At 40.7% G+C, this 71,614-nt stretch overlaps 3 protein-coding genes across 4 annotated transcripts in view; 2 read left to right on the forward strand and 1 right to left on the reverse strand.

Moving 5' to 3' along the window:
* Positions 1-3,740: 3,740 nt before the first annotated feature.
* Positions 3,741-5,316, reverse strand: hikeshi (heat shock protein nuclear import factor hikeshi). Its single transcript, XM_063498567.1, has one exon. It carries the CDS (start codon positions 5,053-5,055, stop codon positions 4,459-4,461), a length of 597 nt encoding a protein of 198 aa, XP_063354637.1. The 5' UTR covers positions 5,056-5,316; the 3' UTR covers positions 3,741-4,458.
* A 6,713-nt stretch (positions 5,317-12,029) lies between these two features.
* On the forward strand, positions 12,030-54,045 carry heatr5a (HEAT repeat containing 5a). Of its 2 annotated transcripts, XM_063500153.1 has the most exons (42): positions 12,030-12,168; positions 17,570-17,789; positions 17,880-18,091; positions 18,982-19,090; positions 20,069-20,218; positions 20,426-20,597; positions 21,456-21,616; positions 21,690-21,939; positions 22,863-23,018; positions 24,344-24,594; positions 24,799-24,910; positions 25,424-25,576; positions 25,874-25,973; positions 26,086-26,195; positions 28,449-28,618; positions 28,722-28,885; positions 29,358-29,463; positions 32,486-32,676; positions 33,471-33,630; positions 34,667-34,856; positions 34,946-35,115; positions 37,713-37,739; positions 39,012-39,156; positions 39,552-39,734; positions 40,088-40,327; positions 40,407-40,585; positions 40,774-40,842; positions 40,977-41,156; positions 41,585-41,819; positions 42,355-42,459; positions 42,556-42,690; positions 42,785-42,912; positions 43,322-43,469; positions 44,357-44,530; positions 44,809-44,910; positions 47,480-47,563; positions 47,977-48,153; positions 48,452-48,603; positions 50,077-50,184; positions 50,396-50,498; positions 51,146-51,299; positions 51,795-54,045. In XM_063500153.1, exons 2-42 carry the CDS (start codon positions 17,664-17,666, stop codon positions 51,952-51,954), a joined length of 6,201 nt encoding a protein of 2,066 aa, XP_063356223.1. In that variant the 5' UTR covers positions 12,030-12,168; positions 17,570-17,663; the 3' UTR covers positions 51,955-54,045. The 2 variants fall into 2 exon arrangements, with proteins under 2 accessions (XP_063356223.1, XP_063356224.1); XM_063500154.1 differs by lacking the exon at positions 37,713-37,739.
* Positions 54,046-58,415: 4,370 nt separating this feature from the next.
* hectd1 (HECT domain containing 1) overlaps positions 58,416-71,614 on the forward strand; it is a 44,530-nt gene continuing 31,331 nt past the window's right edge. Inside the window, exons 1-12 of the mRNA XM_063496914.1 lie at positions 58,416-58,610; positions 63,231-63,390; positions 64,367-64,516; positions 64,617-64,851; positions 67,925-68,152; positions 68,694-68,975; positions 69,068-69,338; positions 69,635-69,711; positions 69,860-69,958; positions 70,119-70,233; positions 70,535-70,709; positions 71,004-71,142. Of these exons, the coding sequence (XP_063352984.1) occupies positions 64,377-64,516; positions 64,617-64,851; positions 67,925-68,152; positions 68,694-68,975; positions 69,068-69,338; positions 69,635-69,711; positions 69,860-69,958; positions 70,119-70,233; positions 70,535-70,709; positions 71,004-71,142 (1,761 nt within the window). The 5' untranslated portion in view covers positions 58,416-58,610; positions 63,231-63,390; positions 64,367-64,376. The remainder of the gene's footprint in view (positions 58,611-63,230; positions 63,391-64,366; positions 64,517-64,616; positions 64,852-67,924; positions 68,153-68,693; positions 68,976-69,067; positions 69,339-69,634; positions 69,712-69,859; positions 69,959-70,118; positions 70,234-70,534; positions 70,710-71,003; positions 71,143-71,614) is intronic.

Below are 71,614 nucleotides of genomic sequence, written 5' to 3' on the forward strand. Positions count from 1 at the left end.
GCGCTGAAAAGAGATGAATCAGCAGAATTTCTTCTCAAAAGTGTATTTTCTGAAAGCAGCTGAGATTTGTGCTGATAAGAGGTGAAAAGGCTGAAAATTTTGCAGAAGAGGTGAATAAGCAGAATTTGGGCTGAAAAGAAGTGCAAATTCTGCTGAAAAGAGTTCAATCAGCAGAATTTCTGCTGAAAAGAGTTATGCAGAACTCTTTTCAGAATTCTGCTGAAAAGAGGTTTTTGCTGAAAATAGTTGAAAAAGCTGGGATTTGTGCTGAAAAGTGGTGAAAAAACTGAAAATTTTGCTGAAAAGGGGTGAAAAAGCTGAAATTGAGTTAAAAAAGTTTAACTGTTAACTGAAAAAAATGTTGCCACAAGCGGGATTTGAACCCAGGCCTCCCAGTCTGAGAACGGCTGCTCATCTCACTGAGCTAAAACACAGCTCAGCCTGGCGAGCAGAAATAAGTGACCACATTGATAATGTGTTCCATTCATTTCAATGGGCAAAAATATTGCATAAAAAATTCAATATCTCAAAAAGTATAGAAGTTATGAGCACCAAAAGTCATAGCACACATTAGCAGAAAGAGCAGAATTTTTTAAAGTTTGAACGGTGAAAATCGGCTGAAAACTGAGGGAATAGTTAATCGGCAAAGAACGGAGCAACTAGAGGAATAATAAAGATAAAGAATAAAGAGAAACAGGAAAACAATAGTGTGGAAGCCCTTTTAGGGCATCCACACAACTAGAAAGTGAAAATTTCAGAAGAAATTTTAAGTGTGCCTATGCCGCTGGTAAACAGTGTAGTTTGCCATTCATACAGCTACAGAGAGCAAAACTCAGCAGAGCAGCCATTCTCCACCATGAACTATGGTAAAAACAAACACCGCTCGCACCTCACAGATGACAGCTTACAATTTTGGGTAAAGATGAAGTGACTTTGTACAGCCCCGATTTGCAGACGCTGTGCACATAGTTTCATGAGCAGAAGTCCCATTGTACCACGGCAGACCCGACAATGTTTGCATGAACACGCTTTGAAGCATTACGTTATGGACCACTTTTCACACATGGTTGGTGTACCCACACAGCCGGCTGTAGCTTTTCAACTCACAGCCTGACACACACCCAAAAAACAGCCGAGAGAGCACAGACTACGCCAGAGAGGCGTGATTGCAGATGCCGCTCAGGTGGGTCCACCTCCCCTGCAGCGGCACTGCAGACCACGCCCCGCCACACACATCAATCACGTAAAATAAATATTTATGCACTTTTGCATTCACTTTTTGTTTTTTGTTATTTTTACACAGTGTTCTGAATGATTAACAATGGTCTACAGCCAATCTTGTGTATTATTATACAAACTTTGGTTGTAAGATGCCCTACCTGGCCCCCTGGCAAAAGCTTTGCTAGATCCGCCCCTGCACAGTTACCAGCTGTCAGCTAAATAAAAAAGGAGCTTGGTGTTTATTTCTCTCAGAAACAGTTCATAACTTCCCTTCAACTCATTCATGTCACCTAAAAAAAAGGTAAACCTGTTTCTCCATCACCAGTTCAGCTCTGATGATTCGGTAAGGTCATCTCCTGGTTTCCACCAAACTACACCTAAACTCGGTTTATATCTGACCCAAATAGAGTGCAGTTCATAACTTCTTACCTGAAATTCAGTTCACCTCACGCTCTGACCGGCAGCCGCCTGCTTCTCCTGCCTTCGGTTTCCCTGATCCACGATCTACCACCGGTTGATCGGCGGTCGCCTCGCCGCCTCGTTCCCTGCATGCTCTGTCTGACACACACCGGTGGATAGCTGCCCTCGGTTGTAGCTCCGCGTCAGCGACCACCAAACAACTCAGTTATTTTTTCCACATCGACCAGCATCTGGACAATCCACCGCCTTTCACTGTTTGTACCGTTACTAAAAAAAAACCCTCATCGGCTCATAAAAACGAAAAATAAGTCCAGCTATGACCCTGAGTCAAAAAGACAGCCAGTTAGCTAGCTAGCTGTCTAGCTCTTTGCAGGCACCGAAACCATCAGAGCTAATATGGGATGTCTTGGTAACACGAGCACATATTTGAAGTTTACATCTGGCCAATCCACCACCTTTCACTGTTTATACCGTTACTAAAATGAATAAATAAATAAATCATTTATTTATTTAAAATAAGTCCAGCTGTGACCACGAGACTTTACGAAGGACCGGGTGTGAAACCAGAGTAAGCCGCTCTCACTGTCATCCAGGCCGGCTGTAGCTTGTTAGCAAAGCCGCGCTAGCCACACTAGCCAGCTAGCCTCAAGCAGAAACGACATCGTCAGAACATTGTCGCTAATATGGGATGTTTTGACAAAATGAGCAGATATTTGAAGTTTACACACCTATATTCTCGCCTGAAAATATCTTAAAAGTTTATTTTGTGACCTAGAAACAGTATTAAGAGGAAAATAAAAACTAAGTGATGGCCGCCATTGTTTGACTCGGCAGAGGCGTGCTATGAATTGTGGGATATTGAGTTTTCCACCAAGCATTACCGTAACTATTGAATGATTTGCGCAACCTTAAAAATTTCAATGGCTCCTGAAAGCAGCGACGCTGTGCGCACCGTTGATATTGTCATCATTACGGTAATCCAAATAAGGGTAGACAGGCCGTACTACTCCCGGCATACCACTAGAGAGAGCCAACACACCACAAATGAAGTTTGAAATTTGTATCAGTGGGACCAAAAGATGGAGCCAACACACCACAAATGAAGTCTGTTTCTATGGCGCCAAAAGAAGAATCTTTCTAAATTTGCACTAAAATATTAATATTTAAAAAACTATAAAAGTCATAAACACCAAAAGTGTATACCATACTAGTCCAGCTCCAGCCGCACAAAATGATCTAACATATGTAACCCTATTGTCAAAACTGTTTGGCAGAGAAGCGCGGGAAAATTTTCACTAAAATATTAATATTTAAAAAACTATAATAGTCATAAACACCAAAAGTCATAGCACACCATTCCTGATCCAGCCGCACAAAATGAGGTAACATATATGAAGCTTGTCTCAAAACTGCGAGGCGAGATTCGCTGCAAAATTTCAGGCGGAAACTGAAGAATAATAATAATAATAATAATAATAATAAATCCGACGAATAGTAATATGTGTGCCTCTTGGCATAGGCACACATAATAAATCCGACGAATAGTAATATGTGTGCCTCTTGGCATAGGCACACATAATAATAAATCCGACGAATAGTAATATGTGTGCCTCTTGGCATAGGCACACATAATAATAATAATAAGAAGAAGAAACGGAGCAGATACAATAGGGCCTTCGCACTTTTGTGCTCGGGCCCTAAAAAAAAGAAAAGATCCATGCAGGAACGTATTTCCGCCTACTGTGGAGGTCACGTGTTTCCGGTTAGTGTGGAGGTCACGTGTTACCGGCTACTGTGGAGGTCCCAATATGGTTTTTAACCATATGAGTTAAAGACACCAGACAAAACAATGTTTTGGCTGTTATACTAGTTCCTAGGCTGTAGCAACAGTCCCAGATCTAATTACATTTCATTGGGTAATATGTCACACTGAATACACATTGAACACAACGGCATGAAAGATGAAGAAAAACAATTCACTTAGATATGAAACAGTGCAGTAGACCCACCTACTGGCAATTGTTCCAACTGTTTTTTTGTTTGTTTGTTTTTTGTGGACTGGTTCAAAGAAGCCAGCCAATAGTAAACCAGAGAGCATATAAAAGTAACAATTTTCTTTTTTATTTAGATTTCCAAAGGCTTGTCAGATTTGGCACATGATAAAAAGTGATGCAAAACTGCACAGCACTTGCAAAATGTATGTATCCAAATAAAATAAAAGAATCAAAAATCTTCTTGTAAAATATCAAAATTCATTCTTCAAAAAAATGAAAAGAAAACAGTTTTGAGAATGGTCTTTTTATAATGGAAAACAGTTCTTTTGAAGAAATAAATATCATAAACTGACAAAAATTAAAATGCACTCTTTATTTAACATCACTTCAAATAAAAACTGAAGCTTAAATGAAGCTTTGAGAGCACAGCACTGCAATCTTGTAACACAAGTACTAATAATTCACAAACACACTCTCAAACCTCTTGAGCCTGCCCCATTTTAGTTTTTATACAGTTTATGATAATTAAATATCAGCATGTTTGTTAATTAATTAGTTTTGTTCTTGCATTTGTGTATCTCTTTGGAGGAAAACCATTAAGCAAGACACTGAAAAACAACTGAATGGATTCAATTTAATTGTGTTTTCCTTTTAAATTCAAGTGCTTTATTGTTCAGACCGATAAAAGATGTGATGGAGTCATTGTGAGCAGCAGTTTTTCTGTAGGTGAAGAGGCATTGTGACAGAGATGAAGGTCGACACTGCTTTTGTTAGGCACCCTGGGAATCGTCTTAGCAGGTTTGCTCTTTGGTCTTTAATGCCTTCAGTTTTTCCAGAAATTTGGATTCTGCGCCATCCTCCTCTGAAAGTTTTCATACCACTTGAGGATGCAGCTGGAAGGAATAAAAGTCTCTGTGGGGTTTGGCAGCATCTGGGCCTGCGACACAGCGAAGGAAGAGGCGAAGTTGTACAGACTGTCCAACATCCTTTGGGTGAACTGCAGGAAGGTGTCCACGGTGGACACGGCGGCGCTGGACACCGGGATCTGCTGAGCCAGCTCCTCCAGAGCCTCCACCGACACGCCGACCTGAGGAACGGTGGGAGACGCAGACGAGGTTATAATACCGAAGGGGTGCGCCCCGCCCTCCCCAGCCTTCAGCCCAGAGATCTTGAAGATGGCACTTGGCTTATCGTTGGTGATGAAGCCGAGTAGCTGCCACACGGGACCGTCACTCGCTGGATCAGGGAAAGAGAAGTATACGGCACCGCCCATGCCGGCAGGGAATGGCACGGTACCTAGCATGAATACCACCACATGGTTCACATTCTCGTAGTCCGACAGGTTAAAGACGAACTTGTCCGGGGCAAGTTGCACCGCGTCTGTCTGCACCAACCTCCCTGCGACCAAACACCCGAACATCACTGCTGACAGTTAGTCCTAGCCGTAGCCTGCGCCCAGAGTAAAAAGCCTATAGCTTCGGCTTAGCCTGCACCAGGTTAGAGTCAGTACTGCAGCTCCCACCGTCTAACAACCGGAATTACTGAGTTACTGAGACACTCAGTTACACACAGAAAAGTGTTGGACAGCAAACATGAGCGTAGCTTCCCAAGGTTATCAGAAACTTCTACAGTTATACTAGCCCTGCCCTCTTGTGGCGTCGTCTTCTTATTCTTCTTCTTCTTCTTCTCCTCCTTCATGTGACGGTGGCAAACTCGACGCCTGGGCGCCACCGACTGGTTTGGAATAATTACTTCATTAGCCTAAACACTAAATACACCCAATAAAAGTGAATTTGTTCTTCTTCTTTTACAGGATGAAGCTAGGATCAAACATTTAGGGGTCTGAGGCGCCATACATGATGTCATGTGTACAGTGTGTGCAATTAATATTATTGGAATAAGCAGCTTGCAAACATGTTCAATTCTTTTTCCTTTACAAACCCAAATTCAGCTGGGGCACATGCAAACGTTTCTTTCAAAAGCAATCAATTAGTTGGATGACCTATTGTAGTGTCTAAGAATGATTCAAAATGAATAATCGCAATTGTCAGTATAATACACCAGTTTCAAACTGAGCACCTTAGTTATCAAACATGAGGCAAAGCCTCAATCATGTTGTCCACAATTTTCCAAAATAATTTAAATTTGTATTTGTATTTGCAGCAAAGCAGAGAATCATGCACAACATTTTTTCAGCCTCTCAACCAATGAATAATAACTTTATTTGTATAGCACTTTCAAAGTTACAAAATGCTATAGTTTGAATAAAAGCCATGCATTGAAGATAACTGGCGTGTTCAACAATATGGATATATAAACAGACACATACTAAGCCATATGGTCAGACATGACAGCGACTCTGTTGCATTCTGACAGAAGTACACCGCTTGCTATAACTGTCGTGTGGCTCACCTGTCACCCTGCTAGACCCTTTCATGTATGCCTATTAAGTTACAGACCCCTAGGCACAAATGTTTGATGTGGTCTAGCCAACTTGTTTTGATGATCAGACTTGTTTTTTTTTTCTTTTTCAGCAATCAGACAAATCATACAGAATAGTTTGAAATAGAGAGAGTGTACCTTGCTTTAAAAAAAAAAAGGAACCATAACTGTACAATTTGTGTAAAATATCTAAAGTATCTTATATTAAATGGAAAATTTAACTGTCAGAGCTTTTCATGTTGTTTTGTGTGTTTGTTTTGTTTTTCACAATGAATATACTGTTTATACAGTTTAATTTTTATACACATTCATAAACATACACACTTGTTATCTTCTTCCAACAACTCCTGCAGCTCCTGAAAGTACCACAGTCATGCAAATTACTTTGCATGTCATCACAATGAATGTTTTTGTTTGTTTGTTTGTTTGTTTTCCTTTCATGTCTGTTTCACTTACTTTGGAAGTATCCACCAGTTAGCTGACTTTAAGAAATACCACTAGTCTTAGTAGTGTAGGAGAGAAATGGGCAGGTAGACTACTGCATTCCACCAATTCAATTGTAATTATAAAAAAAACACATTTGTCTGTCTTTTGATAATATATGGTTTCAAGATCTCAATATTTGAGAAAATACTATTCTGGTCTTTTTTTTTCACTTGCCTCTTGAATGGTCCCACAACTGTTCATGGGCCCCTGAAACCGTTCTTCTCTAAGTTTCAGCCTAGTTTTGGGGACAACCAAAAGCAGCTGGTCAACTGATATAAGGGCCCGCGAGGGCATATAAAACTGAAGTACGAAAGGTAAGAAAGGTATGGAGGACCAAGACTGTTTAGGGATTTATAAGCCAACATTAGGACTTTTAAATTAATTCTGTGATAAAAGGGGAGCCCAATGAGAGAGGACAGGAGAGAACTTCAGCTCAGCTCGGATGCATAGGTTGCATAGGTCTTAACTAGATCACACAGGAAAAGCAGATAAGGCCAATTTAGTGCACAACATCAGGATTCTTTTTATTTCTTTTTTTTTTCTGAAAAAATACTGATTTTACATATGTCCACAGTATTTTTAGAAACCAGAACTTTAGACTTTTTGTTGAATTTTCTCTATTATTATTGCTTATTTCTTTTTTCTATCTTTTTCTCTCATCTTTCTCCAGCAAATATTATATATTGATTCCACCAATTTTATTTTTATTGACTGTTCCCTTGGAAGAGTGCATACCAGCAGCACATGAGCTAAAGTGGATCAAGTACTCTCTGATTTAGTACTTGCCCAACCTGCTATGAGGCAGGTTGAGAGGAGTTATACTGGCTAAGGAGAGAAACATTAGTGAAAGGTGATATGTGCTACCCTGCATCTTAACCACAGTGCACCGGGAGATGCATATGCATGTTCTGCATATTCTATGATCTTTTAGACAGAAGATACAAAAGCTAAATTGGCTTTATAAGCATTGCATGTATACTTATAAAGGTAGGCTAAAGTTTTCATAGTTGTCTGTAAAGATTGTTGTACTATTCTTTTCTCTGCATATAACCAGAGATGGCAAAACTAGAAGTACCGCTACCACACTGAAAAAAAGGGATTGGCCAGCTCCTGGATTTATGTAAGCATCTTGCTGGTATTTAACACAAGTGCCTCATGCTTTAAAGTTACATGTAACTATATAGTGTAGAAACTACATAATATGCAGAGCGGGTAGATTAAATTGTTCATATCATGTTCGAGTAAAGTAAGTCAATAATATAGCAATGTTAAATCCTGCGACACCGCACAGGATTTCAGTCTCGCGCATTTTGGAGCGTGGTTTGAGGAAGGCATCCATCTCAGTCAAGTCGAGCAGCCGCCTCTACTTTTTTTGGTATACCGAAAAAAGTAAATTGGGTGGTTGTTACATTAAAAAAGTCTACCTTGTAATTTGAACACATAAATGTCATGGTTCTATCTTGAATGTAATTAAATCACGTAGGATCTGTACGAAATTCAACAACTTAATTTGTTCTGGTAGAGATGACATTATACAATCTACTGTAGTATGAGTGTTTAGTTGCTGGACTCATGAAATTAACAAGATCACATGAGATTTCAAACTGCAGAAAAATCACTGGAGTTATAAGAGGCAGACAACTACACACACACCACATGTATGTTATTGCTTTTTATTATGGTTTAACCTGTCAAGGACAAAAATGTAAAGAAAATTCTGCATCAAGACTTGAAATCATAGCTTTCCTATTTTTGATGGTTAGTGCTGTTGCCTCACAGTAAGAAGGTCCTGGGTTCAAATCCACAATCTGGTGCAAATGGTTATTTGTGTCTATGTGATAGACTGGTGAGCTGTCCAGGGTGTACCCTGGCTTCAATGTCCACTATTGAATCAAGTAAATCCAACATGGCTGAGGCTGGAATAAAATGTATCCATCAAATGGTACTCTTTATTAAGGAAAGCATGAATTTACTCACGAAAGACCCCACCCCCTCTAATTGGTCCAATTGGTGCACAGTATTTTGAGAAACCAGAACTTCAGACTTTAAAAAAAAAAAAAAGTTCTGGGCATGGTCTCTTTTATATGATACCTGATTCAGGTGAGCATCTGAATAGCCTAAGTCAGGGGTTAGCAAACCAAAGGAGAAAATAAACATCCACATAAGCAAAGCTCAAACTGCAATAAAGCACATGGAAGACGTTTTTTATATTTGCACCAAGTCCTATAAATAATTCAATAACATATATACTTCAATCACTTATATATAAATTAGGAACACCATAACCAAAGCTCCCTAACCTGGCACACTAGTTTACTCGCAGAGCTCATAAACAGGTAATTGAGCTCCTTTTATTCTTTTGCTCCATATACAGCGAAGGAAGCAACCAGGAAAAGGTGAATACTGCTAACACTCTTCTCTTAAATACATGTACAAGGAGTTTAGGTTTACAAAACAAATAATACATTTTGAACAGCTCTAACTCAGGTTCTTTTTCCTCACACAGGTAGGATGGCCAGTCCTCCTCATCTTCCGCAAACAGTCACTTAAATACTATATCAAACCTGATAAACCTCATAAAGAATCACTAACCCACAAATGTAATTCTGTTTTATGTAGTTTTTAAAAATACCAATCCCTCAAATGAATAAAAATACAGGTAAGGGAAATGGAACCACTGGAGACCAGTTGATAGGATGTCTGATCCTTAGCAGTCTGCAAAGACTCTGTGTGCCTTCCAGAGCACTCTGGCATACACACACATCCTAAGGTCATGAGAGAGGTCGTACCTTCTCTTACTGATTTATGGTATAGGAGGACACCTACTCTGTATCTGTTTAAGTATAAGAGCCCTTTGTTTAGGTGGACCGCTGGACTCCTGGCACCAGCTTTGGGGAGTCATTCACAGGGTCACATCTTGACACACACACACACGCATACTTACACATACACACAGACGGTACTCATTGTTCATATGTATGCCTGTGTAAGACGTCATATGTTAATGAGACTATGCATATTCATGTTACCACAATAAAGAGCAGTGCTACGGGGGAGCTAACTGAGAGTGACTGGGATTCAAGGGGAAGGAACAGCGCTCGTCACAGTTCTCTCCCTCGTGCACAAGCAACACAAAGATCTTTGGTGATTTGTGTCTTGTTTTTGCTGTTGTAGTAGAATTGTCTTGGTCATTCCAGCAATAGGTGTGTGCTACACAAACCTATCACTATTATAGTGAATGATCTGCTGTCATGTTCCTCCAGTCCTCTCCAGTGCTCCGTTTGTTTGTGTTTCTCTCTCTTCTCCTCACTCCTCTCTGTAAGGGCGCCACTCGTTTCCGGGTCCCCGCCCTTGGCCAACACACCTGGTTGCAATCGTTTGAGTCTTTCCTGATTGATCGTGACAACAGCATTAATCAAAGTATATGAATCTAGATAATGAATCAAGATAATGTTAAAACACATATGAAACAATGAAGCCTTCATTCAGGTTAATTTAAGCAGCCCATAGTTATCCTGCTTGTAAACTTAGGCTGCTGAACAGGGTTCTGCTTGAGATCATTTCCTCTTTAAATGGAATTCGTCCTCCCCAGTGTCACCAAGAGCTTGTTTATAGTGTTTTGTTGAATAAATAGAATTCTCTCTCTGATATTATAAGGTCATTACTTGCATTATAAAGCATCTTGAGATGACTGTCAATGTCAAATTTAGGTCACATTTAATTATACATTTAATTGTAACTGTTAAAGGTCTGAGGCATTCGGATAGTTGGTAGTCTGTGCCTCATTTTAGTAACATTTACCGGTATTTAAAATTAACAGCCAGGAAGGCTGCTTCCCTACAGTTTGGCAATGGAAATCTAAAACAGTGAGTTAGAATACAGAGTGAGTTTCAGAAACATAAGAAGGTAAGAAGGTTCAAACTGATTTTCGATTTTATATAAAAGTAAGAGTATTTTAAAATCCCTAATGTAGGATATTGTACAGGATATTGTAGCTCTGCCAAAAATGGACTGATGCATGTGGGGTTTTTTTCTTTTGTTTTTTGCTGAGAGAAGTTCAGGAGACAATCTAGCAGTTTACACTATTTTGTAATCAGGCAGTTAAAGATTTGTTAAAGACACAGGTGTGGACTTCTCAATGTCAGGCAGTTTGCACACAGAGAAGTGAAGTACAGTTCAAAATTCAAAATATATATTAGACACATGAAAACAGGAAATAATTGTGACTGGCTATTGATGGGGAGATGCCGTGGTTTAGACTTAGCACTCCCTGATTTGTTCTGCTCGGGTTCCTTCTGCATGGCAACGTTCATTAACCTCCAGGGGTCTTGTCCTATGTGAGAAAACTCCTCCCTACCTTACAGTTGTTACCAGGATTGGTTTATTTTAATTCTGAAGTCAGCTTTAATCGACACAATGAAGTCTCATTTTTTTTTGTAGTTGACTAGAACAGTGTTTCCCAACCACTGGAGAAATGATTATGTGTGCCGTGGAAGATTATCTGGTTCCACCTGATTAGTACTCTAAATCAGCGGCGTGAGTAACGGCCAGAACAATTACATTCTCTTCCACTGCCAGTACCTGCTCTAATTAAATAGAATGCACACTGTCAGTAAAACAGAAGAAAACGAAGAAGAAATGACATAATAGTCATGCTGTGAACGAGACAATGCAGCGCATAATAGCAATAGATAAATATTTGAAAAGAAAACGTAATCAATCTGATCTGGCCCCTGGAGAAAATCCCGACCTAGATGAAGGCCCTAGCATGAGCAGTGGTCAGAACAAAGCAAAAAAGTTACACTGGGGACAAACCGAACCAATTCCACTCTGCCTGGTGCGCGAGAAAAATGATCAATATGATTTTTGTGATATTTTTCTTCGGTGTTGTGCCGTGTGATTTTTCTAATGTGAAATATGAATATGAAATATGAAATATGTGGGGAAACACTGCATTAAGTGTTCAAATTTAAAAAAGAAAATCAACGTTTTGATACCAGAGCAGTTTCTGTAACGCATGTGGAAGTAGTTAAAAAAAACCTACTGAAAAATATAGTAAAATAACAATGTAGTAATTACATTAAAAAAGATTTCAAATAGTGAACTTGTGAATACTGATTTAGCAAAATAATAATAATAGATCTAACAAATAATAATAATAATAATAATAATAATGATAATAATAATAATAATAATAATTAGAAGAAATCTTATAAATAATAAATAGTGTGGCTCAGTATTGTTGGATTTGCACACTGATGACTAATGAATCTCACGAATAATAAATTGCATGCTTCAATGTCATTGCTCTGGCACACACAAGATTTAATTGTAAAACAAAACTGATTGGGTTATTCACCCGATTTAGTTTTTGTTGAAAATTAACTGCATATGTTTTAATTTGAAAAAACAAAAACCGGAAGAGTAGCAGGATATTTCCGTTCCGTCCGTTCCCTTTGAGTTGTCGCCGACTCAGGTCTGCGGCAGACGGAGCAGCGGTGAGAATGCAGAGATCTTGAACACAACTGAAGTAAATTTTTCCCTTTTGCTTTTGTGGACTGTCATTTTCTTATAAGGACTAACGTGTTGTAGCCGGAACGACCAGGTAAATGATCACCTTCATTTTTTCCTCCAGTTTTTGTGCAAACTTTTGCCCATTCGCTAGCCACCCCAGGCTAGCAACAATACCTGTTAGCCTCTGCTTAATGTAGCTGTTAAAGCTAAATGACGATGTCATTTGTCACTGTTTAATAGATGTTTAAGTGGAGAGAAAGAAATGTTTTTCGGCTCACATTGTTAGCTTACTTTGGTACATGTGGGTGACTTCAGTGGCATGTTGTCTTTGGAAATAGAGGAGAGAGTATGTGACTTTCAGGTGATTAAAAGTGTCAGATACTTTGTAATCCCTCTGAGAATCCTCACTGAAGCTGTTGGGTTTAATCAGTCAGTCCATCTTCATTTCGAATTCATGGTCCATGTAAACAGAAAGATCGCAGAATAGAATACAATAGAACAAGTTGGGGAGTTTTGCCAAACCAGACTAATGTGTTGCTACAGCTGCACATTAGAATTCTAACCAGAATACCTTTTAAACCTCTTCAACAAAAGGTTCCTTTAAACCTTTCCTGAAGTAGACAGAGATGGCAGCACCACTCCCTCAAAAGAGATTTGTAATTCCTTATTTATTCTTTTAACACCTTACTCATTACAGTTTTCTCTTTTAATTACCCTGGCAGTTTTGATATATTTAGGATTGGAAATGAAGTTCAGACACCAAGGTTAAAGAGCAGCAGAACAGCAGCTGAAATTCATGATTTTATTTCTTGCCTGGCACTCTTGGAGAAGTGTGATGTCTCTGTGGGGTGTGGTTGCAGGTGCAGTCAGTGCTGCTTGTCTCCTTTACTACTGAGATGTGGGTTGTAAGTCATGTAAGATAGACTATCACTGTGTTCTGGTGTACTGGAAACCAAAATGTCTTAGTTTTGGTGAATAAAACAATGAGCACGAAGCTGCTGACACCCAATTTATTTCTGAATGTCCAGCAGCTCAGTTCTGTCCTTGTGATGTCCTGACAAATTCTGGTGTTAGAATTCCGAATAGTAGGTCCTGGCTATGTTTTCACTTCGATTCAGACTGGAGCTGCTCAGTGGGGACATGGTCTGCTCTTTTCTGTGGGACAGTAGTTATTTTTAGAGTCTTCCTGCACCTCAGTGAACACTGTGTGTGTTAACGAAGGAGACCAAGTTGTGCTGTTGAATAATTTATGAGCTGCTCTCTCTTCTTCTGCATCTTTCTCCTCCTTTTCCAGTCTAATCTGCTCTGTTAGGGACAAAGGCTGAATAGCTTTGTCTAAAAAACACTTAGTGGAGCTCAGAGGTACTTTAGCAGCTGCTAGAATAGGTTACTTGGATAGTGGAGAGAGGCTTGAAATAAGATGTGACAAGGTGTAGAAAAAAATAGGTATTGATAAAATATATTCCACATATGCACTACAGGCTCACAGTATGAGATACTTTTATTAGAACCTTTGATATTTGAGGGTGTGTGGACTGGAGCCAGATCTATATAGAGGCACTCAGAGAGGAGGAATCCATGTTGCTCTGATTTATTTTATTTCTGAAGATCCAGACTTGGGAACAGTGGGTTTATAGCAGTGTGACCATCTGTAAGTGTATTTAAAAATAGAAAAATCCTTCAGTGAACTGTTAGTGAAAACCGTAGTTCGGCTTAGGGATTTTCTTGGCAACTATGTTCTTAGCCGACTAAACAAGGAAAAAAAATTAGGCTAACCGTGACTAACAGTTTTATGTTTTTTTAAAGGCAGTCTAAAACTAAGAAACAATGAGATATCATGTTAAATTTGAGAACTACTTAAGGTCAAAAACTCATTAAACAAAGGCATTTGAAACCATTAGTCACATTCATCAACAATGCTTAACTGTGCGTCATCTCGCATCATGCATTATGAACATTGCATGTTATACTTTGGAATCACATTGGAGTCACTGTTTCTAACAAGTGCAATCATTCAATAGTTATCAGAGCTCGGCACTGTCCTCTGTCAAAGCTTTAATTTCTGATGTTATGCTTTAGATTTCTGTAAGGATAACTTGGAGAGGTCTCAGCACAGATCAGAATTGTGTTGATGTTTTACTCTGCCTGACAGAGGGATGTTGCCTGTGCTATGAAGCACAATTTGGGGCTTAGTGAGGTAACTTTCAATTTAATCCTGGATTTTCAGTGTTTATAAGGTAGTTTGCTTTTTACCAGGGTATAACACCAGATCGAATTAGTCGAGAGCAAGTTACTGGTTACTTTCATTAACAACAACGATGGCAAAACCGTCATGTGGCTCTGCCATCCGCTTGTTTATTTTCCACACAAACCTTTCACAATTAACCTCAAGATCCTGTTGAGACTTTTCAAAATAAACTGAAATGATATACAGTATTCTTATTTCTCAGAAAACTGTACTATGCAAATTATGCTGCAAACCGTCCCCACCACAGACTCAAACATGGTAAACCTCTTCTACCACCTACGCAAGAATCACGTGAAAGAGCATGGAGAGAGTTTACAGCTGAGAAGCAAAAAAGAGCCTTCAGGTGCTCAAAATAAACCTTTAACGTTAGAACAGGCCTTTCCCTGCAGCACGCCATGTAAAAAATACAAAGAAATGGCGGTCACTACAACTTATATTTCTAAAAATGTATAGCTTCATGCCTCTGTAAAGTGACACCCAGCTGAAAACACTTCACACAAGTCGAGTTGCCCAGGATTCACAGAATTTACAGAAAATGCACTATTTTTCGAAGTATATTGCTATCGGGTAAGAAATGTTTATATCGGGATATGAGATTTTGGTCATATCGCACAGCCCTATATATCACAAAATGGTGCATTTTCTGTAAATTCTGTGAATCTCGGGCAACTTGACTTACATGAAGTGTTTTCAGCTGGGTGTTTTGTACCTGGAGTTGAGAGTTTTGACCAATGCATGGAACTATATATTTTTAGATACAAGTTGTAACGGCTGACATTTTCTTTGTGAGTATTTATTACATGGCATTAGGACTGGGCGATATATCGAGTTTTTTAAAAATATCGATATATTTTCATACGAGATATAAGATGTGACAATATCGTTTATATCAATATAGTATATGTTACGTTATAATTATACTTGTGGAGCCGCAAGTTTGCCTCTCTTTCGTCCACTTTTGTCTCTATGCAACGTTACTCGGCCTCGCCTCTCCTTCACTGAACACAACTCCCCCTCTCCCATAGCTTCACCTGCAGGCAACAACAAGATGGACACGGCAAATCTCCGTTACCGAATTACCACGGATCGCCCCGTGCGTGGGGTTGGACGGCGTCAACGTGTTAGCGAGCTAACCGCGCTAACGACATGCAGCCAGCAGGGGCTGCATGGCCTAAAATCCTTTCATTTTCTCAAAAATCGACAGTGCGCCTTATGTATGAATTCTGGTTGTGCTTACTGACCGCGAAGCGATTTTATGTGGTACACGGCGGTCAGCAATCTGTCAAAAAATGTTTTAGTACGACTTTGGTAAGCTACGGAGCTGCACCGCTTGATGGATTGTCGGAGCATTACGGCTACCGTAGTCTGGAGCCTCGCGCAGTATTGCCAACTCCTCAGTAAGGAAAATCGCTATTGGTTGTCCTAAAAGTCACTAGAAGTCGCTAAATGACGTCATCGCATAATTTGCATAATTGGTCATGCTAATATAATTGTAACCTACGTTGTTGGAGAGAGAAATATCATGGTGGAAGAGACGTAAAGTGAGTTTAAAACGTCCTAAATATATTTAGAATTTATTTAGAACTACAAATTATTATTATTATTTTTTAGCAATTATTGTTTTTTTTAATGTCACAATTCCAACCCTGCTCCTTTATCCGGGCTTGGACCGGCAAAAGTGACCCGAAATAGGCACTCTGGTGGAGTTACTTTGTGTGTGTGTTTAAAAGTAGTTTAAAAGTAGTTTTAAACCTTTTCCACAAAACAACATAACAGTAAAAGAAGAACTGACTGCGTTACAGTCAGTGCGGGAGCAGCGGCTTCGCTCGTGCGCGATTCATCTCCTGCCCTGATAGCAGCTGGGGGAGGACTATCCTCCGGCCTTGAGCGCTTTGGAACGGGTGAGGTGCCCACGGCAGCACCCGCTGCTTGTTGAGAGTAAAGAGCGACACGCGCTTTCACGTCAAAAACTCATCATAAATAAGTCTCCAATAACACCAGAAAAAGTCGCCAGGTTTGTCGCTAGTCGCTTTTTAGAAAAAAAGTCGCTAAGGGGGTCTGAAAACTCGCTAAATATAGCGACAAAGTCGCTAAGTTGGCAACACTGGCCTCGCGGAGTAATACGTACTGTGCTTCAACGTAATATTACCGTATTGTGTGTGTACAAGGACCATAAATGGCACCTGTTAAGAGACATGGTTACGGAGCGGATTTCACACTCAAGGCTGTCAGTCACGCAGTAGAACTTGGAAATAGAGCAGCTGTGAAATCTGTCTGTCTTTGTTATTATGCTCAGCGTCTGTTAGTTTACATTTTGACTGCACAATTGTAAGCTTTTTGTTATGCACAAAAACAACATTGTTTTCTTTTATTTATGGCGCATTATTATTTAATAAATGGTGATAATTTATTTTTGAGTAATTTCTTCATGTACATCTACGCTGTATGTTAATAAAAGTGCCTGTGTGACATCTGGGACACAGCTTTGACTAAGAACTCTCTTTTTGTTCTTACTTTATGGCTTTAAAAAAAAAATCGAGATATATATCGTATATCGCCATCCAGCTAAAAAATATCGAGATATGAATTTTGGGTCATATATCGCCCAGCCCTACATGGCATGCTGCGGGGAAAAGCCTATTCTAACATTTGAGTGTAAGTTTTTTTTATTTTGAGCACCCGACGACTCCTTTTTGCTTCTCATCCGTTAACTCTCTCCATACAGTTTCACGTGATTCTTGTGTAGGTGGTAGAAAAGGTTTGTCGTGTTTGAGTCCATGGTGGATGTTTTAATTTCGTCATCCGGCATATTTCATCATATCACAGAGCCCTGGCTTGCTTTGCAGTATAGGGCACAGGGAAACCGTAGTGTTCATCAGTTCTCCTTCAGGATCCCAAAGGCAGCTGTTGGCTATTGGGAATCCTCTAGTTTCAATGTCAAGTTGATCTGTACGTCCATTTAAAAAACAAACAAACAAAAAAACCCCAACCACAATCTTAAATGGTGCATACAGCAAAATAAATTGTTGGAAACTTGAAGAAATATGCTAAAAAATTTACTCTCATTGTTAACATCACCCACAGTATTCACCAAATGAGAATATTTGTTCCCAGTATCCACTGCTGGGGTCCTTGATTGGACCAAAGTCTGAGCCAAATCTTGTGTGCCTTGGTGCTGTCTTTCTACTAACGCTAGACAAACTAAACTGTCTTTGTTTTTTGTTTTTTATCCTATGTCTAAAAGAATTTTGGAGGATGGCAGATCATCCACACTGAGCACTTGGGAGAGCACAGGAAAAAGACAGAAGGTGAAAGAGGAGCACTACTGGTGTTGTGCGATGGAGCGTGCTCACAGCCTCCTCCTGGATGAGGAGGCATGTAATCAGGTGGGCAAACACCAGAAGGCCGAGTTCATCTTGGAATGGCTTAACCACCTAAAGAGGCTCCTCCCAGTCACTGACAGGGTAAGAGGTCATATGATCATGGAAAATAAAAAGGAATTAATTGTGTAACTCTGAGAGTGGTAATTCTATTAATGTTTTTTTACCCATTAGGTTGATATCAGACAGAACCAGCGGTGTTTGGTTGACCAGCTGTGGGAAATTCTGATTAAATCTCCAAGCGGGCCTACCCGCTGGCTGTTGGCTCACTGCTTGGCTGTGCTCTATCGCTTGGGAGACCCCATCCCATCCAGCTTAATGGTGGAGAGGTGTAACGACATAATACGCAGCAAAGATGACTCGCCGTCAGCCCTTCCAACCCGGCTGTAAGTCTGGATACATTTATGGTCACGAGGGAAGAAAAAAGACTTTTTTCCTCTTTGCCATCCCCTTAAAAACGTGGGTGCAGTACCCATTCAGGGAGCATGTGTGACAGTGTTAACAACAGTGTTATTTTTTTGAAAGCTTGAAATTTAAAGAATAAATCTCTATTCACTGATGTCACAATTGGAAATTTTATTATGATGTGATTATTTGAATGAAAATGAAGCTGTAAACTTTTTAAGACACTGAAAACTGAACTAAACATATTTTAAGCTAGTTTTTAAATGCGCTCTGAACATTGCTTGTTGATATTTGTTCACATTAAATGAGTCATTAAATGTTATCAAGCTTTTGAAAAGTAGGGTTCTGAAATTGAGTATGAATCGTACTATAATTAATATAATCATAATATAATTTCCACTGATTTCCATTTTTTTCTGTCTGTGATGACAGTGGGCTCAGCCAATATATATGGCTCTTTCTTGCCGCCTTGTTTTGTTTTTTTAAGATAAATATCATGCTGACATGTGTTAATATTCCACCACAAAATAGATGCTGTTACGAAATGGGAAATTCATGCTTGCTGATGTTTAGGGTTTGTTGAACACGCTCCCTGGACCTGGGTTATCTATGCAGTTTTTCAAACCTCGGCTACTCTAGTCTGCATGTTGACGTATCCTTAGGCAAGATGTTTCAACCTCGAGCTGCAATTACATCCACTGAAGTGTGAGTGCGTGAAGGTTAAAAAGCCCCTTGGCATACAGTAGAAAAAAGTGTTTGCATGAATGTGTGTGTATGGGTGAATGAGACATGTCAATAAGAAAGTGCTTTCAGAGTAGAAAAGCACAATATAAGTGCCAGTCCATTTACCATTTTCTTATGTGTTTTTCAGGGCAGCCATTGCATGTCTTGGCACACTATATGAACAGCTTGGTCGGATGCTCATCGGCTGCTTCAAAGATACGTTATCTTGCCTGCTGAAGGCTATGAAGAGTGCTGAGGTTTGTTCACTGATCTCCTGCTTTTGTAAGTTTCAGAAAGATGTAGAAAAGACTAAAGCAGGTTTAACAAATTGTCAGTGATTCTGCTGGAACAAAAAAGGGACACATGCAGACTAACCACAAACCAGACATTTATTCAGACATTAATATGTAATTCTTTCCAAGGTAGAATGATTGTACAGCACACAATCTGGCTTTAAATAACAAGAACTGGGTTTGAATTCATTTTGGATCTGGGTCAAATATATACCACAGGGACATTTATATGTTTACTTAAGTTTTACCTCAACCATAAGCTTTTAGTAGCTATCATCAGGTTTGTAGCTCTGGCACAAGTATGGCTGAATATTTGTCTAACACTATATAGAGGGGTCTAGTTTAAAACTCTAAAACTGTTGCACGGCAACCTTTAAAAACACCTCCAAATTATTTCCCTTTCTGTCAGGTTAAAGAAGTTTAATTATACATTGGATCTTTGTGATGTCCTAGGACAAATACCTGCAATAATAGATTTATAATAATATTTTCCACATTATCCAAGACATGCCGTTTTAGTAAAACAAAGAAATACATCACCACAACTCTTACATACAATTATAGAAAAAAAAATGCAGTTCATTATCAGGACTTTGTTCTGTAATTTGTGTTAATTCAAAGAAAACATGCATGTCTTTGTGTGTGTAAGTAATTTCATTTTAGGAAATACTGGGAAAAAAACAGCATATTGGAATGGACTTCTGACACCACCACCTTTAGGCTAATTCTGGCTCTGGCTCATATGTGCGACATCCCTGCCTGCCCTGAAACTGTCTAGTGATAAATGCTGAAAATGTTACCTAGATATTCTGATTGAGATTTTGAAGGGCTTTTCTCACTTGAACAGGTCAAAGTAGTTATAAGATAAAGAAAGATTTTAATCATTACAGCTGCAGATTTGTGAGATGATATTTCACAAATAACCTTCTGTGCTGCTCTCAGTCTCAGGGTCGCTATGAGATCATGCTCAGCATGGAGAGGATCCTTCGAGGTTTGGGTGTCAGTGCAGTGTCATGTCACCGTGACATCTACAAGGTAGTGAGAGCCTGTCTGACAGACCGGTCCATGGCTGTACGCTGTGCTGCTGCCAAGGTAACAGCAGCCGTCATGTCTCATTTGACATTATTTATTATTTATTGTTCTTGTAACACCCTGTCAGTTTAGGTTTGATTTCCTTCCATGCAGCTAGTTTTAAAAATCAATCTGAATCTGGAGGGCTATGAAACTTTCTCTTGGTTTCTGCTCATCTTCGGCTCAGATGTTTGGATAGCTAAGTACCTCTGTGTGTCATCCGGTCAGGTTTTGTTGGAGCTGCAGAGGGAGGCTGCATTCTTGTGGACCAGTGAGCTGGAGAATGTGGCCACTGTGTGCTTCAGAGCTTTTGAAGGTTCAAACTACAACGTCAGAGTGTCTGTCTCCAAACTGCTGGGAATTCTCCTAGCTGCTGCTGTGGAACCGCAACAGTCCACTGGTATGACCCCAAAATAGGGCTCTGTAATACGTACAGGTTATCCAAACCCAAAGCAGCCCCAGACCATGACACTACCACCACCATGCTTTAAGTTATTTTAATAAAATGCTGTGTTTAGTTTTGTGTCAGATTTAGTCGGACTCAAGTTCAACTTTTGTTTTCTTCTCAGTCCACAGAATATTTTCCCACAAGGCTTAGGGGTCATAAAAGGTGGTTTTTTTGCCAAGTATAATGGCTGTCACCATGGTTCACTGGAATCCCAAAGTCTTAAAAAAGGCTTTGTAACCCTTTCCAGACTGATGAATATTAATAAATTTGTCTCTCATCTGTTTTTTTTAGATTATGGAATCATGCTTTGTTTTTTCAGGTCTTTCAACCTATTTCAGTTTGTCAAATCCGTTCTATTTTTGTGATTTCTTTATTTAACAATCTAGCAGTAATCATTCTTGGGTGTTACTGGGTGTGAAACTGAACTCAGCTTCCCAAAAAATAAATAAAGCTACTTTGTAATTTTTACAAAAAATGATTTTTCTTCCTCCTGCTGCACTGTACCTATAAATAAGCAGCTCTCTGCATCAGGTTATGCCAATAGATGACAAGTTCAACAATCAGCATCTCAGTAAAGACATATTCACAGATTACATATTATAATGTAATGTAATTGGTCATTAGATTACATTATTGGAGTTGTACAATTGCAGTTAGAGCTTCCCAGTGTTTATTAGATTTGCAGTCTCACACTGTAATTGCTGGGTGAGTTGAATTACCAACCCTCCACGTTAGCATTTACATGTATGTTCAGACAGCTATTTGCACATCTATGAAATCAATAAACTCTATCTACCTCTTCCCCCGCAGCCCCCAGGCAGGGTGCTTGGAGTCAAGGCTCCCTGGAGGAGGTCATGGAATTACTGTCTGGAGGGTTTCTGCGGGGTGGAGGGGGTTTTCTCCGAGCCAGTGGAGACATGCTCAAGGGTACAAGCTCTGTCAGCAAGGACGTCCGCATCGGAGTTACACAGGTGAGCCACAGTGACAGCATGGAATCATGCTATTTAGATGTTTGTTGTGAACTCACTCTCCCCTGCCTTTCAGGCCTACGTGGTGTTTGTCTCCACTTTGGGCAGCTCCTGGCTTGAAGCCAACTTCCCTGCTTTCCTGTCCTTGCTGATGGAGCTGGCGTCACACGTCAGGGCAACGCAGACACCAGCTGATGCTGCAGTGACCCGCCGCTGTGTCTCTTTTATCCTGAGGAGCACTCTGGGGTCTCTGTTGGGAGAGAAGGCCCAGATCAACGCTGTAAAACAGCTCTGCCTCGCTGTGGCCACACAGAAACGAGCAGTTGGTGAGCTTGGTGAAAGGAAATTCTGTATATGGCTGTCTTGTTCTGTGTATATAGACAAATGTATTAAAAAGTATATATAATTCACTCAATAACAGCATGTTAAGATTGCTAGAATAGCTCCTGAAGGAACATTATGGAAATAATGCTAAAAATCATATAGGAAAATATCAGTTGTACCAACTGATTAAAGCCACTGTATATGAATACCAACAATTTTACAGGTACTAGCTTCTCAGATGTGAATTTTTGCTGTATCAGATTTGTTACCTTATTTTTTTTTAACTCTAGAATTTATTTTGACTTTTGGGAGTAACTCTTTTTTTCCACTATTTTTGAACATTTGAAGCTGAAGAATCATCCAAATATTATGAATATTTGCCATTTTGATAATGAAAAGTATTATAAATAACAACCTTGTGGTACGTTTAGGCCAAATGTGAAGCTAAGTTCACTGTGTTACTCAAATAAATACAACTGTCTCTTGGGAGCAACACCCCTGAAACCTGATGTGAGAACAACTATATTCCAAAGTACAGCCAGTAGCTAGAACAAAGTAACAGCAACACTTTTTCCCCCCAATATTGACATTCTTGCAGTGATAATCTTAACCTTCATTTCTGAATGTTAGAGAATCTCAGCTTTTATGATACACCACCTATCAAATTTTTCAGTGAAGTTATTATCAACTTGTAAATTCCTGTAGGATGTACAGGAATCACCTTATATGGGTGAAAATGGGGCTGGGGTTGCTGGGGTATTGTTTTGCCAGATTTATTTAGTAAAATGTGCTTAAAAAAAAAAAAAAAAAGGAAAATACGTTGTCATCCATATTTGATGTAACTGGCTTCTGAAGCCATTTGATTTACAATGTGATTATTTATTAAGTGTTAGTAAAAGTATACATGTTTTTGATGTATGTTTAGATGCTGCTCTGACTGGCGGGAACGTGGAGACCAAAGTCTCGTCTGCAGATGTCTCAGCCAGTCAGCACGTGTTGTTTTGCTGCCTGCTGGAAATGGGAGCATTGGTTCAGGGATTGGGATCCACTGCGGCCCCCCTCCTCACAGACACTACCACAGGTCTGCAAGATGTGTTTTTCTATAGTGTTAAAGACACTCATTAGGGCCTGAGCACTGACGGTGCAAAAGGCTTATTGTATCTGCTCCGTTTATTGTTATTCAGGGAAACAAGTCACCTTATTGACAGTTTAACCATGCTCAAAATCCCATTAAAAATTTTTGCACACGCATCAGGTCTTGTGAAAACTTATGTATTTTATTGGTTTTAGATATGTGCAGTGCAGAATGCTTCCATAGCGCCTATAAATTTGCAAACAATTAGCTCCACCTCTGTCGTTCACATACATGTACGAAATTTGGCACACCCATGTAACATCCTAAGAGACACAAAAATTATTTTGGATTGATGCCCTAAACCCGACCAGCCATAAGTCCCCCATTTTGAATTTAATAGTTGATTTTGACGTCTTTTTTTGCATTTCCCACCACTTGTACTTTTTCAAACTCCTCCTGGGATTTAAGAGATTTTTTTGAAGGGCGTGTCTGTGATACCATGAATAAACTTCCAACACTGATGATGTGTCACAGTAAAAATTAAACATTTCTATTATACTTTAATGAACTCCTTATCATCCCATGTATATAAAATTCATTGGTAGTTCTGTTCATGATATATAGGAGCGGATGCATAATTAGTGGGTATTCTCCACCACCATTTGGTGGGCATAGCAGACCATCAGTAGATGTGCTCTGCCCACAACAATGAGTTCCCAGGCTCAGTTATAGCAAAGGTGGATTGCAACACAGCTCGACCACTGCATGCCAGGGTGTGCACCAAAGTGCAAAAGCCCTCTTATCACTGCTTGCAGTTTTAATGTAGATATTTCTTTCTTTGTCTTTGTTTCTTTCTTTGTAATCACCTCTGTGTCTCTCTATGCATCACATATTATGCATCATCTTCCACACTGCTGTGAGGTGGATACTAACTCCAGTTGTACACTGCTGATGAGCGGTGTTCCTCTTCTAGCTGGAAATGTTCCCAAGACTTTGAGATGGTCATACTGGAGGTAGAACAAAGCACAACAGTGTTTTTTTTATATTGGCTAATGTCTCTAATATATCTCAAAATTTTGGGAGCATTTCCACTGCACTATACCCCGAGCCCACTGAACCTGCAGAGAAGAACCTAATACCATCGCAGCTTAAGATGGTGAAGTTGGAGTACATCCAGCTCACTGCAGCTGATTACTTTTCAAGAGTAGCTGGCAAATAAAATACTTGTTGTGATGTAAGAAATGTGATTTACAAATGTATTCACAAAGGTGGACATAAGTCCTGCAAAATCTCAGCGTATGACTGACTGTCTCTCCCACTCATGCATCCAGCCCTCCTGGACACGGTGATCTCTGTCCTCCTTCACCCAGCCACCTTGGCCAGACTGGCCGCTGCTTGGTGCCTGCGCTGCATTGCCATGGCTATGCCGTCTCACTGCTCTCTCCTCCTGGACCGTTGCGTCGAAAGTCTAGTGGCACTGAAGTCGTCGCCCGATGCTGTAGCTGGGTATGGAGCTGCTATTGCTGCCCTGGTGGCAGCAGTGCAGCACTGCCCACTTGGAATTCCACACACCAAGGACAAGGTGTGTACACTGGCACCACATTATTACACAGAACATTTTGCCATACACATCTTCAGTATTGCGTCACCACATCTCTTAGTTATTTGAAGCTTTTGTCAATTTTATTTTGAAAGAGTTTCATGGCTACTGCTTTTATTGCTGAAATCCTTTGAGTTTGTTTGACAGCTTTACTTTATTATTTATGTTGTGTATCTATGTGTGTAGATGGTGTTGGATCTGGCTGAGGACCTCCTCCGTTCAGCCTCTCAGAACAGTCAGATTTCTCTCCAGAGGACTCAGGCTGGCTGGCTGCTCATCTCCTCTTTAATCACGCTTGGTAAAACTGCTGAACTACACTCTAAATCTTCTTGCACCGTACCAGAGGAAACTGTGAAGATCTGCAAACATTTTCATTACCATTGTGTTTGAGATGGAATATAATATATATATATGGAGCAAAACAGATAAGTGTAATGATTTTTTTTTTAATTACAAAAGTGTTTCAAATGTTAAGGTGAGAAATGCAATAAATCCGTGAAACTCTATTAGCACTATTATTGTTAGTTCTAAAGAATGAGATCTCAGATACAAGCAATGAGGTTTCTCTGAGGGGTGGATGGGCTTTCCTTTAGCAACACAGTGAGGAATTCAGTTATTTAGAATGGGCTCAGAGCTGCTGCTCCTCTACCTATCCTACCAGGAGGAGGCCCTGTGGTAGACTGGAGAGCTTGTATCTGGAGAGATGAAAGATTTGATAGGAATTTGTTGACCTTTGTGCATAATTATTCCAAAAAGAGAGAAGGTGTCAGGTTTTGACTTCAGTGCCTTGTGTATTAATCTGTGTTTATAGGTCCAGCTGTGGTGGAGCACCATCTGCCCCGCCTGCTTCTACTGTGGAGATGTGTGTTTCCTGCTTCACTTCGTGAGCAGGAGATGGAGCTCCGACGTGGGGACTACTTCACGTGGCAGGTTACACTCGAAGGACGTTCTGGAGCACTCAGTGGTCGGTACACTCACTGCCAAACAGAAATCTGTGTCTCCACAAGTTGGAAGGCATTTTTGAGACTCCAAATGTGGTTTCAGTGACAGGGTTAAATTTGGGTTATGGTTAGGTAGGGGTTAGGCATTCATTTTTCATTGTTAGTGTTAAGGTAAGGGGCTAGGGAAAGCATTATGTCAATTAGATGTCCCTATAAGGTAGGGGTGTGTGTGTGTGTGTGTGTGTGTGTGTGTGTGTGTGTGTGTGTGTGTGTAATTAAGAAAGAAAGTTAAAATTTCTCTCAACTGTGTGTCTGAACAGCGATGAAGAACCTGCTGCAGCACTGTAGAGAGCTTGTGACTGATGAAGTCACCAGCCGTCTACTCACACCATTAGCCTGTGCTGTGGCTCTGCTTACCAAGTTAGTGCCTCGTTGGTTTTAATTGTATAGAACTGTTTAAATGTATGTTAAAAATGTATTTAATGTCATTTTCAGTTATATATTATTAGTATCCATTTATTTATGTCTCCAGGTTGCCTGCTCTCTTCAGGTCTTATGGCAATTCAGTCAAGAGCTGGTCCATCGTCTACAGGCTGAGAGTATACGAGCTGCTTGCTCTACTGCCTCCACAAACTTACCAGGGTAATGCTTCACCTCTGATACTGTTTTGCACTTATTTTCTTTCTTCTTTTCATTTCCTTTGACTTAGATCTTTTTGCCTGTGGTCCTCTTTTTGTATCTCGTTGCCTTCTTTCCTTTCCTTTGATTAAAGTCTCTTGTTTCTGCCTTTTATTATCACAATTTTTCTTCTTTTTTTGTATCCATGAGTAACCCCATAGACATAGCTACAAAAAATATATTGATTATTTCAGTTATATATATATTTTATGTGGATGTTTAAAAACTAATTGTGGCAGGGTGTGGCTTGGGCGCATCTGCAGGCTGCAGCCTAGGATTGGAAAAGCAGCAACCGGGAAATAAAGTGTGTAAACCAGTGAAATATGTGGTCGGGTCCGTCATTCCCGTTACATTGGTGCCAAAACCCAGGAGGTGGCATGGACGCCGCCACTGGTGACGCGGTTGGCCCCCTGATCCCACTCATCCCTGCCGCTGGTCCATGGGCTGGGGACGCAGATGTTTGGGGGTGGGTAGGCTAGGCTGGACGGCTCCCCGGCCTAGATCGGGCGATGGGGGTATGTGGCAGGCTGTGGCCTCCCCTGTTCAAAGGAGTGTGCTGGGATCTGGGGGTTGATGTTGTTGTGTTATGTGTGGCTGGCAGCTGAAAAGCTGAAGCCTGGGATTGGAAAAGCAGCAACTGGGGAATAAAGTGTGTCAAAAGTGTGAACTATGTGGTCAGGTCCTTACTACCACACTAATTTTATTAGATCTTTTGATTTACTTTCTCAATTTCATAATATTAGGTTCAAATAAAAATGTTAACAGACAGACAGTTCATAATCCAATAAGTGATTTATGTTGTTCTAGACATCCAGTAGCTCAGCCATTACACACAGATTTCAGGTTCATATTAGTTTTTAGTAACGCAACTCCCAGCTGAATACATCCAGCTCTCCACCTGAGTCACCGTCTTCAGGACCAGTCGTGAGCAATTCCTAAGGATTCACCTGTATATCAAAAACATATCGATTCTTCTTTCATGGTAACTTGTGTACCCTAAACTCTGAGAAACACAAGCATAAAAAGTGTGCCTGCTTACTTATTTTTGTTGTTCCTTTGATCTGCTTGTCTTTGACACATTTATTTGCTCTGCTCTCACAACCCCATGTTGGAAAACAGTCCCTACTTTGTAAAATGTTAATTTAAAAAAAAAAAAAAGGATGCAATAGAAAATAGAAAACATTTCAAATGTTTAAACTGAGAAATCTACAAATCTTGAATAATTTCATTGGAATGTTCCTCGATGCGAAATTGCAAAAACTTGGGTCACATATCTGCATAACCTCTGTAGACAGTGATGGGTAGCAAAAGATTACAGCATAATAAAGCTCATAATATTTAAAGATTCAGAGAGTCTGAAGAAATGCCTGCCTGTAGTACAGATGTTTGACCAGTTATAAACATCTGGAATATTTTGAAATAAATAATATAATAAAGAAGACTCGGGACTATTGATCAGTTAGAATCCTGTATCAGTCAAGAATGGGGCAACATTCTTCTCCCAAAAGTCTAGCAGCTGGTCTCATCCGTTTCCAGATGTTTATTGGGCATAAAATAAGACAGGATGCCACACAGTGACACTGTTCCAACTTTTTTTGATACGTGTTGCTGTCATCAAATTCAAAGTTACATTACTTTTTTTTTTTCTTTTCTCAGTTCAAAACATTTGATACATTTTCTATGTTCTGTTGTGAATAAAATATTGCAAATCATTGCATTCTGTTTTTATTTATGTCCCAACTTTTTGGCGAACAGGGTTGTTAGAATTCAAATGAGTTGGCTGGTAGTGTCTTTAAAAAAAAACAAAAAAACAACAACAGCATATTGTTATATTACCGACAGAACTTTCCATTCACATCTGCTCATTTTTGCCATTGCAGCATTATTCTAAATTGCCCCACTGAATGTATCTGGTAAAAGGTGAAGGAATATCTTCAGGAATATTGTTTTTTTTGGTGTTCTGGAACTGTAAATGTAGATTTCCTTTAAAGGTGCAATTTTTACTTTGAAGCTGAACCTTTGAGCTCTGATTAGTGAAAGTAAAAGTTTGGCAAAAATGAGAAAACAGAGTACCTGGACAGTGTTTATAGACACACTGTCCAGTGTTTGTCACTTCACATATCTGCAGAACTTCAATATCTAACAGTTCCTGTAGACACTAATGGGTAGCTAAAGATTGCAGCAGTAGTTGATGTGAGTCGGTTTTCTTCTCTATAGAGAGTTTTGGGCTGGTGATGAATCAGCTGGTGTCTGATGTGTCAGGTCAGGACAACCTGAATCAGACATGTTCAGAGCTTTCTCTGCTGCCTCCCCTCTGTCATTGTGATGACCTACCACTGGCTGGCCCCGCCCTCCATGACACTGACCACAGATACATCGAAGAACAGGTGAGCTTCAGCCCAGCTCTTAACAGTGATGGCTCAAAGGGGGAGAAACTTGACAAGCCTGAAGGATTAGAATCAGAAAGACTGCTTTATTTTTATGTTGCAGCTCCACAGTAGCAGTGTGGGAGGAGGCTCATTGGACAATGACCCCTTCAGTCTGTGTGAGAGGGGCTACGAAGCTCCTGCTCCTCTTCCATCCCCTGTCGCTCTGGCTACCGCTTCCATCCATCTCTTTGGAGCCGTGTTCCCTCACATAATCTCTGCTCAGAGGTAAGCGACCTCTGACAGCCTAACCAGCACAGACTGACACGAGAAGGACATTGTGTATTTATTTAGCTGTTCATTTGCGTACTTAATGTTGTTGTAATAGCAAACCACAGCAAAAAATTTTAAGCTGCCTCAATAAAGGCAGCACTTCTGCACATTTTACAATACTTATTTATTTTTCTTTCTTTATATTTGAAGAAAGTCTTGGCATTATAAGCACCACTACATCAGTGACAAACACTTATACAGTTATATCTAAAACTTGCCCCAGGGGTGAGCGTTATAATAGTTTAACCCTCACAGCTTTCTCTTTGAACATTACAACAAGTTTGCATTCTTTAAAAGGACACGGTCCTAATCTGAGATTCAGGTTTTTGTTCTCAGTTAGGGCTACAGTTTGGTGCAGCTCTGCCAGATAGATGAGCTTTCTAAGGCAATCTTAGAAAGCTGTGGAATAATGAGTCCTGTGTGTCAGGGTGAAGATACTGGAGCAGTTTGTGGAAACAGTGAACCAGCTAAAGGGTCAACGCCAGCAAACTATCCAGACTCACCTTTGTGCTGCCCTCTGCAGTCTGCTCAAGGTACTGCATCTGCTTAACCCCTGTGTATCTTCCAGAAAACCGGTATTAATGAAAACCCTGATGTTTAAGTGAACAGTTGCCATTATTCTGTTTTTAATCTTTTGTGCTCATCCTTACACTTCATGTGCAATCTTGCATTTGCAAGACAATGATGAGATGCACTAGACTGCACTTTCTATGCTCTGTAATAGTGCACTATACAATACACATGACAAGCAGTGTCATGTGTATTGTATAGTACCCAAGAGATCAACATACTACTGTCAGGACCAAGATGCATATTGTGTAGTTAGCTGGTTAACTGTGTTCGCTATTACCGTTGAATTTTTACCACTCAGTTCTAAAAGGCTGATGGGCAGGTGGCGTGGACACCTAAGTTTGCGAATGTGATTACTCAAGAAGGAAGTCACCTTGGATTTTTAAATTGATCAATTTAAATTAATACAAGGTACATTTACTAAAAATCTCAGACAAGTTTAAATCTCATTGAATTCACCCTAAGGGTCAGAGTACGTTTTTCTAAGAATCCGGTGATTGCTATAACTTGAGAACAAGATGTTTGTTTGTCAAATGCACCACAAGAGACAATAGGACACTGGACCTATTTTATACTACTGTCAGAGATGCCTACACCTCCACTGCCCTCCCTCCACTGGGCAGGTCAGATCACAACCTTGTCCTGCTCACAGCAGCATATAAGTCAGTGGTTCAGCGGACGTCAGTGACTGTAAAAACTGTGAAGAGGTGGTCTCAGGGGGCTATGGACACACTTCGTGGGGCTTTGGAAGCCATCAACTGGAACACCCTATATGAACCACATGGCAGTGACATTGATCGTCTAGCAGACTGTGTCTCAGAGCATATAAAATTCTGCACTGACAACTCTATCCCCACCAAACCTTGGGTTACGAGCAACTTGAAGGCCCTACTCAATGAAGAGAAAAGGGCCTTTAGGTTGGGATGCCATGCAGGACTTAAGCGGGTGCTAAAGGAGTTAAAGCAGAGATTTGTGGAGAGCAAGGACGCCTACAGAAAGAAGTTAGAGGAGTGATCACAGGCACACAGGATCAGGGACATGTGGAGAGGGTTGAGAGAGATCATTGGCTTCCAGAAGAAATGTGGTAGTGAAACTGGGGGGGGGGGGCAGAGGGGCAAACAAGTCAAACACGATCTAGCCCAGGCTGCTGAGAGAGAAGTTGGAGGACATGCAGGTGGAGGCTCCACTGGTCCAGTGGATCAGCGACTGCCTGACGGGCAGACCATAGTTTGTGAGACTGCGGAGCTGTGTATCAGAGAGTCTGAACAGCAACATAGGAACACCCCAGGTAACTGTTCTGTCCCCTTTCCTTGTCACCATCTATACGGCCAACTTAAAGTATATTACAGAAACCTGTCTCCTCCAGTAATTCTCTGACGACACAGACATTATTGGAAGTGTGGAGATGGGATGGGAAGAGGAGTACAGAGGACTCATTGATTGCTTCATGAGGTGGTAGTGTGAGGTGAATCACCTGCAGCTGAATGTGGCCAAAACAAAGGAGCTGGTGGTGGACTTTGGCAGGAACAGATCCCGACCCTGTCTGCATTGGTGGGACTGATGTCGAAATAGTCACATCCTACAAGTATCTGGGAGTTCAACTGGATCACAAGCTGGAGTGGTCTGCCAACACAGACAGGGTAGAGGGGTATTGAGGCAAAGCTCTCAGGGCCAACCACAGGGGTCACAGCATCTCTTTGTAGAAAATTCAAGAGACTTTAGAGCAGGGGGGTCAAACTCCAGGCCTCGAGGGCCGGTGTCCTGCAGGTTTTAGATATCACCCTGGGTCAACACACCTGAATCAAATGATTAGTTCATTACCAGGCCTCTGGAGAACTTCGGCCGTTTATCAATGCCCAAGTACGCGAGTACGTACTCGCGTTCTCGGTGAGTACGTACTCGCCGAGAACGCACGGGAGTACGTACCCGCCGAGAACGCGAGCACGGACTCGTGGGCCGTTTCTCTATTCTCAAGTACGCGAGCACGGACTCGTGATTTGTACAGTCGGAACACCAGCGTACGTGATGATGTCACAGGTCCGGAGTTTTTACTGCCGTCCCCTCTTAATTTAACTGTAAGTAACATGTTATGAAGCTTAACTTTAATCACAGCCAAACCAGTTTACTCAGGAACAAATAAAACACTGAAATAAACCAAACATTAACATTTAGAAGTGATCTAAGTGACTTATATATCATTGTTAACCTCAGTAGTGAAACCTCTATTAATAAAAATAGTGTACATGTACATACGTGTACATACCTTAATAAAAACAAGCAGGTGAGATGTTAGAACGCTTTTATTTCTATTCTAGTGGACACTCAATACTATAGACAGCTGCTGGGGTTTCTTTAACCTGAGTAGTGAGAAGTCCGCGAGCGGTTTGGGGGGGGGGGGGGGGTTGGAAACGATGTGCCGGGAGTCTGCTGTTGAGTTTTGGACGAAATGCATTCTGGGATATTTAGCTGTCCCAAGTCTACACCGATGCATGCTCGATAAAACGGGCGGATCGAGAACACATCCGGGACTTTTTCGCGTTCTCGGCGTGATGCATACTTCGAATTGGAACAGTACTTGGTCTCCGACTGATGACGTATCACGAGTACACGAGAACGCAAGTACGCACAAGTACGCATATTGATAAACGCCCTTCAAGACATGTTGAGGAGGTAATTTAGCCATTTAAATCAGCTGTGTGGGATCAAGGACGCATCTAAAACCTGCCCTCGAGGCCTGGAGTTTGACACCCCTGCTGTAGAGTGACATTTAGAGAGAAAATATTGACTTTACAGACTGTTAGAAGTCTCATTTTTTTAACATCACATCACCAAGATGTCCATTTAAAAAAAAAAAAAAAAAAAAAAAAAAGGAATTGTGCATCACAAATTTTTTTTAAGCATAACTTTGCTCCAATCTATGAAAAACATAAACCTTTCACAATTCATGACTTTATCACAAAATAACCATAACTAAACTCTCCTCAGCATCAAGGTAGCAATCGGGGCTCTCTGGGGCCTGAAGAGATCCGTCCCCCAGCATTGTCGCTCCTGTTGGGGGCACTGGAAAGCACCAGTCCCCTGCTACGCTGCCTGGCTGCTGAAGGTCTAGCCCGACTGGTTCAAGTGGTTGGAGATCCAGGGTTCACTGTCTCCGTCTCCCTGCTCTGCTTTGATAGGTGGGCAGATGTTAAATCACAGCTTTGTGTACCACTTCTTACACTTGTCTTCATCCCACTGATGAAAATGGTTATAGTAGTCTTTCCAAAATTCAAGTTTTTTAGTTTGTTGGTTCGTTTAGGAGTTCTTGCCACAGAATGCAGGGGAAAGGCAAAAACGTCCTGGAAACTGATCTGGATCTGTGCTCTCTTTAAAAGAGCAACAGCATAAACAAAGTAGGTCATGATACAAAAATATACTGAAACACACAGGAGTTGCATAATAAGCCAGAAATAGTTCAAAACAAATTTCACATAGCTGTGGCTATGAGTCTGGACCCAAAGATATCACACTGTGTTCAAGACAGGAAATGATGACAGTTGATGTCTGTCGTTTAAAAAAGGAAAACTGCAGCTGTGGGATTTTAAAGTGTCCCAATTTCACGTTTTTGCTCCTGGACTTCACTAATCTTATTGCATGATTTTCAGTCTTCAATAGTAAATGTTTATCTATGTGTAACACCTCAGTTAATCTCCTGTACGACCCTGTTTAATGTGAAAATCGACCATAGATGCAGTAAATATGTTTTTTGTTTTTTGTTTTGTTTTTTTTAATCATGCAAGAGCAGAATAGGCCACTAAATGACCACTAACCTGTACCTTACCAAAACTTGTAGTTTTTCTTTCATACTCTAGCATTGGATATTGGCTGTGTTAAATGAACTAACAGCTGTCCCTGGTGACTAAAGTTGGACGTTTTTCATGAATATAATGTTGGTTAATATCACAGCTGACTTTGTTGATCGTGTCTGCAGGCTGAAGACTGCTCGAGATGCGGCATCACGCAGTGGCTATGCCCTGGCTCTGGGGGCGCTATACCGCTACACTGGAGGAATCAGCTCACCTCAACACCTGTCCACCTGTCTGGGAGTCCTGTTCACCTTGAGCCAGGACAGCACCTCACCCGAGGTCCAGGTACACGCTTACCCTTACACACTTCTAAATCTATCTGTCTGTATGCCAGAATGAGAAAATTGAGAAAAACGTTTTGATAAATTATTTCATTATGCTTCTGTTTTCCACCAAACCACATTACAGGAACCTTCAAGCTAAAGTGCACTATTTCTTTACTGCTTACACTTCTGCAACACTTAAAACCCCAATTCTGAAAAAGTTGGCAGGCTGTGTAAATAAAAACAAAATGCAATGACTTGCAAATCTGATAAACCCATTTTTTTTTACAGTAGATGTTAGGAAATATCAAATGTTTGAACTGAGAAATTTTACCACGTTAAGAAAAATATTAGCTAATTTTGAATTTGATAGACATTTAAAAAGATAATCTTAAAGAGGCAGTCATATTACAGACTTGCTGCCAATTGATGTAATTGGTTCCACTGCAAACTGTTTCTCCAGCTGTATCCTTTTACTGTCACTTACTCATTCTAATTTTTTCGGGATGTGTTGCTGCCATCAAATTTAAAATGAGCAAATATTTATTATGAAATAGTAAAATGTCTCATTTTAAACATTTGATATGTTCTTTATGTTCCTGTAAAGAAAATATTGGTTTATGAGATTGGCAAGTCATTGGTTTGTTTTAAGTGACTTGGAATTAGAGGTACACTTTAAGTGCAGTATCTGGTATAATCTGCAACTTGCTAAGGGACAAGTGGGGGAATATCTGTATGTTTGACTCTATATGTACAAATATAAAAAATATAAGAGCCAAGTTTACATCGGAGAATAACAAGCTAAGCTAAAGTCTAAGCTCTAGGTGTGAGCACAAAAGCCCCACCCAGCTGCTGCTTAAATCAGATGAAGGGTTGGCTAATAGGCAACTTGATGTGCATTCCTTCTGCTCTGCAAAGGGTGCTTCATTTGATTTGTTCAAGTCTCAAGGTATAAAGGATTTAAGCTGAGAAAGTTAAGACTGGACCAGGTTTCTGTTTTTTGGGGTTTTTATTCCTTCTTGCTGGTCATACCTTTTGTGTATCTCTGTTGTGTCCAGACCTGGTCTCTCCACAGTCTTTCTCTGGTGGTCGACCTGTCAGGTGGTCTTTATAGAACCCATGCGGAACCATCGTTCACTCTTGTGCTCCGGCTGCTGCTCTCCACTCCACCCACCCACCCTGAGGTGCACTACAGCCTAGGACGCTGCCTGCATTGCCTGATCACCTGTTTGGGCCCAGACCTGCAGGGTATGGAACCCCTTTGTCATACCCAAGGACAGTTTCAAAATTAGAGAATGTTTTAGGGATGTGTAAGTGATTTGTGTTTTTGACTCCAGGTAATGGCGCACCAGTGTCTGGTCTGCGCTCCAGCTGTCTGGTTGCATGTGGAGTAATGCAAGACAGTCCAGACTGTCTTGTTCAGGCCAGGGCCATTTCCTGTTTGCAACAGCTGCACATGTTCTCACCTCCACACGTCAACCTGACCAGCCTTGTACCTGCACTCTGTGTAAGTACACCTGAGGAGGCATGGCTTTCTATAGCTTTTTCTTTTCTATAAGCTGTCTAGAACCGTGTTTCACAACCTTTTGGAGCCACGCCACATATTTCACATTAGAAAAATCACACGGCACACCACCAAACAAAAAGGTCACAAAAAGCATATTGATCATTTTTCCCTGTGCACCAGGCATAGCAGAATTGGTTTTGGTTTGTCCCCAGGATACCTTTTTTGCTTTCTTCTGACCACTACTCATGCTAGGGCCTTCATCTGGGTCAGGATTTTCTCCAGGACCCAGGTCAGATTCTTTTCAAATATTTATCTATTGCTACTACGTGCCGCGTGGTCTCACTCACAGCATGACTGTTTTCCTGGCAGTTGGCATTCTATTTAATTATAGCAGGTAGTTGTACTGCTTTCTAGTGGAAGAGAATGTAATTGTTCTGCCTATTACTCACGCTGGTGATTTAGAGTACTAATCAGGTGGAACCAGATAATCTTCCTAGGCATACCTACTCATTTCTCGCGACACATAGGGGTTGGGAAACACTGGTCAAGAAACCTTTTTTTTGTATTTACAAAAGAAAACAAGGACCGAAAAAGTTTACATTTATCACATTTTCTGGCAAAGAAGGTATATTTTTTAAATCTCACCTTATGATTATTCATTGATATTGTAAACACCAAAGCTTAAAACTCTACTTCTGTAAAGCCTCAATCACAAATAACTCTTTTTGTATGTTTGTCACACTAAAATGTTTCAGATCATCAAAAAATTTAAATATTAGTCAAAAATAACACAAGTCAACACAAAATGCAGATTCTAAATGGTGTTTATTGTTAAGGGGGGAAAAATCCAAATCTACCCTGTGTGAAATAGTGATTTCAAGTTGAAGCACACTTGGGTTCCTCAGCAGGACAATGAAATCAAAACACACCAGCAAGTCCACCTCTGAATGGCTTAAGGAAAACAAAAAGACAACTTTGGATTGGCCTACTCAAAATCTTGACCTGAATCCAATTGAGATGCTGTGGCATGACTTTAAAAGGGGGTTTATGCTCGAAAACCCTCCAATGTGGCTGAATTACAGCGGTTCTGCAAAGATGAGTGGCTCTAAATCCCTCCACAGCTGTAGAAGTTATCACAAAGGCTTGATAGCAGTTTTTGCTGGCTCCAGGGTAGCCCAGCCAGTTATTGGGTTTAGAGGGCAATCAGTTTTTCACTCAGGAACATTAAGGTTAGGATTTTTTTCCACTTAATAATTACACCACTGTATTTCTCATTATCATTTCCTTCTCTTCATCTGCCTCATCCACCACTACTCTCTCCTGCATCATTTCCATCTCCTCCTCTTCCTTCTCACCTCAAGCCTCATGTCCTGAACTTAAATCAGGACTCTAACATAAGAAAATGTGCATAAACATACTTATTTATTACTACTATATTGTCACAGTTAGTTACTGTCAACAGATAAAACATGCGACCCATCACCAGATAGCTGACAAAGTACTGGGTGTAAAAGCAGCAGCTATTTATAAGCTAACTAGCTAACATTAGGCTCAAATGTTCTAAAAATCACACTTTCCCTATGATAAACAGTTTGATTACATAATTACACCATCAGTGTTGCTGTCATGGGGCGGAAGTGAGGTTAATTGAGTCATCGCCACAAATCAGATTGCTTTCACAAATGTAGCTTTACACCCTCCTCCAGAGTAAATAGAGGTGAAAACCCGGCATATTGACAGCTGAGGTAAACAGTGATGGTGGCTGATGAATGCCAGCCCATTTGAGGTGACTCGGGGTAAAAAGAAAAAATAATTGCAAAATATTTGACAAATATTCAGATTTTTTTTTCCTGATTTGTCACTAGATGTTTATTATTAAAATATGTTAAAATATGGTGTTTCAGAGAGAGGCTTTATCCATGCTCCTAGATGCATGAAGGAGCGTTTCCGCAGGTCCTTCCTTCCTGCAGCTGTCAGACTGTACAATCAATATAGCTCCCAACAAACATAGTGCAAGTTACAGCGCTGATGTAAACATCTATCTTATCAACCGATTCACACTACAACCTGGGCCTCTTATCTGTATTTAATTTTATTTAATATTAATAACTATACAGTACTCTGTTTTTGGTAACTATTGTCCTTGATGTAAATGTGTAAAAAAAATTGTGCATGTGTATGTTGTGTATGTGTCCTGTGTACTGTTTGTTTGTATATGTGTTTTTCTTGCTGCTGTTACAACCAAATTTCCCCTTGTGGTACAATTAAAGGATTATTCTATTCTGTTCTCTATTCTATTCTATCAGAGAGACTTTATTAATCGCAGAGGGGCATTGAGTACAAAAAGGTTTTTATACACGGTCATGGCTGTTACAGAGGGTTAAAGACTGAATAAGTGTTTTGATGGGTTCAGTTTTGATAAAATGTTGTTAAACATCATCACGCTTTCTGTTTGACAGACACAACTTGTCCAAACTCGACTGGATTCATATTTCATAACTGCATACTGCATTTCCTGCCATGTTTCTCTGCTGTGTCGAAATTAGAGTTTGTCCAGATTTATAGTGTGTGTTGTTTTTGATCATTCTGTCTTACAGGAGATCTTGTTGGATTATTCTGTATTGGTAGGTTCTTTTCTTTTTTTTTCTTTTTTTTTCCCCCAAGGTCCGCAGCTGCTGTTTCTCAGTTTTATCTTTGTAATCTCTTTTTTTTTTCATTGTGACTTTTCTGTTGCTGTGACCTTGGACTGGGCGATATAAATACTCTTCACACAAAGTTCCTTTCACAATAAATATCCTGAGAACTTAGACAGATAGGAAAGATTTTAGATTATTTGTATATTATTTCTTTATTTAAGCACAAAATGATTGCTTTTGTGTCTTTGTTTAATCAGGATCCTGATTAGCAGCTTCAGACTTGGCTGTTCTTCCTTAGCTGACATTTTTGCATCCAGGAAGAACCACAAAATTGATTTTCCACAAACAGCTAGGTATTGGAACATATAGTAGTGGAAGGCGTAGTGAGATTTTTAGACACACCTCAGGCTGTTAACACAGTAGTATAGTAGTTGTATAGTGCCTATTTGTACTACTTTTACAGTTGCATTTTTCAGGGTATGCTAGCTCAGAAATTTGTTATGAATAACAGTTTTAAATGTGATCTCAAAAAAGATGTCCGTATCGCCCAGAACCACTGTGAAATTGTCACTGTGTCACTGACACTCTGTTTTAACACAGCTCCCCGTCACTTATAAACACACCATTCTGTTGGAATGAATCCTGTCAGCTCAGTTTTCTGTTTTGCGGAATTTTAACCTTTTTCCCTCTTTTACAGTATTAATTAAGTTTTTTTCTTATTCTTTGAGTGTTTATTCTTAATTTACTATTTACTCTTATTTTGTTTGCTTTTCAGCTAACACATTAACAGCCTCAAGTGCAGTTCTGACAAAAAGTTCCTCCGCTGTTTTTTATCCCCCACAGTGTTTCCTCTGGAGAAAGTGTTGCTACTATTAGTTTGTAGATTGTTGTATGAACAAACAAAAACAAAGTTTGATTAAAAGCACAATATTCTATAATTGTAGAATTTTTAATGTGAATATTAAACCCTAAAATACACCGGTTTTGTTTTTTGTGCTGTTAGCCAGACTTTAAACAAAACAAAACAAAAAAAAGTATTCCACTCAAACTCAGTTTTAGGAACTTGTAAACGTTATTATTTGAGAGAATACTGTTCCATATTGATGGGCTGTTTTTAAGGTCCACAGCAGCAGACCTTGAAGATTTGGTGGAAACTACTCCTGGATGAAACACTGTCTTTAGCAGCATGCTTTCCCCTGATGAAAAAGTACAGTGTCAGGTAGAGTTGTTATGTGTGTGAACTGTGTGTTTCTGTTTCAGGCAAACCTGTGCAGCTCGTTCCTATGTTTGCGCCGGGCCGTGGTGGCGTGTTTGCGCCAGCTTGTCCAGCGGGAAGCGCTGGAGGTCTCTGAACATGCCATCGCTCTGGTCAAAGAGCTCCCAAGACGAGACAACACGCAACTTGGTGAGAAGAAACAGACATTTTATGGAAACTATGATGATTATCAGCCTTCTGTTTTAACAGGACTGCACTTTTCAGTTTGTTAGTGTTACCAGTCCATTTTTTTGTTTAGATTGATAATAAATGAAAGAGTGTGTTTTCTCTTTCACCAAATTTTCCCCCCTGCCCTTCAGCTCACTGTTGTTGTCTGACTTCTGTTGATCTCACGTTTTTATTGATGTGTGTTTCATTGCTTGTTAAGCTCTCGTTGTGCAGTGAAATTTGCTTGATTTTGTTTTATCATTAAATTTCACTTACACACAGTTATTTGCTTCTGTTTGTAGCATATGAGCAGTTTATTCCGGCGCACCTCTCTTCTACATCTTTGCTCACCTAATCCTTTTGATCTATCTGAGCAGATGTCACTATAAAAGAGGTCGGTCTCGAAGGTGCTCTGTTCATTCTGCTGGACCGGGAGTCAGACTTCAGTCTGAGGAAGGACATTCAAGAGACTCTGGTTCATATGATGGCAGCCAGTGCCATCAGCAGCAAACTGGCCCACTGGCTGAAGCTCTGCAAAGATGTCCTGTCTGCAACTACAGGTGGGCTCAGGAGGTTGGCAGCCTGTAGCTGTTTCTTTGAGTACCCAAAAGCTCAAGTTTACATTTCTGTTTTCAGACTAAAAGTTAAAGGGCTTAAATTATATAAAGAATAAGTTTTTTTTTTTAAAGGACAGAATTTTATTTTATGGAATCTGGGTTCTGTCAGAAAAAAGAAGGGAGGGGTCAGCTGAAAAAGAAATATTTCATTGATGCTTGCTTTGAATGTGTAGAATGAAAAAAGCTGGCAAAGCTGGCAGTTTGTTTGAAAACTACTGAGGATTAAGATAATACCTGGTGATTATGAGTTAATGGGTCACTGCTAGTGTCTGTGACGTTAAAAATCTGTGTTAAAGATGGTTGTGCCCCATTGGAGTCGAAACAGGGGGATGAAGACGCAGACCCTGGCAAAGATGATGACTCCTCTGCCTTCAGAGCCCGGTCTGAGTCTGGTGGCCCATTCACAGCGCTGCGCTCAGCCACACGTTGTTTTGCCATGGAGTGTGTGTGTCGCATCATAGCACAGTGTGAGACTGCCGACCCAGCTCACTTTGACATGGCTCTTGCTCAGGAACGACGCCTGCACGAATCCACTGGTAAGACCTCACAGGGATTTGCTCGGTTTATGTTTCTGGATGTCTCAGACCTCGCTGATCTCTCACCCGTTTCTCTCAGATTTCCTGGTCCTCCATCTTGGCGACCTGGTACGCATGGCGTTTATGGCATCAACAGATCACAGTGATGAGCTGCGACTAGCAGGACTCCAAACACTCCTGGTTATCATCAGACAGTTCTCAGCCATTCCAGAACCAGAGTTTCCTGGTCATGTGATCCTGGAGCAGTACCAGGCTAACGTAAGGATTAGTCACTCATCTGAACTGTTGATTTTAGTTGCCATCAACAGCAAGTTACTAAAAGAAGAGGTGACACTACACAGGGGTAAACGGGCTCCTGAAAATCCTGACTTTTTTTCTATTTGAAAAGATGCTCAGAATCTGCTGTGTCAGAGTCCTGTAGTATTTTCATTTGTATGTGTTTGCAGGTTGGAGCTGCTCTCAGACCTGCCTTCACCGCTGATGCTCCTCCTGACATTACTGCCAAAGCCTGCCAGGTGAACAGTTGTCAGTAATCATTTTCATAATCCTCACTGCTGCGCTGCTCGGGTCATTCTGTCTGCCCTGCAGGTCATCAGCTAATGAACAGAGATGTAAAGTGTTACCTTTAATGCTGCCTTTTCCTCTACAGGTGTGTAGTGCATGGATCGCTAGTGGTGTAGTCAGTGACCTCCGTGACCTGCGACGTGTCCACCAGCTCCTTGTCTCCTCATTGGCTAAGGTCCAGAGTGGAAGGGAAGCGTCAAGCCAGCTGTACAATGAGGCTGCTGCTGCCATGGAGACACTGGCTGTTCTCAAAGCCTGGGCTGAGGTGAGTAGTTACCCTTTTTAGTCATTCGTTTTTGGATCTTCTTGTCATCTTACATCATTATTGAAATGTTTTATTGCAGACAAAAATACTTCTGTTTTTGTTTTGCTTTTTTCTGCAGCGATAGTAGCGCGAAGACTTGAATCCAAACGTCCATTCATGTGTTTAAAATATTCTTGATGATACAGCCCGGGATAATGTTTCGAATAGCACTTACCTCGATACTCTCCTGATAACAACTTGTTGCATGTTAGGCAGAATGACTTGATAGTGTTTTTAATAACAGCCCTAAGCACCAAATGTCTCCAACATCTTGTTTTTGGCAAGATATTATCTAGATAATGAGTATTGTGTATCAATCGTAAATATTTCTACAGAAAATAAATTAAATTATTGCTGCAGTTTTCTGTGGTTTTCTTCATTTCTGTCAGGTTTACATTGTAGCTGTTCAGAGGAGCAAACAAAAAGAAAGCTCTCATAGACCAGCTGACCCATCGGTCTCCTCTCTGGCCAGTGACAGCTCAGGCTCTGAGTCAGGAGGGGCGGGCCTTCTGAAGTTGGTCCAATCAGAGCTATCGACACTGAGCCGTCTGTGGCTGGCAGCACTACAGGACTATGCACTACTGACCCTCCCACAGGAGTACTCATCACAGCTACCTGCAACAGGTGGGAGAGAATTTCCAGCACAAATTTGTGAATAATTTTTCACTATGAAGTACATTTCATATCTACAGCACATATTCCAGGCAAACAGTGTTTTAAAAAAGTAATAACTACTGTATTGTAACATCAAAACATAATCACCTTGTTAACCATAACCCAGTTGTTTGTACGTTTGGATATGTTTTTTTTATTTTCACCCCTAGTTTTCTTGCATGTTTTGCAAAGTATTGAGCTTTGCTGTGGGTTGTTGAATGTCATGATATCGCAAAAGCCTATTTCCTGTTGTTGTGTTTGACACAAAGTAACTTCCTTTTACTGAGCTGATGTATTCAGTTACATATTGTGCATTTTTGTTAGGGGAGCTGCTATTCATAGTCCTGATATAAACTTGTTTTGATTTCTTTTTTTCATATAGGGCCAGGTATAGATAGCTTTTCTCCCCTAATAAAGGAATCAGGACCACAGCTGTGATTAGATGATTTTATTTTGAGAGATATGGTGTTTCTTTATTTTTTTCCTCTCCCTCTTTCTCATGCAGGAGGTTCCTTCTACACAGCAGAGACTGTCAGCCAAGCAAGACGTCATTACACGTCGTCCTGGGCTCCCATCCTCCATGCCACCTCCCTCTGGCTCCACAGCACAGGTTAGTATTCCTCCTTCTCACTCTTAATACCGCTGTTCTTTCATTGTAATAAGCAGATACATGTAGAAGTATCTGTTACTTTATGTGTGTGTGCAGGTTTCGTGATGTCAGATGAAGCACCTGCTAACCTATCTAGACCAGCAACACCTACCTCCATGGGAAACAGAAGCTCTGTGGGTGGAGCCAAGAGTCCAGAAGACATTAATACTGACAGATTGCACCTCATACTTGGTAACAAACTGGTTATAACTGCTGAGTAAAATGTGTTTATGTATTAAATTCTGTCCTATTGTATTGACTTTGATCATGTTGGTCTCGCATTCAGGGATCAGCGTGGAGTTTCTCTGTTCTCCACATTCAGAGGACCAGATGGAGACCATCACCTCCTGTCTGAGAGCTCTGCAGGTGCTGCTGGAAGTTTCGTGGCCCCGAGCAAAGATTGGAAATGACCAGGTGAGGCACAGCTTTTACTAGTTTTCACAGTAAACACGACTTGAAACATTAGCCTTTCGACACTAGAATCCAAACTAAATTGTACAGGATTGAATTTGACTGGCAATTCTATATGATGCGGTATTTATTTCCCAGTGAATAATGACGTGAAGTTATGACTCTTCTGTACAGTTAAATGCAATATAGGGTAGTGTAAATAATAGGGGTTTTTTTTTTAGCTGGCACAACAAAAACCTAAAGCCTCAATTAATATTAATGGGTGTCACAACGATGGCTGTCATCTCTCTCTGTGTTGCATGGTTTACTGCTTCACTCTACATGCACTCACCTAGAAAGGGTCATTCAAAGCTCATCTAACTCCTAATAATAAACTGCATTGGTCGAGTGCTGACTTTCTTTGTCTGTTTAGGCTCTGAGCGTGGAGCTACTCAGCGTCCTCCACAGACTCATGGTGACCAGAGAGTCTGTATCAGTTCAGCTCGCAGTGTTGGATTTATTGCAGCGAATTGTAGCTGCTGCTCATGAGCACATCAGGGAGAAACGCCACAGTGCTGAAGGTAAACACAAAATTTCCTTAGGGATTAATAAAGTATTCTGATTCTAAAAAGATTATTCTGCTGCTTCTTTTTGAAACCTCACGTGGTATCTCAGTACGGGAAGCGCTTTCTGGTGTGACTAACCACACCAACTCTACTACTACCACATCTATATAAGTTAGATCAGTTACTTCAAGGACACAGGGTCCCCTGACTACTTTTAAATAGTCCGTCTCGCACATATAAATTACATGGAACTGACAGCAGCACCAGTCTCTAATTTTGATTGCTCTTTACTGGCCCAGCAGGCACTGGATGGTAGAGCTAGCTTGTCTGCTCCACAGCCAGCCAAAGTCACTGTCTTTGCACAGGGGAGATACATCACTCTGTTTTCTCTTTAAAATAAGCGATGCCCTCCTTGGGATGTGGAAGAAACACACAGAGAATGCCTGGTCTTGTTCAGGGCTGTTATAAAGGGGATCAGGGGATCCCGTGTCCTTGAAATGATTGGTCTGTCTTAGTAAGATATGGTAGTAGTGGTCAAGCCAGAAAGTGCTTCCAATAGTGAGATACCTAACTCGTTTATGTATCATTTCTTTTGTTTTCAATAAGTCCTCTTAGAGGAGTAAAACCACCTTCTCAACCAAGGGAAGCAATAAACCATTTTTGCCACCAGACGGCAAAAATTCCTTTCTGATCTCAACAAAATCGTAACGCAAGCTCCACTTTTTATCTTTTTCTGGAACTTCCAGCTACATTGAATCTTTCTCATCAGGTCTCAACAGTTCTAATAATTGTAATCTGTAATTTTTAGATCCAATTTGTATATGTCTGAACCTACCTAGATTGTTGCCAAACAGAACAATTTAAATGCTCCTTTCATACTATTTAACTTTAATGTTTCTTAGTGGATGATGGCGCAGCAGAGAAGGAAACACTTCCAGAATTTGGGGAGGGGCGAGACACTGGTGGTTTGGTTCCTGGTCACTCTCTGGTTTTTGGTGCCCTGGAGCACTGCCTCTGTGTACTGGTCCGGAAAATCCCACAGCTGAGCCCCAAACTGGCTGGAACTAGTCCAACTGGTAAGGAGATGGATGAGAACAGGGAGGGCTGCTGCAGAGAGGGAGAAGAAATAAATAAATGGAGGGAAGAGTGCAAGGACTCAAGGGAACTTCATTTCAGATACTCTCTGTCAGTGGTGTATGATTGGCTAGACAAGCACAAGACAAAGAATTTTGTAGCTACTGTCTAAAACAAACAAAATTTAAAAAAAAAAATTCCAAAATAGCATTCCTTCATTCTTGCTGATAAAAGTGTCTGCACATATAAACCTATCAGTATTTTGGGGGTGTGCATTTAGGTCCTGGAGGCTCAGCGTGGACTCTGACAGACAGCGACTGTCGTCTGGTAGCATCAGCTCTGTGTGTGCTTTCCGAGCTGCCGTCCATCTGCTCTCCTGAAGGTGAGAGCATGAATCACCCATTTTCTCACGCTAACACAACAATGCTTTGGAGTTGACGTCACGCCGCAATGCATTGTGGGAGCGCGGCGCCATTTTCGGGGTCTATGAATCAAAACAAACACACTGTGTTGGAACGACGACTACAAGAAAGATGCTTAAAAGCAGCTCAAAAGAGAATGGACTGTATAGAGACCGATTGTGTCCAGAGGCGAAGCGGCGGTACTTGCAGAAAATAGCGTGCATTGGAAATGTGGACCCATATGAAATACAGCCGTGGAGTAGAAACCCTGAAGACCTACCGCTATTGACGTAGCCTGACATATTTTCGTACCTTGTCTGTGGAGTCAGCGCGTACAAGTTGTCATTCAAACAAAGGTAAGTCAGCTTGAGTACTGCGAGTGAAATGCGTTTGGTTTCCCTCCAAACATTCAGATTAGTGCAGCATAAATTCATTCATGAGGGGAAATTACAGTGGGAACATGTGGAGGCTGTTAGAGGGATAACATAGTGAGTTCAGTGCATTGATGTGACATTGTCCTGAAGGATTTAGTTATTCTTTATGGTTAAAGAAATTGCAATAATTTATTCATATTTATTATAAATAATTCTAATTATACATCTTGCGTCCATGTTTGTATCCTGTGTCACTAAAAATACAATTTATTTTAATTTTATACATTGATTAATGACCTGCAGAGTCTCCTTATCATATTAAGTGATTCATAATTGTCACTTTATGCTTTCTCCATCTTGAAAGTGATTACATCCTTGCATTACATACTTTAGGTTCATTTTCTGCAGGCAGGTTTCTGAAAGAGAACAGGCAGATTTAGAATATAACATGCAGCGTTCTATAGATGGATGCATAAAAAAATGAAAAATTACATGTATGTGCTAACTTTCTAAACACGTTGTTACATTTATGATAAAGTAGATAAAACACATTTATGTCGGCCTTGGCTCATTAGTTCTTGTCTTTAAATGAACTTTGTGTGTGTTTCAGGTACTGCACTCTCAAAGACTGAATGAACCAGCATTGCAGCCATGGGTCATTGTGAGCATCACAGGGAAGGTTGAAGCCGCCCACTGCACCTGTATGGCCGGAGTCGCGGAGACCTGCAGCCATGTCGCTGCTCTTCTGTTTAATGTAGAAGCAACAGTGCAGATCCGTGGCACAAGGACTGTTACAGAACCTGCATACTGGGTTTTGCTGGGTAATATGACCAAGATACAGCCAGAGGTTGGCCATAAGATAGACTTCTCCTCTTCAGCTGCCCAAAAAAAGGCTCTTGATCAAAACATAAACAGACCATCTGTAGTGACAGGTAAAAGGAGCCGTCCTCAAAAAAGAAAAATCCCACCTGCTACTGTGGAGGAGTTGTCACTGCTATAATGCCATAATGTTTTATCTAGGGGTCTAGATTTATGCCTGAAGTGCACTGCCATGTAAATAATTTGCATTTACTGAATATGTACTGACTGAGTACCACTGTTCAAAAGTTGAATAAAGAAACAAACTAATTTTTGCCTTTTTTTAAATTAAAACCACTTTATAGAACATCACATCAGTTACAATGTAGAATCCATGTCATTTATAGTTTACAAATGACAAAATGTTTACACAAAATCATGACAGTGTTTACATGATATCACCCACTACTAACATTACTTTATTTACTGTATCTTTTGAAAAAATACAGCAATTTTAACAGCAGAAGACTTAAGAATATTTAACAGGAGCAGGTTTCATTTTTCCCTGGTTTTACTACCACACTGTTCACCAAACGCAGCAAACAATGTGTTTCATCCATTTCATAGGCTGGTTTGCCTGCAATAATGCCAAATAATTAGCAACTCTATAAATAGAAGGTAGTTCTGCAGAATCACTCATTAGGATGTTTGTTCTAATTTGCTATGACCTCAGAGTGCATCGAAAATAAAACTAATAGGCTATAAAGAGTGATATGAACATATTTAGAACTTACCGGAATGAAAATGTCTGGAGCACCAACAGATATTTGGAGATGGAAGAGAACTGGATATCAGCTCGTCTCACAGCTGCTATCCAGGCTAGACTCCTTGTTTGGTAACATCGATACATGAGCTCCCTCATGTTTCTTCCAGGTTGGGAAAGAATGAAAAGATAAACCATTTTCAAGCTTATTCTCTTGCCGGTCGTGCGATCTAACATTGCAGCCGACCACACAGCAAATACGAACCATGGCTGTTGTGTGTGCCTTCGCTCCTTTTTCGCTTGCACTTTGTTTTGACCCCGAAAATGGCACATCAGGCCAAAATCCTTTCCATGCCCCCACCCCCGTGACATCACGCTCCAAAGCCCTATAAAGGGACTGGCATGGTTGTATTAGAGCCCTTGAGTTTTAGCTACTTACTACTGAAGGGCTCTGGGCTGTGTGTTGGTTTTTTGGAGGAGAGCACATCTGCATAGGTTGCATACCCATAATCCTTCAGTTTGTCTAGCCAAATATTTATGCAAATGGACACACATGCGATGCATCTCCTTTTATTGGTCTGTTGTTGGTTTGATGGCTGTCTGTCCTCTTTGCAGGCAGTGTGTCCATTCTCCCCACTGTCCTCTACTTGCTGCTGGGAGTCCTGAGAGAGTTGGTCCACCAGCCCAGCGCGCAAACAGGTTAAGACAAATAATTTAGACTGTAATGTCCATAAATAATTTATGTTATTAATGTGGCTAAGGTGGGTGTTATACTAACTGTGAAGTAACAAAGTAAAAACGTCTATACCAAGAGCATTTTATAAACATAAAGTAGATAATTAAACTGCTAAAGTGACATTTTTCTTAGGAATGGTGGATACCAAAAACAAAACTAAAAGAGAGTCAGGATTAATCGGGTGGACGTTAACAGCATCTCATTCAGTTTTTAAATAAGCACATCTTCCCTCCTTCAAAGCCAAACTGTCAGAGCTGAAAATAACAATAAATTGTGTTTCTGCAAGTTTAGAAATGGACTTCAGTAAAATGTATAAGTATTTTGTCCACTCAGTGATGATGTTTGACATCAATGATGATGTTAAACTTGCTTACAGGTGATTCAGCAGTTGAATCGGCGGGTGGGGCTTGTCTGAGTGTGGTCATCCAGGCGGCTATTCAGGCTCTGAAGTCCGTCTTGACTTCACCCATGAGCCGACAAGAGAAAAGTCGAGGATCCTGGAACCTGCTGCTACAATCAGCTCTAAATACACTTCTAACATTTTGGGACAGTGGTACGTACAGTGTGAATGTAACTTACAAACGTGCAGCTCTCTGTAGTTTTAGCAAGTGCTTCTAAAAAATCTTCAATTTGCCACCCATATACCTACAGGCACTATGCAATAAAGCTGTAAGGTATTTCTGTGCTAATAATAAAGTCCTCATTAGCAGTACTCCCTATGGCGAGAGAGGTGATGGAGAGAACTGTATACTCCACACTGACTGATTAAAAATTACAGCCACTGGCAGAAAAATGCTAAACTACCAAACACAGAAGAGAATGCCTGAAATAGTTTCTTTTTGTAATTTCAGGGCCTTCCAGCTGTGTTGTAGACCAGGTCAGCCTCCTCACCGCTCTGACCGTCTTCCTGCTATCTGCTGGTCCTGATGTCTGTACCATTGAGCCTCTGCACAAGCTCTGTCTGCAGCGCTTCACCACCAGCATAGACTCCAAAGACCCTCTGGTAATATCTGATAGTTAGGCTATATTCTGACCATGACCTCTCTTAGAAGATGGACATTCTAAAAGCCAGAGAGTGTCTGCAAGACCTCAGGTAGTATAGAGGTCTATATAAAAACAGCCCTCTGCGCCTTTGCTGTTAACCTTAGTTAAACACTTTCCTGTTGACTTTGTGAGCTCAGTCACTAATTTCAGGTTTTACTGAATACACTGTGAAGTTAATTCAGGTCTGTTTTGGACTCGGAGAGTAGCATAAAGTAGGGTTTGCTCATTTACTAACAACTTGTGACAGAGAAATCATTATGAACTGAGCATGCAGCATTCTGCAGGAACAATGTATACAGTGTGGCAATGACCATCTTTCATATACAGTTTGTGCCTCAAAGTGTTTTTCCGCCACATATTTCTGTTGCCATTAACTAGACCAGTGGTAAATGGTAAATGGCCTGTATTTGTATAGCGCTTTACTAGTCCCTAAGGACCCCAAAGCGCTTTACACATTCAGTCATCCACCCATTCACACACAGGTGATGGCAAGCTACATTGTAGCCACAGCCGCCCTGGGGCGCACTGACAGAGGCGAGGCTGCCGGACACTGGCGCCACCGGGCCCTCTGACCACCACCAGTAGGAAACGGGTGAAGTGTCTTGCCCAAGGACACGACGACCGAGACTGTCGGAGCCGGGGCTCGAACCGGCAACCTTCTGATTACAAGACAAACTGCCAACTCTTGAGCCACGATCGCCCCAGTGGTGTCAAACACAAGGCCCGGGGACCACAATTGGCCCAGCAAAAACTCCATCCAGTGGGGCAAAAATGTGGGGCATAAATTTCAAACTTTTAACTGTAATTTCATTTAATATGTTTCACAGTTTTTGCTCCTTATAATTTCCCAACTCTCCCAAATCCAGTTTCACACGGCACCGAAATAATTAAGGGTTAGATAAAGAATTAAGCAGCAGAAAGGTTTCACAATTAAATGTAGACTTTTTTTGTTTGTTTGTTTTGTTTTTGTTTTTAAAGTGGGTCCACATTAAAACAGGACATTTTCTGCAAGTTAACAAAACTGTGTTTCGTGATTAGAGGACATTCAGGGAAATGAGCTACCAAAGTTTTACACCTTGTGCTTAAATTTTATGACATCAAAGAGTTGTCCCTACAGATTTTTCATTCACTATAGTGGCATTCCTTTATCATGTAACAAAACTCTTATATTAGACTATCTCAGGGATTAAATATGTAGGAAAACGTCTTTACAGCGAGATAAAATAGTTTCACTGGTCCGGCCCTCTTCAAGTCGATGTGGGCCCACAATGTAAATGAGTTTGACATCCTTAATCTAGACAGTTTGGAGTACGCCATATTCTTCCAGACCAGTAAAACTCTGGATTAAGGACAGAGTTATGTTCCTCTAAGTCGATATTTGAGTAAGTGTGGGGTTCGACAGTGACAGTGTTTCCTCCCTTCTCTGCTCTAGGTTGTGAGTCACTGTTGTCAGCTGCTAACGACAGTGTTTCAGGCTCAGCCCAGTGTGGCCATCCCATACATCCAGGCCCTTGGTCCGACATTGATTCGATTCCTCCAGGTATCCAACCAAACTTATTTACCATACATGAGTATCTGAGTTACTTTATGTTCATTAATAATATATATATTATTTGTTTGTAATATGTTTAATTTTCTTTCTGTACTGTTGCTTGCATGTACACTAAGGGAAAATGAAATAAAAACCTATATGATCAGTAGAAGGCATTGTTGAGGTGATTTCAGCATATATTTGTCTGCTTCCTCCTCAGAAGGTGGAGCGGAGTCGTCCTCAAACTCCACAGGAGCTGCTTGGAGTCTTGGAGGGGATCCGAGCGATGGAGGCTTTGATCCAGGCAGCTGATGAATCACAGTGTGAGTAGAGTCTGTAGCAGAGACATGGTGGAGTCAGGAGATGATAGAATGGAAGAAGGTAAAGCAAGGCTCTCTGTCCAAAGGAGGACAGTGGTGGAGTCCAGCAGCCTGATTTGTGCTCTAAATGTGCTAATCCTCCTCAGTATTTACTGCTTGCATATCTGATGTGTTCTCCTTCCTTTCCTGATTAACCAGCATGCAGCCCTTCACAACCACGCACTGAAGTGAGAAGCTGTGAAATGTTAGTTTGGTTAACCAGTGATTCAAATTTGGCTGTAGGTGTGAGTGAGAGATGAATGTGTCTGCTGTGAGAACTTAAAGGTGACTAAATTACTGGTTTAAACACTCTGGATTGATACTCCCTGTCCAAATATGACTGAGCACGCTGCCAGCAGGAAAGACAACATAAACGAGACCTTGTGACTACAGTCAAGCCAATAAAACAAAAAAAACACTAAAATGTTATACACAAGTAGATAAATTCAAGTTACATTCAATTATTTTGTTTAAAGGTCAGTGATTTCAGCTGTTCTTGCTTCCTTGAGCAAAGGTACAAGTCCATCCAGCTTTTGCTGAGATATTTAACAGATGAAACATTCTCTCCCATCTGAAGGTTGTTCCCATGTTTTGTGTATTTTGCCCTTCAGGTCCTCAGCTGGTGGCAGTCTTTCTGCCCCTCCTCATCTCCTTTCTCCTGGACGAAAATGCCCTTAGCTCTGCTCCCCTGCCATCCAGGTCTCTTCATGATTCGGCACTCAAGGATCTGATGCGCTTTGGCCCTCAGCACCCAGCTGTCTTGAGGTTGGTAGTGATGTGTGCAGTTATTTTGTTGCATACGGCTCTGGTATGGTTTGTATGAAACGCTCCTGCTGCTCTCACTGGACTGAACTGTACAAGCAACCTTTTTAGCTCTTTCGTAAATTTCCTTTTTTATGTAGATTACATGTTGATTTCGGGATTCATGAGTATTTTATTTTCCTGCTCTTCTCCTCAGTAAGAAAAAAGTTTACAATAATGTGATTATAGGCTGTAGGAAAAAGCATTGTATGACTCCTCTCTGAGGTTTTAGGATTTTATTGATCTCCAGGAACTTTTGGATGATTTTCATATAGTTCAAAATCATTTCCACTGTAGTTTCAACCTACCTGTGAAGGAGAGATTGACAGTCTCCGTCAGTAATTAAATCATGTCATGCAGAGCAAAGCCATGTTTTGTCATGCTGCTTTTAATGTTTTCAAAAGACAAAGGATCAGTGAATATGAAGCAGATGGTTATATATTTTCCTTCCTCCTACAGGTCACTCATCACAACATCGCCTCACCTGAAGTCTCGTCTTCAAGCTGCCATCAAAGGAAATCAGGAGAGTTTGAATGTTAAAGCTAGCAGTGCTAATCCAGCTGCCCACAGCACTGGGAAGTCCTCTCCCAGCATCACGCTCAAAACAAAGTTCCTGTGAGGCAGCCAAGCTTAGATCCGCCACACAGAGACTGTCTCTGGAGTTTAACGTCACTAACACACTGTGGTACTTTGATTGTTCTGAGGGACATTCTGACTGGTTCTGTGGTACACCATATTGAAAGAGTGATAGCAGACCAAAAAAAAAATTCTGTGAGATCACTTCCTGTCTCATTTTGGAAAAAAGAAAAAAAAAACTAGATCGAATTTCGAATTTTTTTTTTTTTTTCTTATACTTTTTCCAGCACACTGCATGCCACCTCACATTGACACTTACCTTTATTATATCATTTGAAAAAAGCAATTCTGCCAGGTTGGCATGTTTTATCACATGAACTGTGCATCATACATACATCATACATACCTGTTGATCAAATCACGGACTGACTCCTCCCCAGGACACATGAGCTTCAGTTCATATCTACGAGAATGAACTTGAAGAGTTCAAACTCAGCTTCAAAACGAACTGAGGCCGGTGTCAGTAATTTGGTGAATGATCAACATGATAGCTAACAATATCAAAAAGAGTCTTTTTTTTGTGTGAAACCTACTGAGCTTTATTCGCCTTGAAAAGAAGGGAATGTGATTAAATTGTATTCAGATAGAGCTGTGTGCAAACAAGAGAAGGAACCAGTTTCATTGGTTCTGGCATGTGACACGGACGCCTCCTAGATGCTTCCTGAATGAGCAGTTTTGGGTGTATCCAACAGGGAGGAGACCCAGGGGAACACCCAAGACACACTCGAGAAACGTCAGGTAGTCAGATTTTCCTCAGTTCCTGACTAAGTAACATGAACAGAAACCATCTGCATGGCAGCCATAATAAGAGCTTTTAGAGCTAAAGGGAAGATGCCTTGGTGCTTCCTTTATTATCCCCTTTAGTAGAGGATACAATAGAACATTCTGAAAGAAGAGGAGATAAATCCTGCCCAGATTTCATTCGTCAGATCATTTATAAAAACAATCAACATAAGTTGCGCACATCATTTAATACAAATCAGGTTAATAGTGCTTTCCCTTTCATGCCTTACGCCGCTCTTATGTCCTAAACCATCAATGATAGGCTGTTAAACCCACAGCTGAACTGTGAACATTACACTGCTGTGATCAGATTTGCTTTCTTGAGGTGTTGCCACGGGAACAATTATTTGTACTGTAAAGTTTTATAAATAAGAATTATGAGCTATATCTTAATGATCAAAGCGTATTAAAGGTTTACTACAATTCATGTTGTATTAAGTGTTGCTGTATTGCAACTTGGGTTATTAAGCATTAATTTGAATTAAGTCACAGCATGTCATCATAAAGGTGGGACTTTAACTGATCAACCCTGGGATACCTGGGTCATCAGTTCAGTCTTTTGAGTTAGATTTTTCACCTCTTGCATATGACCTCAATCCAATCTCTATCGTCAAGACTGGGACAATAACAAAAAGTGACATAACTGCTCCTGTATATTGTTAGTATCCCTTTCTATTTGCCCGTGTGTTTGCTTTACCATTAAAGCCACTACCTGGTGTTTTAAAACTAGCAACAGCAGTTAGAGTGCATGTCCTAAAAGGCAACATTCAGTTGCCTGAGGTTTTTATTTTTTTTTTTTCCAAGTATAACTTTTGCACACTTGGCAATTTCACTTTGTTATTTTTTCATTTGATTTTTTTATGAACCCATTCATGATTTATTTTTTTTCAAAGACATTGTGCTAGGATTGATCACATGTCATTTTTCTGCTGCTCTGAGCACCACATACATTTTATTCAAGCGAAAGCAGACACATCTACAGTAGATATTTCCAAATCTCCTAAGCAATCTAGATGAGGAAACAGCACTGCAGACCACAGGAAAACACATACTTGTGATTTTTGAGGTTTGACTTTGTAAATGTAAATGTTGTCCTCTTAACATGATTTTCTTGAATGATGATGGGTAACACTAAAGTACTGACCAGCAATAAGTGTACAAGGCAGCAGAGATTGAGTGTCTGTCTCTGTCCTGGCCATCTCCTTTGTGCAGTGTACAGGTGTGAACTGAATGAACGAGTAGGTGCAGTTAAATGTTCTGAACATGTACAAATAAACTGTCTTTAAATTCATCTCTTCGTTTTCTTCACATTTAGGTTTTATGGTTTAGAAAACTGTGACTATGAAGGGTTTAAAGATGGTAAATGTAAACCTTCCAAATGATCATGTCCTCCAAAGAACTGAATGAATTCAATCTAAATGTGAGTACAGCTCAGACATTTGGTAAAAGGACTACAGCATAATTCAATCACTAGGCGCTACCTGCAGAAATAACTGTTAAAGAAGGTGCATTTCAAGATCTACATCCTAATCATCGGAGTTCAAAGTACGGTAGTAGTAAGGCAATATATCTTACAGTTAAGAAATACCATTGCTTTTCCAGTAGATAAACTAAACCCAGCAGACAGAACAAGTAGAATGTACATAGTGCAATGCATAAAATGTAACCAAATATGACCAAACACATATTTAAAAAAAGTAAAAACATCTGAAAATAAATACTGGAATTTTCTACAAATTTATACAAAAGAACCAAAAACAATTACGATTTACTAAATGTGGTTAAAAACAGCACAGCAAATATCAGATGACATTAAAGTGGCTCTGTGTAAAGTGTAATAGCGCAGCTTTGAAATAAAAAGTTAACTCAAAGGTGATTCTCTTTCAAGTTGGCTCTCTTTACCGCTCTACTGTGTGCAAGCACACAGTAGTGTTTTTGTGTAGCCCATTTAATTAACAACTTACTGATAACGTCTTATTTGATTTACCTGCAGCATGGCCTCTTCATCTTTCCCTCCTGCGCTTTCCTGCTCAGTGTGTCAGATGTTTAGTAACTCCTCTCTGGAGCTCTGGGGACCCAGTGTTGGGCCAAAAAGTGATTTCTGATGTCATTATGTGTTTTTAACATCTACTGTCTTTACTAATATTAGTAAATACACTCTAGTGAACATGATTCATGAAGGGATTGTAGATCAAATTAAAAAGAATACCTGTTTTTGAAGTATCTTCATGACTCTGCGTATTTGTACCTATATTGTCTTCAGTCCAGTCCTTTTTGGTCACTTCAAATAATTTTATAGAACTACTATTATCTATTTTTAATGTCAGTGGCACATTGTACCAGGATAAATTGGTCTCTTTGACAAAAACTGGTTGCAGCAGCTATTTTATGATAGGAATGCTTTTACTGGCTCCAAATTACTTGACATTCTTCCTGAGAGATATGATTGATCTATTTTTGACAGAATTTAGGTCAATAAGTAATTTCTAACAGCTTAAATTCCTGCAATCACTTTTTGGACCGGCTTCGCACCCTTGAAAAACCCGTAGCTAGCCAGGCCCCTGTAGCTGGAGCAGCCAAAGGTAGTGTAGGCCCCGTTGGCTCTTCCCCCAGCAGATTGTCCCAAGGGAAAACAGGATGGCTAGGTAACAGTGAGGAGGAAGCGTAGTTGTAAACAGAAGCCCATGGTACACCAACAACCCCTTCCTGTGTCTAATCGATTTTCCCCATACTGCAACACACCCGCCGTGGATCAAAGATTTGGGAGACAGGCACCCTCTCTACTTTAAGATTAGGTTCTTGTTTGATAAAGCATATAATTAAGGTTGGATCAGGTGACCCTGAATCCTCCCTTAGTTATGCTGCAATAGGTCTAGGGTGCTGGAGGATTCCCATGATGCATTGAGTGCTTCTACTTCAGTCACCTTTTTCACTCACTATGTATTTATACACCTCTCTGCATTTAATTACATGTTATTATTAATCCCTGTCTCTCTTCCACAGCATGTCTTTGTCATGTCTTCATCTACTCACCCCCAACCTGGCACGGCAGATGGCCTACCCCTCCCTGAACCTGGTTCTGCTGGAGGTTTCTTCATGTTAAAAGGGAGTTTTCCCTTCCCTCTCTGACCAAAGCACTTGCTTATAGAGAGTCATATAATTGTTGGGGTTTTCTCTGTTTTCTTTGTATTTTTGTAAGGTTTTTACCTTACAATATAAAATGCCTTGATTTCTATAGTGCCTTGTGATTCCATCCTGCCTTCCTGAAGGCATGTTTGTCTTTTATTGTCTTACAGAGCACCTAAAACTTAAGTAATGCCTATGATAATTGCAAATATGCAGTGATTAGGGAAGTTGTCACGTCATCATAGTGCCAACAGTTTGGCTCCATCCTATAGCTTTTCACTGAGTTCTCACCCTGAATGTTAGAACAAGGTCATGTGTGTTTCTGTTGCTCAGTAATACTACTATATTACTGTAACAAATGGAGCCTCCACTGAAAGCAGAAGAGTTCATTACAAAACTCGCACAGGCTGTTGATGTATTCAGGGTAGTAAACTCACTTTTCATAGTAGGCTGAGCAATTTTAAGTTTGTTTATCTTGTCTGAGCCTCTCTCAAATGACCAAGATCTCCTCCAAAAGGGAGAGCACAGACACCCCTTGGAGGAAGCTAATTTCTGCCAGTCATTCCTTCTGTCCCTACCCACACATTGGACCATAGATAAGAGTTTGAAGGTGTCTTAACTGCTAAACTGACACCTCCACTTTCAGTTCTCTTGACCATGAAAACCTGGTATAAAATCCACATTACAGCAGATGTTACAAAAGTAACTATCCCAGAGCAATCTGGAGGTCACAAGCTAATGAAGACAACAGAAGCACATTATCTGCAAAAAACAAAGATGTTTTTCAACAAAGCCCACCAAATTGGAGACTCCACCATCTGGCTATGTCTAAATATTCTGTTCATGAAAACTATGAATCTGTGACAAAGGGCAGCCCTGGCAGAAACCAACACACACTGGAAATGAATCTGACTTACTGTATTCAATACAAACCAAACTCTTGCTGCAGTTGTACAGGGACCGAATGGCCAGTAACAACTGGCCAGACACTCCATACTCCCTAAATACCTCACACAGGATGTCCTGAGATATGCAGTCAAATAGATTTTCCAGGTCCACAAAAAGCATGCAGACTGATTGGACAAATTCCTATGCACACTTTAGTAATGAATTGGTGCAATGTAATCTAAGCCACCACCAGACCTCCATGGAACATTGCAGAGACATGTCAGCTAGGATAACCCCACAACATCCAGGGTGAATCTCATCCAGCCCAGCTACCCTACCACGGAGCAGTTGTTCAACTCAATCAGTGACCTCACCTCAAGTGATAAGCGAGTCATCCCCCTCAGCCTCACTCTTCTTCCATACAGAAAACGTGACAGTGGGATTGAGGTATTCCCTAAGTGTTCCTTCCACTGCCTTGCCTATGTCAGTTGAGGTCAGTGACATCCCACCACCGCTTTGAGACCAAAAGTCTTGTTTAGTGGTCTCACCAACTCCTCCCACACCCGAGTTTTTGGGTCAGCTACACTCCGCTTGACCTGCTGGTCTGTCAGCTGCTTCTGGAGTCCCACAGGCTAACCAAGCATGATAAGACTTCTTTTTCAACCTGATAGCTCCCTTGAACTTCTGGTTCTGGGATTACTGCCACAACAGGCACCAATGTCCTTGCAGTCACAGCATTTTGCAGTTGCCTCAACAATACAGATGCAGAACATGGTCCACTCAGACTCACTGTCCCCACCCTCCCTCAGAATGCAATTGAAGTCTTGTCAGAGCTGGGAATTGAAGATCTGGAGGACTGGGGCCTCTGCCAGATGTCCCCAATGCTTGCTCACTACACGTTTGAGTATGCCATGTCTGGCCAGCATCTTCCCCCGCCACCTGATCCAATTCACCACCAGGTGGTGATCAGTTGACAGTGTAGAAGCTCTTTTTACCCAAGTGTCCAAGACATATGGCCACAGATCTGTTGCCATGTGAACTTATGAACAGCTGAAACATGATGTTTGTTATGAACAAACTTTGGAAAATATAGGAAAATATATTGGCCCTTACAGCTAGAATACCTATAAATATTTATACTTACTTTTATATATTTACTTTTACTTTTCTACTTGTACTTCTGCTTTCCTTTTATATATTTATACTTCTGCATTACGTCTACACCTTAGTTAAGTTGTAACTGCAAACCCTTCTGATACCCTACCTCATAATCTATGGGTAACGTGATGTGTACCTCTAGTAATCTAACTACACATGGCTGTTGATGCGGGGACAGTGGCAAACGGCCACTTGCACATGCTACGTCGTGGCTCTACATACTACATAAGTACAAATTAAACTTTAAGGGAGATGTGGGAGCTGTTTGGGGACATCTGTAAATTTAACTCCTCGCCGTGCTAATATTCAGTGTGTTATATACTATTTTTTAAAATGATATTTATGTGAGAGCTCGTGATTTACAAGTCGTGATATATACATTTTTGTGAATAATTAAGAATATTAATGAAAAAAAATGAAGCAAGTAGCTTTTGAACATTGGCATTTCCGAGGCAGATAGTGACCTCTGAAGGCAGCGGGCTCAATCGCCTCAGCTCTCCATTTCAGTCCGATCTGTTGTGTTTTGCGGGCCGCCGTCCACTCTGACCTCTTAAGACTCTTTGAGAAGAAATGGAAACACCTTGACGTAACTCCCGGCACAAACGGCTCTATACCCTGTATTTGAACCCAGAAGAATTATTCATACACTTGTCGATCGTCTCTCTGTCGAAAAGAGCAAAAACGGTGAGTGAATCGTTCTGCTGGTGACCTGAAGATCGAGGCCGTTGTCGCTTGAGTTTTGTGTCCGCTGTTTCATCGTGGCCTCTCGGCTCTCGTGGAACTCGAGTCCGGTGGTTTCCCTTTAGGAGTCCGAGGCCGCATGTATAGTTGGTTGACAAAGCAAGCATAAAATACAGATATAAATGATTTGAATAAAAAAAACATTTTTGGACCAGACGCTTCAGTTGTTAGTAGGGAGAAAGCTTTTTTGTTGTTAAAGTCAGCTTGCTTTTGAAAGCTAACGTGGTGCTAAGGCTATCTAATCGGCTAACATTAGCCGGCTTTCCGGGTTTCGGTACATGAAATTACTTTTATATTGAGCGACAAACAATTGTATGACTTAACTGAAAGCAGCCGAGTCTGAGGTTGGGGGATGATGGAGATTTCTTTAAGTTTTATTTCGTTTTATCGGCCTGACATCGGCCGATGCTTTACATTAGCGAATCTGGAAGTGAAGCTACTACTCGACTATAAAACTGTATGTACCCAACTGGACAGCTAACTCTAAGGCTTATCGCTTCCAATAACATAGCTGTTCTATATCCTCTTAAGTTGGTTTGTGTGAATAGTTCGGCTCCGTATGGCTCGTCAAATAATAAAAATTGCGGTCATACGATTAGCTCTTTCGGATATGGCTGAACGTGTTTGTTTTCCATTAGTCATAACAAAGCTTTCTTTGCCCGACTTTTTAACATTGCGTAAATATAAAGTATACAAGTTTGAGTTCAACATGGGAACATTTAAATGTTGATTTCTTGTGTTACTACATCAACATTCATTTTTATATTATTGTTTTGTTTTATTTACCTAATGGTCACTTCTCTTAACAGTTTGCTGTGTAACTGTTATGTGATGTGTAACTTTTATTATGTTGGTGTACTGTAACGGTTTCACCATATTGTGAGCGTGGCAGCTGTTCTGTAGGTTTCAATCATGTCAAGCGAACTTTGCCGAATTACTGAGTAATAAATGTCCATGTTTCAATTGCTGTCTTTCTGGTTTAAGAAATGCTTTATGGAGAGCTTACATTCTTTTAACCTTGTCTCAGGTATCCACTCCTCATTGGAAAAGCTATGTTTCGGCAAGTTGGTTTCAACAAAATCAGTACAGTCTACGCAAAAGTAATTTTTTGTGATTAGATAATTTAACAAAGTTTTACAGGTGTGTGTTCTCCAGTATGTGTTGGTGTTAAATTAGTTTTCTTTTTAGTGTACCCACATTTCCCTAAGAAGCTTTTCCATTTGCCAGATTGCTGTAAGTACAATAAGAATTGGTTCTTAATACTTGCCTGGTTAAATGCTGCCATATTTACCTCTGAAGTTGGATGTCAGAACTGTTAGTGAGGTCACTTCCAAATTGATTGTTTCATTTATAGTCAGATTTTCTCAGTTTCTAATAGAATTTTCAGCTGGAATGCCCCCTCAAGTCTGACTTACGGTGCATTCCTGAATAAGTTGTAATTCCTGAGTTCTTCGTTGGAAATTGAATTTGGAATACCTATTCGAACACCCAGCAACTGCCAAGTTAACAATCCATGGCAGTCCTTAACGTGTGCTGTAGTAAAACTTTTCATATATGCTACCAGTATTGTGTCTTTGTGACTCACTAATCCTGCAAATGTCTGTGTCCACGTATACTTTTTGGTCAGACAGAAGGAGGAGATGAGATTTCCCCCCACCCGAAATACACTCCCATGCACATTCTAGGATCCTGACTGTGTGTCACTAGAATTGAATGATGTAAGCAATTGTTCAATGTTGATTGGCTGACAAGTGGGCCAAAATGAAAAAGGAGCAATAGTGGAGTTCACTGGGAACAGGGAAACTGTGAAAGAAACTTTGTGGATAAAAATTATTGCATGAAAAGCACAGACAGTGGCTGCAGTGGACACATTTCATTTTTCATAACACTTGGTCTTGCTTGAGCTCTTTGAATGTTAGAAATTGGCTCTCATCTGGGACTGGCTGATGGCCACTACCAACAACACAAGCAAGAGTGGCCTACAGACTGCTAGTAGCCCATATTTGTTTATTGCCATGATTTATTTGAAGTGATACTTAAATGGCTCTACATAGCTAAGAACCAAAACAAATCCTGTGTTTCCTTGCTTTTTCTGGAGCATGGAGTGGAACATAGGAGCGTCCTGAGTCCCGAAATCAAAGTTTTTATGGTGGCTGATGTTGAGCAAGGCAGCAAATGCTACCAGGTCTTCCCATTTGTAACATTAGTACACTGTTAATTCAACAGGATAACAGTAATTTGTGTCTAACAGTCTACCAACAACTAGACAGAAATAGCAGCAGCCTACCTTACCAACTCTATTTGACCAGCAATGAAAATATGGTGTCAGCTCACCATAAGCACAGCACCACCTCAGACAAACTAAAATATTTTTTTTCAACTGTATAAGACAATTGTTTTATCATTTAAGTAGTATTGCGTATTTTCCTGGGTATCAGTTATCTAGTTGGAAATTGTACTATCATGACAAAACTAGCAGGCTCATTTGTGACTTTGAGACAAGGCATTCGGAAAGCATGCTGTTTAAATGATGTGAGGATTTCGCCTACCTGATTCACCACGCCACATTGGCAGTCTGTCAACAGGTACGGACTGCCAATGTCTACCTGTTGTCAGATGGAGGCATTGGCAAAAATATGTGGTTCAATGAATCTGTGGGCTAATTTTGCTTGTAGTGTTGTTGGTTCTTTGCTATTCTCTGTGGTTTGCTAAAGTTACAACCTATATAGCCCTTTTCCTTTAGTACGTACTCGGGTTGGATTGAGATGGCTTGGCACAACTTGACACATTTTTTTAGGGTTTTCCAATAGGGTGATAGTACCTGGTACCAGGTACATTTTTAGTACCTACTCGACTGGGGTTTCAAGTGATCCCAAAAATATGACGTGCCACCTATTGGCTAGTCGGTCGCATTACTCGATGAGTCACAAGAGCATCTCCTTCATGAAAATCAAAACCAACAATGCAGCGTTCCCCAAGTCTGATGAAAACCAACCGATCAAGCAGCAGGTATACCACCACCTTGACATCCAACTTTGTTGTGGCGTTAGCATGGCATACAAATGACATCATGGTTGTTCGTCCGTGTTGCTATAACGATCACATAAATGGTGGTATTCGATTTTAATGGAGGACTGCATAGGAGCTTGTTTGCTTTGTTTGTTTGTTTTGAATGAAAACCCCTCTCTGTAGGACTATAGGGCAAATAGATTTGCAAACAGATACAATTGCAGCACTGTATTATGCTTTAGAGGCAAGTTGGATGACCATTTGACAAATCATTAAACTTTGTCAGCTGTTGCCACACATGCAGTTGATATCAATTGATCAATTCTTACAGGGTGACAGTAGCTGAGCTGTATCCCTCCATGCTGCAGGAAACCTTTGTGAGAGAACTGGAGGTGCAGAGGGAGAGTGGGGGCAGGGCTTTAAGAGTAGCGTCTGGAAACACTGACTTTACTGAAGTTATTGTGTTATGGCACATGCCATCGCCAGATCTTCTATGTTATAAATTCTGACTTAAAGTCTTGGTTGTTATATATAGTGGATTTCACTATCAAATGTTTTGAACATTAACCAATGCTTTTAGACTGAAAAGTGGTTTCTATGAGGCATCCTTCCAATTCTCAGCTACACTCAAAGAGCCTAGACAGACTCCACAGGGTGAGCTTTGGTCATGAACAGGAAGAATGAGAAAGTGTTTTCTATCACACTGTGTAATTCCCAACTTCTGTCTGGACTTGGACAATAGAAACACTATCAGGGGTTAAAAGGTGTTAGAGGGAGGGCCAGCCGAAGGCTGAAGTTTTGTGGCTGAGCAAGTTACTATATTCTGTCTTGCTGTGGTTGCCCCATGGTTGTGGTGGGGTTGAGAAGAGGTCAGGATGCACAGGATGCCAGTTGTGATGATTAATCTGTGGATAAGAGGATCTGCATCAGCACAGCCTGTTTATATCCAGACAGTCAAACAAGCAAGCAGACTTCAAATTAGCCACTAATCAACTTAGGGTGGAACCAATAGACTCTCAGCAGGGACTGCTGCATGGTAATGCTTCTGAACAGAGCCTCTGGTTTGAAGACGTATTTAACAATAAAAAAATTCTAACTTGGTATTGAGTTTTGCATTGTCACAGTAAACTTAATGTTTATAGGTTGCTGCTTTCAGTCAGTGGCTGGTAGGAGTATAGTTGCAACAATAGTCAAGATTTCAAAGCCTTAATATAAGTGCTTTGGCAGCTGCCATTTGTAATTTTTTTTTCCGAGCCACAAGTGACCGCAAATGAAAGGGTGGAGTGCCAAGTTTATCAAGCTACATCCAGAAACCTATATGGATACAGTGTACAGATACAAGTAGCTGCTGGTGGGTACTAAATAACAGACTAATTAAACTGAAAAGTTTCACTCTTTTTTTTTTTTTGTTTTTTTTTTGCCACCTTTACCTTAGCTTTGGTTTTCGGCCCTCCTGTTTTTCTAAATGTGGATCAGATAATCATTTTAGTGTGTTTCATGTACAGACAGATGAATGTCAATTGAGCCTTTCTCCTCTGTTCTTCCTGTTTGCAGGTAGAGAGACTTCATGTCCCAGAAATCCCTGTGAACGTCAGCACTTCCTCTTAAGTGTGTTCCCTTTCCCATTCTCTCTCTCTGGTTGGTTGGATGAGTCCCAAACAGCGACACAACTGATTGGGTGTTGAGCCAGACCGGGTAGCCAACGGGAAGCTAGGTGAGGCTTTCATTTTGTTTGTTGGTTTTTTGTTTTTAAATTATAATAATTTATTTTATTAAGTTTAGTTTTATACAGTACCTCACACTTGTGTGGGAATGATAGAAAGCTTGACTTAATGAAGAAACCAATCTGGCATAATTTATAGCTAGCTAAATCTGAAATTGATACTTTCATACAGCTTTGAAAATGTTAGTGCTGTTATTTTTTTTGTTCTAGTAACTAGTGTTTTGGCTCTGTTTCTACATTATTATCAAAAGATTATTTAAATGTCTTCCAAGAAAAAGAGAAACCCCTGCATGTTTGCTTATGGTTATGTTTCATCTTATATTTATATCTATATTTTTATTGCAATTTTGACTCCATTGTAATTCATCTTCCTGAATTTTTTTTTTTTTTTGAGGGAGATTCAAAGATCGTTAGGGTTACGCTCAGCCTTGAGTGCCTTGCCTCAATGCCTCCTCTCTGCTCTCTCAGAGATGTGCACTTCCACACACTGTTTGCACACAAAGTCCACATAACAGACACCAAAAAACTGATGTAGCTTCAGATCGTATTTCACTTAGTGACATCATTGTTAAGTAAGGAAGCATTGAAAAATGCTGTTACAAATGAATGGCAAATTGATGCAAACCCCCAAAGGTGATATACCTGGCAAGTAAGTTTTTTGTTACCCCCCTATTGGTACAAATTAAAAAATGATCAGGATCATATAGCTTGGGTAAATTACAGTGAGCTTCCCAACAAAATCACATTTAATAGGAAGTGCTAACACTTTTAATTATATCTAACAATAAATAAACCATACAAATCAGATCTTTTTAAGCATTAGTACAGTAATAGCTTACACAGGGGAGCGGTTAGCTACTTAAATGTAGCTAAATTATGCATCTTTCATCTCTACTTTGATTGCTTGCACATAAATGACAGCTGTGAGTGTCAGTAATAAGATTTCTGTATATTTCTGTTGCTTTAGGCTAGCCATCATGGCCGATGTGGACCCAGACACCCTGCTGGAGTGGCTGCAGATGGGTCAGGGTGATGAGCGTGACATGCAACTCATTGCTCTGGAGCAACTGTGCATGCTACTGCTCATGTCAGATAACGTTGACCGCTGCTTTGAGACGTAAGTTTGTGTATTTGTCTCACAAGCATTCAGTTGGTGGTCATGATTTCAGAATTCAGCACTCTCTCTTCCTCACCGTCATCCCTCTCTTATCTGCCAGATGTCCTCCTCGGACGTTCCTTCCAGCGCTCTGTAAGATCTTCTTGGATGAGAGTGCTCCAGATAACGTGCTGGAGGTTACAGCCCGAGCAATAACCTACTACCTGGACGTGTCGGCAGAATGTACCCGCAGGATTGTGGGAGTGGATGGGGCCATCAAAGCGCTGTGTAATCGACTGGTGGTAGTGGAGTTGAACAACAGGACCAGCAGAGACCTGGCTGAGCAGTGTGTCAAGGTAGGAGACAACTGACTATAAGAGATAGACCCATTTCATTTGTCTGATCTGTTTCTTGTCTTATGGTGGTTGTTGACAGCTTTTAAACATAAGCCAAAAGCCTCAGTCCAGCTTGCTTTGCTGGGCTTTCAAATAAATCCTCAAAATTGGAACGTACTTCCTTATATAAGAGGAAGTCTTGTGATCTGACATGACATCTGTCACACATTGAAAGTCCATATGTGAAGGAAAGTTGTATACATAGTTGCTCGTGTAATATAGTAATGTATTAACATTTGGAACAATCATTGAAGTCAGTTATTTTCTCAGAAAAAGTGGACTCTGTAACTGACCAGATCACACCTCCTCACTTCACCACTAAAATCTTGTATCAAGATATGAATTGACTGAAAGTATATGTTCTGTTATAGTTCTAGCACACTACCCTGGCTCATCAGAACAATGGTAATATCAGTCGTATGCATCTGATCCCACTGCTGTACAGGAGAACCAGACATGATGCACAGCATGTGCTGTTACATATGTCTTGATTAAACTTGATTATTGCTGTTGCAGCAGTTGATGAAATAGTTACAACCTTTAATCTATTGAACTAAATTACAGTTTCATGTTTTCCTACTGGGCTGACTGTCAACACGCTCTTCAGTGTCTGCAGCTGTTTCCTGCACACAATTGTCACAAATTTTCTCAAAGCATTGGGCTGTGTGGCATGCATGTGATTTTTACACTTTAAGCAGTATGATAGTGGAGCAGGTAAAATTTGTGGAAAATAATAATACTAATACAAAAAAGTCAAATACTTAATTTAAAACCTCAGAGGGGTTTAGTTTCTTTTTTTTTCTTTTCCCTCAATGGAGTCTAATCAGAGAGGAGGGCATCTCCCTGATCTGTTGCTGTGTTATTGTCCTGAACAGAAAGCTAACACATGAGATGAACTTTTGATCAGCTCAGGCTGCGTCTCTGTTTGGGTGGGGTTTTTTGGGGTTTGGAGACAGAACTATGCCATAGACATGAGATCACAACCATGTGCTGCCAGATGTTTATTAATAGACTTCCAAGACAGTGGTGTTTATTCAGGCCTTACTTTGTCACCAGTCTGATGTGTTAGATCAGACTTGTGCTAGAGGCCCAGAGGGGTTCTTTATCCACTAGATTTTCTGTTTTTCTGTCATTTGATCCTGTTATTTTCAATTTTGGAGGTTTAACACACCAAACAGTATTAAATGGTATTGAATATCACTTGTCAATTATTTTTTTTAATCTTCTGAGAAAAGGTAGAAATATCAATTAGTGAGGATGATGGGAGATCAGTCTCTATGTTGAGTGCTTTAAATAAATCATTGACTCACCCAAAAATGTTATCTAATGGCATAGTTTGGAGAAGTCTGTGATTCAGGTACACCAAGATTTGGAGTTACATACAGTGGCTTGCAAAAGTATTCGGCCCCCTTGAACTTTCCCACATTTTGTCACATTACAGCCACAAACATGAATCAATTTTATTGGAATTCCACGTGAAAGACCAATACAAAGTGGTGTACACGTGAGAAGTGGAACGAAAATCATACATGATTCCAAACATTTTTTACAAATAAATAACTGACAAGTGGGGTGTGCATAACTATTCAGCCCCTTTGGTCTGAGTTCAGTCAGTTGCCCATAGACATTGCCTGATGAGTGCTAATGATTAAATAGAGTGCACCTGTGTGTAATCTAATGCCAGTACAAATACAACTGCTCTGTGACGGCCTCAGAGGTTGTCTAAGAGAATATTGGGAGCAACAACACCATGAAGTCCAAAGAACACACCAGACAGGTCAGGGATAAAGTTATTGAGAAATTTAAAGCAGGCTTATGCTACAAAAAGATTTCCCAAGCCTTGAACATCCCACGGAGCACTGTTCAAGCGATCATTCTGAAATGGAAGGAGTATGGCACAACTGTAAACCTACCAAGACAAGGCCGTCCACCTAAACTCACAGGCCGAACAAGGAGAGCGCTGATCAGAAATGCAGCCAAGAGGCCCATGGTGACTCTGGACGAGCTGCAGAGATCTACAGCTCAGGTGGGGGAATCTGTCCATAGGACAACTATTAGTCATGCGCTGCACAAAGTTGGCCTTTATGGAAGAGTGGCAAGAAGAAAGCCATTGTTAACAGAAAACCATAAGAAGTCCCGTTTGCAGTTTGCCACAAGCCATGTGGGGGACACAGCAAACATGTGGAAGAAGGTGCCCTGGTCAGATAAGACCAAAATGGAACTTTTTGTCCAAAATGCAAAACGCTATGTGTGGCAGAAAACTAACACTGCACATCACTCTGAACACACCATCCCCACTGTCAAATATGGTGGTGGCAGCATCATGCTCTGGGGGTGCTTCTCTTCAGCAGGGACAGGGAAGCTGGTCAGAGTTGATGGGAAGATGGATGGAGCCAAATACAGGGCAATCTTGGAAGGAAACCTCTTGGAGTCTGCAAAAGACTTGAGACTGGGGCGGAGGTTCACCTTCCAGCAGGACAACGACCCTAAACATAAAGCCAGGGCAACAATGGAATGGTTTAAAACAAAACATATCCATGTGTTAGAATGGCCCAGTCAAAGTCCAGATCTAAATCCAATCCAGAATCTGTGGCAAGATCTGAAAACTGCTGTTCACAAACGCTGTCCATCTAATCTGACTGAGCTGGAGCTGTTTTGCAAAGAAGAATGGGCAAGGATTTCAGTCTGTAGATGTGCAAAGCTGGTAGAGACATACCCTAAAAGACTGGCAGCTGTAATTGCAGCAAAAGGTGGTTCTACAAAGTATTGACTCGGGGCTGAATAATTACGCACACCCCACTTTTCAGTTATTTATTTGTAAAAAATGTTTGGTATCATGTATGATATTCGTTCCACTTCTCACGTGTACACCACTTTGTATTGGTCTTTCACGTGGAATTCCAATACAATTGATTCATGTTTGTGACTGTAATGTGACAAAATGTGGAAATGTTCAAGGGGGCCGAATACTTTTGCAAGCCACTGTATTCCTTCTAGAGATTAAGTTTGAACATATGTTTTCGTGTTTCTCCAGGTGCTGGAGTTGATCTGTACCAGAGAGTCTGGTGCAGTGTTTGAGGCAGGCGGGCTGAACTGTGTGCTGAGTTTCATCCGAGACAGTGGGCACCTTGTTCATAAAGACACTCTGCACTCAGCCATGGCCGTTGTGTCCCGCCTTTGCAGCAAAATGGAGCCCCAGGACTCTTCTCTGGAGACCTGTGTCGAGTCTCTGTCTAGCCTCCTCAAACACGAAGACCACCAGGTAAATATAGAACAGGGGTTGCATCCAGTTAATGCACTTTTCTGATTACAAACACATGGTATGAAAGAGACTTTGAAATAGTTGCTGCCCTCCCTTCTTATTTGTGTTATTTGCCACTTTTCCTAAACTGAGGGTGGTCATAAAAGGGGTGGCGCTAAAACTGCTTCTTTCTACTATATGAAGGGGGTGCACCAAGTATTGAGATAACTGAAGTTTCAGAGATTGTCTCTTTCTCTATGAATAGATATAACAATGAAAGATTAGGTTTTTGTTCTCTCTTAATGCTGCAACAACTCCTAGCTTCAACACAGAGACTATAGCTTTGTGCCTCTGAGAAAAATGATTTAAAGAAAGAAGTAGTGGGACTTTTAGAACTAATTAAATTATAATGTTTTGTTTAAAAGGTACTGTGTTGGAACATTAATAACTCGAATTTCCTTTTAGGAGCTGATTAAAGAGGGAAAATTGTGAAAAGCATTGCTAGATCTTTAACCTTGTTCAGGCTGAATATGCTATAACTCAAAACTCTCCTCTCCTGCAGGTGTCAGATGGTGCTTTGCGCTGCTTTGCCTCACTGGCTGACCGGTTCACACGTCGTGGTGTAGACCCTGCCCCTTTAGCCAAACATGGTTTGACAGAGGAGCTGCTGTCCCGCATGGCGGCTGCTGGAGGCACAGTGTCAGGCCCCGCCTCTTCCTGCAAGCCAGGCCGGCCTTCAGCAGGTGCAGGCCCCTCGGCTTCTGACTCGAAATTGAGTAACCAGGTGTCTACCATTGTCAGCCTGCTGTCCACACTCTGCAGGGGGTCTCCGCTAGTGACACATGTAGGTCAAAACACCTTGAATGAAGATGTATTTATTACTTTATTAAGTAAGAAGTTTGATCAACATTAACTGTTCTCTTTCTGGGTGTTCAGGACTTGTTGCGTTCAGCACTGCCCGATTCGATGGAGTCAGCACTGGGAGGAGATGAGCGCTGTGTACTGGACACCATGCGGCTGGTTGACCTCCTGCTGGTGCTCCTGTTTGAGGGGCGGAAAGCGCTGCCAAAGTCCACAGCAGGGTCGACGGGCAGGATCCCAGGGCTGCGACGTCTGGACAGTTCTGGGGAGAGATCACACCGACAGCTCATCGACTGTATCCGTAGCAAGGACACAGATGCTCTCATCGATGCCATTGACACTGGAGGTGATGATGCAAACTAATAAATATTACAGAAGCCATGAGCCTGAGTGTTGATAGTTTGGAAAAATTTCATCACACTTCCTTTTAACTTTGTAATCATATCAGCTAGACTGTTATATATTTGCATATGTATTACAAAAACAAATAACAGAACTTGGTTTTAAAGTTGGCTCCAAAAGTATAGGCTTTAAACGTATTGACAGACTAAACTTCAGTGAAATCAGGTAGAAAACGGGTGGTGTTTTGCTCAAAGTTTTTTGTGTGTGTGTTATGGGTAATAATGGACTGTTGTTTTGTAGCATTTGAGGTGAACTTTATGGATGATGTCGGACAGACGCTGCTCAACTGGGCTTCAGCTTTCGGCACGCAAGAAATGGTAACGATTAAACTTGCCATTTAATCTGGACTAAATTAACTGAAGAACATCTAACTGACAATGATATTAGTTTTTCAGTTTATTACTATTACAAATTGTTATCCGTGTATTATTTAATTTCAGTTTCACCAACTGTCTATTGTTCTAGGTTGAGTTTCTTTGTGAGAGAGGAGCAGATGTCAATAGAGGTCAGAGGTCATCCTCACTGCACTATGCTGCCTGTTTTGGACGCCCGCAAGTAGCCAAGGTAACACATGAAAGCTCCTAAGGATGAAATGCACGTTTAGTCCTACAGTAGTCCAGCTTTCTGAAACATTTTTTTTCTGGAGTAATGTGTTTTGCTGACTGATTTTTTTTTTTTTTTTTTTTTTTTTTTGCATTGCTTCCTTTGTAATGTGTGTGTGCAGACTCTCCTGCGTCATGGAGCCAACCCTGACCTGAGGGATGAGGATGGAAAAACACCTCTGGACAAGGCTAGGGAGAGGGGACACAGTGAAGTTGTAGCTATACTGCAGTCTCCTGGTAAGTAAACCAGGACTATGCAAGACCACTACTGCTATTGCTGGTTCAGCTGCTATATCATTTCATTGTAACGTGCCTTTTCTGTCTCTGACTCGTGTTAATTTTGCACTTTTGCCTTTCTTATGCCAAAAAATGAAGTTTCCTTGCAATGCTTACAAAAAAACTGAAATTAACCCAATTAACCAGGCCCTTTGCACCTACAGTAGATGTGCTTTATACTTTCCTGCACTTGGTTTTGCTGACAGAGAGTGATGTAGAAATGTCTATCGGTCTCAAAAGGCAAACCATCTGTGTGTTTCAGGAGACTGGATGTGTCCAGTGAACAAGAGTGATGACAAGAAGAAAAAAGATGTTAACAAAGAGGAGGAGGAGGGCAGTGAACCCAAAGGAGACCCAGAAATGGCTCCTATCTACCTAAAGAGACTTCTGCCTGTTTTTGCACAAACATTTCAGCATACCATGCTGCCTTCTATTAGGTAAATGACAGTGTCTAAGCACTCTGCAGCAGCCATTCATTCACCTTAATTTACCATTGTTTACTGGGCTACAGCAGATAAACTGTAAATATTGTCGAATTTACATGAGTTAATCGAATCATATTACATTGTGTTCTTTCTGTTCTGAATCAAACTTCACTACTATGTCCAGTGCAAATCTTAATTAAAGGAGCAGAAGTGGACATAAAAGGAACTGCTGTCTATAATTAAAACCAGGCTGGGAGTTCTCACTAGAAAAATGAAGTTGCATGTTTCTATTTTGATGGTTTTCAGGAAAGCTAGTCTGGCTTTGATCAGGAAAATGGTTCACTATAGCAGCGAAGTGCTCCTGAAGGAGGTGTGTGACAGTGAGGCGGGACATAACTTGCCCACGGTGCTGGTGGAGATCACAGCTACTGTCCTCGATCAAGAGGTACAAACACTCAAATACACAGACACAGACATGCTTTTGGGTCTTATTTGTCAAACCTTCCAAAACCCAGAATCTTAGCAGGACATACCTAGTTGGAATAGATCTAATTTTAGCCCAACAGAGAATGAACACTAGCTTAAGCAGATGCTTAATATGCCATTAATTAATTACAATTATTAAAATGCTGCCGTGTATATACTATAAAGGCCGAAAGGTGATGATCACATTGACTTACATGGTTTTGGTTTTGGGTGCTTGAGTGCCACACAGCACAGTGGTCCAGTGGTGAGCATTTCTTCTTCAGCTGATTAAGGCTGTGTGAATTTTCTCAACAAAGCTGGGCTACCTCCCACAGTTAATTACATGTTACGTTAACTAACTCTAAGTTTTAAATCCTTCTTTTTTCGGCTACACCATAGATCTGGAGGTTATTTTTTCCATCACAGTTCTTCAAGTCTGCTATCTTATCCTG

This window comes from Pelmatolapia mariae, linkage group LG16_19 (assembly GCF_036321145.2).
Source record: "Pelmatolapia mariae isolate MD_Pm_ZW linkage group LG16_19, Pm_UMD_F_2, whole genome shotgun sequence".
Lineage (NCBI taxonomy): Eukaryota > Metazoa > Chordata > Actinopteri > Cichliformes > Cichlidae > Pelmatolapia > Pelmatolapia mariae.

Excerpts from the sequence above, each read along its gene's own strand:
- hikeshi (XM_063498567.1), bottom strand. The coding sequence starts at position 5,055 with ATGTTCGGGTGTTTGGTCGCAGGGAGGTTGGTGCAGACAGACGCGGTG.
- heatr5a (XM_063500153.1), top strand. The coding sequence starts at position 17,664 with ATGGAGCGTGCTCACAGCCTCCTCCTGGATGAGGAGGCATGTAATCAG. Across the intron at positions 24,595-24,798 it reads TTCCACACACCAAGGACAAG|ATGGTGTTGGATCTGGCTGA; the intron begins GTGTGTACACTG and ends CTATGTGTGTAG. Across the intron at positions 47,564-47,976 it reads CCAGCCCAGCGCGCAAACAG|GTGATTCAGCAGTTGAATCG; the intron begins GTTAAGACAAAT and ends ACTTGCTTACAG.